General features: G+C 44.6%; 15 protein-coding genes across 15 annotated transcripts; 9 read left to right on the plus strand and 6 right to left on the minus strand.

Annotated features, from left to right (window-relative positions):
* Positions 1-15,418: 15,418 nt before the first annotated feature.
* On the plus strand, positions 15,419-17,012 carry K441DRAFT_25657 (uncharacterized protein). The gene is made up of 5 exons (XM_067640802.1): positions 15,419-15,814; positions 15,871-16,118; positions 16,171-16,362; positions 16,426-16,900; positions 16,996-17,012. The coding sequence occupies exons 1-4, from the start codon at positions 15,573-15,575 to the stop codon at positions 16,590-16,592; spliced, it is 849 nt and encodes a 282-aa protein (XP_067506427.1). The 5' UTR covers positions 15,419-15,572; the 3' UTR covers positions 16,593-16,900; positions 16,996-17,012.
* Positions 17,013-17,957: 945 nt separating this feature from the next.
* On the plus strand, positions 17,958-19,289 carry K441DRAFT_631663 (uncharacterized protein; the record flags this gene model as incomplete). The annotated part of the gene is made up of 1 exon (XM_067646323.1): positions 17,958-19,289. One exon carries the CDS (start codon positions 17,958-17,960, stop codon positions 18,825-18,827), a length of 870 nt encoding a protein of 289 aa, XP_067506428.1. The 3' UTR covers positions 18,828-19,289.
* Positions 19,290-22,789: 3,500 nt separating this feature from the next.
* K441DRAFT_694565 (uncharacterized protein) lies at positions 22,790-24,216 on the plus strand (the record flags this gene model as incomplete). Its single annotated transcript, XM_067652728.1, has 2 exons — positions 22,790-23,041; positions 23,103-24,216. The coding sequence occupies 2 exons, from the start codon at positions 22,790-22,792 to the stop codon at positions 23,790-23,792; spliced, it is 942 nt and encodes a 313-aa protein (XP_067506429.1). The 3' UTR covers positions 23,793-24,216.
* A 42-nt stretch (positions 24,217-24,258) lies between these two features.
* On the minus strand, positions 24,259-25,417 carry K441DRAFT_685633 (PEBP-like protein; the record flags this gene model as incomplete). Its single annotated transcript, XM_067651907.1, has 4 exons — positions 24,259-24,296; positions 24,429-24,602; positions 24,799-25,140; positions 25,303-25,417. The coding sequence occupies 4 exons, from the start codon at positions 25,415-25,417 to the stop codon at positions 24,259-24,261; spliced, it is 669 nt and encodes a 222-aa protein (XP_067506430.1).
* Positions 25,418-26,253: 836 nt separating this feature from the next.
* K441DRAFT_675439 (uncharacterized protein) lies at positions 26,254-27,919 on the minus strand (the record flags this gene model as incomplete). The annotated part of the gene is made up of 3 exons (XM_067650852.1): positions 26,254-26,286; positions 26,335-27,796; positions 27,864-27,919. The coding sequence occupies 3 exons, from the start codon at positions 27,917-27,919 to the stop codon at positions 26,254-26,256; spliced, it is 1,551 nt and encodes a 516-aa protein (XP_067506431.1).
* Positions 27,920-28,979: 1,060 nt separating this feature from the next.
* Positions 28,980-30,776, plus strand: K441DRAFT_675440 (kinase-like protein; the record flags this gene model as incomplete). Its single annotated transcript, XM_067650853.1, has 6 exons — positions 28,980-29,090; positions 29,157-29,291; positions 29,406-29,594; positions 29,669-30,141; positions 30,345-30,670; positions 30,766-30,776. The coding sequence occupies 6 exons, from the start codon at positions 28,980-28,982 to the stop codon at positions 30,774-30,776; spliced, it is 1,245 nt and encodes a 414-aa protein (XP_067506432.1).
* Positions 30,777-36,769: 5,993 nt separating this feature from the next.
* On the plus strand, positions 36,770-37,720 carry K441DRAFT_472249 (kinase-like protein; the record flags this gene model as incomplete). Its single annotated transcript, XM_067641865.1, has 2 exons — positions 36,770-37,432; positions 37,487-37,720. Coding segments are annotated over 2 exons (897 nt in total), but the record flags the coding sequence as incomplete, so codon positions are not given.
* A 1,020-nt stretch (positions 37,721-38,740) lies between these two features.
* Positions 38,741-39,598, minus strand: K441DRAFT_694569 (uncharacterized protein; the record flags this gene model as incomplete). Its single annotated transcript, XM_067652729.1, has 2 exons — positions 38,741-39,171; positions 39,225-39,598. 2 exons carry the CDS (start codon positions 39,596-39,598, stop codon positions 38,910-38,912), a joined length of 636 nt encoding a protein of 211 aa, XP_067506434.1. The 3' UTR covers positions 38,741-38,909.
* Positions 39,599-40,420: 822 nt separating this feature from the next.
* K441DRAFT_25822 (uncharacterized protein) lies at positions 40,421-43,537 on the minus strand. Its single transcript, XM_067640812.1, has 7 exons — positions 43,346-43,537; positions 42,610-43,295; positions 42,297-42,554; positions 42,003-42,242; positions 41,337-41,951; positions 40,594-41,285; positions 40,421-40,534 (listed from the first exon to the last, which is right to left on the minus strand). The coding sequence occupies exons 1-7, from the start codon at positions 43,385-43,387 to the stop codon at positions 40,503-40,505; spliced, it is 2,565 nt and encodes an 854-aa protein (XP_067506435.1). The 5' UTR covers positions 43,388-43,537; the 3' UTR covers positions 40,421-40,502.
* Positions 43,538-44,841: 1,304 nt separating this feature from the next.
* On the minus strand, positions 44,842-48,885 carry K441DRAFT_549350 (uncharacterized protein; the record flags this gene model as incomplete). The annotated part of the gene is made up of 1 exon (XM_067643001.1): positions 44,842-48,885. The coding sequence occupies one exon, from the start codon at positions 48,883-48,885 to the stop codon at positions 44,842-44,844; it is 4,044 nt and encodes a 1,347-aa protein (XP_067506436.1).
* A 3,356-nt stretch (positions 48,886-52,241) lies between these two features.
* K441DRAFT_549127 (uncharacterized protein) lies at positions 52,242-53,477 on the plus strand (the record flags this gene model as incomplete). Its single annotated transcript, XM_067642989.1, has 1 exon — positions 52,242-53,477. One exon carries the CDS (start codon positions 52,242-52,244, stop codon positions 53,475-53,477), a length of 1,236 nt encoding a protein of 411 aa, XP_067506437.1.
* A 335-nt stretch (positions 53,478-53,812) lies between these two features.
* K441DRAFT_549314 (uncharacterized protein) lies at positions 53,813-54,637 on the minus strand (the record flags this gene model as incomplete). Its single annotated transcript, XM_067642997.1, has 2 exons — positions 53,813-54,157; positions 54,260-54,637. 2 exons carry the CDS (start codon positions 54,635-54,637, stop codon positions 53,813-53,815), a joined length of 723 nt encoding a protein of 240 aa, XP_067506438.1.
* Positions 54,638-54,875: 238 nt separating this feature from the next.
* K441DRAFT_704135 (uncharacterized protein) lies at positions 54,876-56,352 on the plus strand. Its single transcript, XM_067653520.1, has 5 exons — positions 54,876-54,963; positions 55,017-55,050; positions 55,102-55,462; positions 55,588-55,749; positions 55,825-56,352. Exons 1-5 carry the CDS (start codon positions 54,917-54,919, stop codon positions 55,998-56,000), a joined length of 780 nt encoding a protein of 259 aa, XP_067506439.1. The 5' UTR covers positions 54,876-54,916; the 3' UTR covers positions 56,001-56,352.
* K441DRAFT_712292 (uncharacterized protein) lies at positions 56,122-56,574 on the plus strand (the record flags this gene model as incomplete). The annotated part of the gene is made up of 1 exon (XM_067653917.1): positions 56,122-56,574. A coding segment is annotated over exon 1 (446 nt), but the record flags the coding sequence as incomplete, so codon positions are not given.
* A 1,316-nt stretch (positions 56,575-57,890) lies between these two features.
* K441DRAFT_656264 (uncharacterized protein) lies at positions 57,891-60,034 on the plus strand. Its single transcript, XM_067647985.1, has one exon. The coding sequence runs from the start codon at positions 58,035-58,037 to the stop codon at positions 59,694-59,696; it is 1,662 nt and encodes a 553-aa protein (XP_067506441.1). The 5' UTR covers positions 57,891-58,034; the 3' UTR covers positions 59,697-60,034.
* Positions 60,035-63,265: the final 3,231 nt, after the last annotated feature.

Consider the following 63,265-nt stretch of genomic DNA (forward strand, 5'->3'; position numbering starts at 1 on the left):
GCTGCTTAAAGAGCTGCCTATAGGCCTAATAGAAGTACCGAACCTATTAGAAAGGTCTTTCCGCCGGCTGGTGGAAGGCGACTATATGATAAAGGAAGCCTGTAAAGTGCTTCCCCCCTATTTCTACGACTTCCTTAAGATAAATCTAAAAACTAAACCTGAGCTTTTACGTCGGAAGATAGTCGACACCGATATTAAAAAATTCCTAAAAGGTAAACTAGGATTGACCCGTAAAGATACTCTATAACGCCTACTAAAGGAGTTTAGTTAATATATTAAGCACTTCCTCCCTAAGAATATAGATAAGCTACCCCCTTACTAACTATAGGACTATAAAATCGAGATTACCCCTAGAAACTAGGCCCCGTACTATAAAAATAGACCACTCTTACCTGCTAAACTTAGGTATATAAAGAAGTGGATTAATAAGATGCTAGATAAGGGTTTTATCCGTAAATTGACCTTACTAGCTACTATATTACTCCTCCTCGCTGCTAAGCCTAGCGGTAGTGTATAAATCTGCTATAACTACCGAGGCCTAAATATAGTTATTATTAAGAATTAATACCCACTGCTACTAATCTGTAAGACACTTAACGCACTTTATAGTGCTAAGTACTTTACTAAACTTAATATAATTGCTGCGTTTAACCGGATCTGGATTGCGGAGGGCTATAAGTAGCTTATAGCATTTATTACCCGGTTCGGACTCTATAAGATACTAGTTACACTATTTAGCCTCTATAACGCACCCGCTATATTTTAAAACTATATTAACTATATTCTATACAACGCCCTTAATAACTACTATACTGCCTACCTTAATAACGTCTTTGTCTTCTTTAAAACATGCGCTAAGTATACTAAGTATATAAATAAAGTTATTTAAAGACTTAGTAATGCTAGACTTTAGATTAATATTAATAAGTCTGAGTTCTACTCTACTAAAACAAAATACCTTAGCTTAATTATCTTAACTAATAGCATAACTATGGACCCTAAGAAGGTATAGGCCTTATAGGAATAGAAGGACCCGACATTAATTAAAGAACTATAATAATTTCTCGGCTTCGCAAACTTCTACTAACAATTTATCTAAGGCTACTTTGCCATTGCTACACCTATGATAAAACTCCTAAAGAAGGATATTGGATGGCTATAGGGACTAGAACAAGCCAAATCGTTTAAGGCCCTTAAGGGAGCCTTTACTTTAGCACTAGTACTAGTATACTATAACTATATAAAGAAAATAGTGGTAGAGACGGACGTATTAAATTAGGCTTTTGGTGGAGTCCTTTCCTAGTATAATAATAACAGAAAATTAAGACTGGTTGTATTCTTCTTCGTAAAGCACTCTACGCCAGAGTATAACTACGAGATCTATGATAAAGAACTCTTAGCTATTGTTAAGGCTTTAGAGAAATGGCGTCCTAAACTATAAGGGACTAAAAAGCCGTTTAAAATTATTACTAACTATAAGAACCTATAGACGTTTATAACTACTAAGTAGCTAAACTAGTGCTAAGTCTAGTAGGTAGAGTTCCTTTTATAGTTTAACTTTATAATTATATATAGACCTAGTAGTAAAGCTACGCTCCCTAATACCCTAAGCTAGCTACTAGGAATAAGGCCTAAGGATACTAATAATAAACGCCTCTACTACTAAGCCTAAGTTATTATACCGCCCTAGAAAGTTAACCCTATAATCTTAAAAGAATTACTATATAAGTCCCGTAACTCTAATAACGCGGAGTTTATAGCCGCTCTAGACCCTAAAATAGCTAAAAAGTTACTAAATAAGTTAATCTGGCTAGGATACTAGGAGAACAAACTCGTAAGAGATATAGTGGCAGCCCTATATAATTAAAAAGCTTGCCATTAGCTAAAGAAGATTAGGAAATTACTCTATTGCGATAAGTTAGAATATAGTATTGTTAATAGACAGATCTACTTCTGCCAACGTCTTTTTATCCCTAACGCCCTAGACCTCCGCCTAGAAGTTACCTATCGCTCTTATAGCAGCGGCCCCGCTAATTACCCCGGCCGGGTTAAGACTCTTAACCTCTTAAACCGAATATACTAGTGGCTAGGAATCTCCTAGTTTACGGCTACCTTTATTAAAGACTGTGCCCTATACTTTCGCACTAAGACCCCCTATTCTACCCCACCTGGTTTCCTAAAGCTATTAAAATTACCCGCCCGCCTATAGACCGATATCTTAATTAACTATATTATAACGCTGCCGGTATGCTAATGCTACGGTAAGGCATATAAATATATCCTTGTTATTATAGACCGCCTAACTAAAATGTAATACCTTGTTTTAGTAATAGGACTCTTAATAGAGGAACTAGTTAATAGCTTTGTTAATAATGTATATAAGCTCTATGGTGCACTAAGCACAATTATCTCCGATCGTGGTATATAATTTATTAGCGACTTTTAGCGACAATTAAGTAAACGCCTTAAGACAACCTTATAACTAAGCTTAGCCTAGCACCTAGAAACGGACGGCTAAACTAAAATTATTAACGCTGCCGTAAATAAATACCTCTATGCTTTTGTTAGCTTTATATAGGACAACTAAGTTAACTACCTACCGCTTATTAAGTTTGCTATAAATAACCAAGTTAATAAGAGTATAGGTATCTCCCCGTTTTTTGCAAACTATAGCTTTAACCCTCACCTCGGAATTAAGCCTGCTAGCTCCCGCCTACTAACACTATTAGTATAAGTAAAGAAGGAGTTCTTCCGCGCAGACTCTGTAGCTAACCGCTTTAAGCGGATATTAATATAGCTTAAGGCCCTAGCCTGGATTTTATAGTAACGCTATAAAAATAATGCTAATACCTATAGGGACAAGAGCGCGTTATTCTACGAAGGCGATATAGTTATAGTTAGCTTAGAAAATATAAAGATAAATAGACTTAAGAAGAAATGGGATGACAAATAGGACGGCCCGTACCCCGTACTTACAGTATACTAAGGGGTAGTTATAGTAGACCTCCTGGACTATATCCGAGTAAATAAATCCTTTTATATATCTAAGGTCCGCCTCTAGGCTGCTAAAGAGATCCCTAGCTAAGCAAATATTAATACTATAGAGCGCCGTAATGTATAAGGACAAGTAGTAGAGAGAGACGATGATAGCAATATAGAAGATAAATGGGAGTTTAAGAAAATCCTTAATATATATAACGAAGACCCCTAAGGCCTAACTTATAAGATTAAATGGAAATATTACAAGGATATAACCTGGCAGCTAGAGGAAGACCTAAATGGTTGCAAATAAGCTATATAGCGCTTCTATAAGCAACACCCTAAGAAGCTAGGACCCCCAGACTGGGCATAAGATAAGGAAAAGTCACGCTAAGGTCGCGGCCGACCACCGCATTAAAATTTATGGTGGTTAAGATATTATGGAACTTTGACTAGCGGTTAAAGTTGTCTAATTAGCCAGATTCTCGCCAAGAAACGCCACACGGATTAATTCAGGTGGTGGTGTAGAGTTTTACTAACCTTACTTACTAAACTAACTAATTAGGATTTTCTATGCCCGGCATAGAAAATTACTATTAGCTTGGTTAAGGGCGGTAAGCAGAACTAATATCTTTGCGGTAAAAAATAGGTAACCCCGTACACTGCCTATTTTTAAGTTATCTATTTAGTTTAGGGACTAAACTATTTAGGGGAAAGGAGTACTGTTACAGCACTGACCTAACGCATACTGTTTTATACTATCTCGTACTATTTCCTATTATTGGCTGGCTCACCACTAGCGACTTGGCGGTTAGCCCTACTATTTATATACAATACCCCCTTTCTACCTTCTTCCCCTCTTCATACCACAACGTAGTTATTCAGTCTACTTCATTGCAGCACTGTGACAGCTACGCAGCTAGATAATAAACTGTTTATTACTCTAGCGGAACTTTATTATTCTTATAATGCTAAATAAGAGGCTGCCGATGCTTAGTAAAGGGCCCTTAAGTCTCGTCTTACGGCGTCCGCTTGGTTAATCTATCTTAAAAAGGTTTGTTTTAAGGAGTAGAAATTTATAAAATAAGGTTTATAGGAACTTAGTAATAAAAAAACGGATTCTCTTCTAACCGAGAAGGAAATAGATCTAAGTAGTTCAGCAACTGCTCTTCTTAAGTCCCCCTTAAGTAATTCGTTTTTTAGCGATCCTTTTTTATTAATACTACCTAACCTAATCTCTTTTAATACTCCTATACCTTTCCTATAGCGTTTTTTAAATTTTTTAGTAGTTCCTAGGTAGTCTTATTATAGCCTATCTACTTAACCTTATACTATATTTTATCGTTAATGTCCTTATAACTAACGATCTTTAAAACTTACTATTCGTCTTCTTCCTATCCTCTATATATGTCTGCTTTATAAACCGGTAGCTTAATATTCCTATATACTAGCTCTAGTATCGGGTAGATCTTTATTTTGGCTAGTAGGTTTAACTTAAATATAACTAGTAAAATCCTCTATGTAATTTTAAAAGGTCTTAGTCTAATATAGTCTAACTTCTTACTTAGTTATCAACTCTTAAAAGTTTTGTATAGTAGCTATACTTTATCTCCCTTCTTAAGATCTAGTCCCTTAGATCTCCTAGTATTATAATACTTTTTTATTTTTTTTTATACTTTCTTTACTAATTCTATAAGGTCTATATAAAGATTTATTAACGTCTTTATTCTTTCTTTAGCTGTGCTACTTATTTTCTTTACTTGTCGTAATAATAACGATATTCTTAGTTTATATCTATAATTTGCCTTAAATAGTAATATACCTATTTCTTCTTATAGTGTTGCATTATATATAAACTATATAACTAGTAATAGCGATACCTAATTATTCTGTGCGTAATTAATATAATATTTTAGATATTGTTCTAGTATCTAATTTAGTCTTTCCGTTTAGCCGTCTGTCTGCGGATAATATACAGTAGAAGTTACTACTCTAACTCCTTATTCCGCTAAGAATACCTCCTAGAATACTGCTATAAATCTTAAATCTCTATCTAATATAATCTTACTTAGTGCTCTATATCTTATAAATACTTCCTTAATATAGATCCTAGTAATATCTTCCACTAAGATTTCTTCTATACACGCTATAAAGTATCCCCACTTAGTAAGCTTGTCTACTATTACTAAGATTATATTATAATCTTGTCCGGTAATAGGGTCTTTTAACCCTAGTAACTTAATAATAAAGTCCTATAATATAACTTCCTATAGTCTCTTTAGTATTTTAATAGGTTATAGCCCTCCATATAGCTTATACCTCGTTAGTTTATTCCTTTAGTAATCTAAATATTCCTTTATAACTTTTCGTACTAAGCCCTAGATTCTATTAATAATATACTCCTTTTAGAGTCTTAATACTAAGCCCGTAGCTTTATTATGTCCTTAAGTTAATTCCTTATAGAAATCTTTTATAAATTATTCTGCTATGCTTCTTGGGATATACTTTACTTCTTAATTTTTATATATATCTATCTATAGATCTTCTAGCTATGCCTTTAGAATTCTTTATACCTAAAAGCTTTTTAGTAACTTATAAACTCTATCTAGTTCTTCTTAAATTACTATAATTTTTGGATAATTATACCTAATTAGTCCATCTATATCTTTTCGCAGTAAAGCTCTTAATGGCTTCTTATCGCTTTATAAATTAGCTTTTTAACTTAGAGCGTCTACTCGCGTATTGTCTATACCCTTAGTATACTAGATCTTAAAATGGTATTCTATAAGCATTTCCGCCCATCTAACCTATCTTTAGTTAAGTTCCTTTATTATTAGAAATCCTATTAGGTTTTTATAATCTGTCTTAACTATAAATAGTTTCTCTTATAAGAATGCTCTCTATTCCTTTAGTGCTGTAATTATACCTAATAACTCCTTATTATAAATGTTATAGTTTAACTCTAGTAGTGTTATCTTTTAACTATAGTATACCACTAGGTGCTATCTATTTTAATATTTCTATATAAAGTATACCCCTAGTATATAGTTTAATATATCCGTTTTTATAACTATCTTTAGTTCTAGTTAATAGATCTTAAGAACTAGCTCCTAGGTAAATAACTCTTTAACTTTTTTAAATAGCTCTTACTATTCCTTTCCCTATATCTATAGTTCTTCTTTCTTTATTAACCGCGTAAATAGTTTAATATCTTTTAACTACTGCGCTATAAACCTTCTATAGTAATTGCAAAACCCTAGAAATAACCTTAACTATATAACGTTCTCTAGTTCTTACTAATTTACTATAGCCTTAATCTTTTTTAAATCTATGTTAAGTTGGCCTAGTTTAATAATAAATCTAACAAAATCGGTCTTCCTAGTAAAGAATTTGCATTTCTTAATTGCTACTAGCATCTGTTCTTCTTATAGTCTCTTTAAAACCTATTTAACGTATTCCCCGTATTCTTCCTTAGTTATTAAGTAGATAATAATATTATTAAGGTATACTATAACAAATTTATCTAAGTATTTCCCTAGTATATTATTAATACGCTTCTAAAACGTTACTAGTGCGTTTATAAGCCTAAATTGCATAACTAATAGTTTATATAGTCCTTTCTTTAACCTAAAGGCTACCTTTTATTTGTCGCCTTTCTTAATTCTAATCTAATAATACGCTTATCTTAGATCTATCTTTATAAAGATTTATATATTACCTATCCTATCTTAGATTTCGCTAATTAAGGGTAAAGGATATCTATCCTTTCTAGTAATGCTATTTAACTATCTATAGTTAATACACAGCCTTAGTTTGCTATTCTTCTTTAGTACAAATAGTACTAAATAACCCGCTAATAACTACAATGGTCTAATATATCCCTTTTATAGATTTTCCTAGATAAACTCTTTTAATACTCTACCTTCTTCTTTAGTAAGCTTATAGATTAAAAAGAACCTTAGACTTATTCCTAGTTCTAATTCTATTTTATAGTCCTATACTATATACTCTAACAGCTTTTTACTCTCTAGTAACTATAGTTTCTTACTATACTTATAGTATCTTTTTGGTACATAACTTAATCCTTTTTCCGTTTCTTTATAGGTTACTCCTACTTAATACTATACTAACTTAGCTTATTATTACATCTTATGGCGTTAAGTATCCCTAATATTAACCTAACCTATAACCTAATTAATCTTTAGATTATATTCCTATAACTAAGGCATNCCTAGTACTGCCTTATTATTCCCTAATAGTAATATATTAAAAGATATCTCGATTTATCTCCCTTTAATAGTTAGCTAAATAGGTCCTATTTTAAGATTGATAATACCTCCTCTATAGGCTATCGGATCTCCTAAAATTGTTACTAATAGATAAAGATACTCCTTCTTCCTATGCGGTAATCCTATTCTTTTAACTGCTATTAGTAAGATATAGTTCCTTATTACTCTACTATCTATTAATGCTTTAAACTGTTAATCTTACTACTTAATTTATAAATTTAGGTGTTAACCTTAAATTCCTTTAAGGGTTTAAGGCTCTACTACTAGTTCCCTCTAGTTTTATAGGCCTCTACTTTTCCCAACTATTAGCTACTTAATTCTATTTATACTTAGTCTAACTTTAGCCAATACTTAGTTTACTTTTTGTCTTCTATATACTATAGACACGTATTCTCTAGGCAGTCCCACTACTATTATCTATCTAAGTATTCTTCCGTAAGGAATCTTCCTAGCTAAAGTATTAAGTCCCCTTAGGTTTATACTTCTACTAGGTGCCAACTATATATATATTTAGCGTTTTAATATTTCGCCTTATCTAATAATTAATATATCCTTACTAGGTACTTTCGGTTCTTGTCCTTTAGTACTCTATATATATTACACGTATTATCTACGTATATAATCTATACCAATATATAATATACTTAATGTCTTAGGTTAACTCTTAGTTCGTCTTTATCCTTAAGTTTAAACCTTTCTCGTGTTAATCTAAGCGTCGCAACTTTATTTACAGATACTGTAATTTACCTCTCACTTCTCTAGTCCTCTAATTGCTCCTCTAGGTCTTTAGACGTTATAATTAAGGCTCCTTTAATATAACTTATAGCCTTCTCTGTAATCGGGTAGTCTTAGACAACTTTTTCATCCAACTATATATAGAAAATTTCCCACTTATTATTATATCGCTGTCTATACCACTTTTAGTATAACCCTTTAAGTATATACGGCTTGTCCGTAAGGAAGTATCTTCTTATTACTATATCGTAACAGCCCTTAGTGTGTCGTTCTTTAAACCTAGTTAGAATCCCTAGATTCTCTTCTTATTCCAGTTTAGTAAGCCATTTAGCTCTTAGTGTATCTGCCCTAGGCCTATTAGTAATTCTTTATATAGGTGCCCTGTCCCTTATACGTCCTAATATACTAAATCTTTTATCTAGTTTCTATTCTTACTATAAGGTAATCCTTGCCCTAAATTCCTCTATGGTTTCTTTCTTTTTATGTCTTATAAATAGATCCTTAAAGTTCTCTTACTTCTTAATCTTGGTATTAACTTTTCGATCTTTAGATTAAACACTACGTTCTCCTAGTAAGTCCTCTAGGTCTATATATCTATCTCCCAGTCTAGCTACTATTTATGCCGTAGATTCTCTAATCTATAAAGAAGCCTCTTGCCTCTTATTTATGGGTGCCCTTATTTATACTCCAAATTCTTAGTCCTTTAAATTCTTTAATCCTAAACTTACTTCTAGCTTAAGCCTTGCTCCTATCTTAGTTTAACTAGGCTTAGGTATTCTTATCTCGTCTTAAGAGTTTTAAATCTCACTTATCTTATCCTAAGAATCTTATGCCTATAGGAAACTCTATCCTAAGCTTATTTGTATATCTTTAAACTAAGCTACTGCCCTACTCTATCGGTTTCTGTCTATTATAGGTCCTTAGGTATACCTTATCTTGTCTTAAGAATCTTAGTCGTCTCTTATCTCGTCCTAAGAATCTTAAGCCTTTAGCCTTTTACCTTTATTAAGTGCCGAAGTAGTTCGCTGCCCTACTTCTCTTATGTCTTACGGAGCGATAGATATTATATCTAGTGGGGTCTTAATCCCTACTAATATTCCCTATTCTATAGTGGAATTATCCTCTGCCTCTTATATAATATCTTTAAGGTTTATATACTTCTAGTAAGCTGCCCTTATTGCCTTATTATTATAAAATGTTTCGCCTATATTAAATTTATCGTCCTTAATGTCCGATCTGCGAACTAGTTCGTTAGTTCCCCTATATTTTAAGGATTCTAGCTCCTATAGCTAATAGCTTACGCTATACTTAGCGTCTTTATAAATTTGGTATACGTTGTTATAATAGAATGTAAAACTTCTGATTAAACATTCCTTTATTCCTTATAGTACACTATTATCCCTCTATACGTATATGTCTTCTACTATTAGTCTAGTTCCCTTCATTATATAGTAACTCTAACTATCTTTATAATCCCTCGCGAAGTAACCTTATTTTCTATAGTTTATATAAGCTCTATTTTTAAACTATTAACTTTACTATAGAGTCCGCCTAAACGTCTTCTGCTACTAAGATCCTTAGTCTGGCCTCTGCTCCTTAGTCCTATAATTACTTAATCTCTATTCTCTAGGTTTCTATAATTTCTTACTCCATCTTTTAGATTCTTTAGTACCACTTAGGTCCATTAGCTCTGCGCCATACTATAGTTTTTAACTTGGCTTTAGTTATTGCGTACTCTACGCCTTATATAACTATAGAACTCTATCTTAACCTCTCTTAGCCTGTTCCCTTTAATAGATTTAATTATTAATTTTAATCGCTTAATCTATTAGTTCCCTTAGGGTATCCACATCTTCTATTAAAATAATCGCGTCCTAGACTTTAGCCTTAAGTCCTTACTTATACTGTGCTATAAGCGCCCTATTATTCTACTCTACTTATATTGCTAATATTTAAAACTGTATTATATACTTAATTGCTAAGGTTCGCTACGTAATGTCTTAGAGTTTTCTTTTTACCGTAGTTACTACCTCCAGGTCTCTAAATATCTATATTAGTCGTTCCGTAAATCCTTCCTAGCTTAAGAATATAAACCATACGTCCTAATTAGTAGTCGTTATTCCATTTGCTTGTATTTCCGTAAGGTAAGACTTAAACTACTTAAGTACTCTTCCTAACAGGAATAGTCCCGCATACGCTATTCAATCTATAGGTGTTAGTAGCTTCGCCCCTTCTTATATAACCTTAAAGTGTATTTACGTAAGAAATCCTTTAAGTTTTAACCTTCCCCCTAAGTACCTTTCGATTAATAGTAGCTTAATCTTTACTATCCCTATCCTATTAATCTTATTTTCCAATATTATATTATTTTCTATTAACTAGTTAACTATCTCTTATAATTATCCGACTGTTATAGGTTGCTATAAGTTAGTGTCTGCTATACTAGTGTCGTTACCTAATCTCAAAGTAGTTGCCGCCGTCGATAGCGTCATAGCTAGTGCTTTTAGTGGCATATTATTTGACTTTGTTAATACTATAACCTTAGTAGTAAATGTATAACGAAGCCTTATAGTAGAAACTACGGTGGACTTATTAATAGGCTAGGTATATAGGTAAATAAGAAGTCAATAATATAATAATAACTAGTGGAGTGGTTGCCTAACAGATTAACTCCAATTATATTCTAAGATTTATTACAAAGGAGAGAACTATCTAGGTAGGGACTATAGTCCTTTAAATACACAACCGTACTCCTAAGAAATCCCCTTAGTACGTAAGGTACGTATACTCTGTTTACTCTATTATAGATCCTATGGATTATACAGATTATATAGATAACGTTATATAACCTTGGTTACCATTCCTCGTCATATAGCTCTATTGGCTCCATCCTAAACCGTGCCTAAATTAACTAACTAGCTTCTTCCAACTCCTTTCCAAGTAGTCGTAATATCGTACTTAAAGCGTCCGTAATATAAGGCTTAGGGGAACCACTAGGACTTTAACTAGGTAATCTTTATAAAGCACTTTTATACTAATATATTCTTCTAGCCTATTCCCTACCCTAATAGCTTATTCCTTTACCTATTAATCTCTTAAGGTAACTCTAATATCTCCGCTCCTAAGGTATTAGACTATAATAGCGTTATAAACCTCTTTATAAATCTTTGTAAGGACTTCTATTTCTAATTATCCCCTAAGCCCCTCTGCTTTTTCTATATTTAGTTATATTATAATTATATACCCAGATATTATCTTTAGGGGGGTAGGTTCCCTATACTGTAAATATATAGCTATAGTGGCCTAGGTGCAGTTTGCCGGTAAGGAAGGGTTTTATTTATTTTTAATTTTACTTAACCGTTAGAGGATTTAATTAAGGGTTTGCTAGAGGGGCGCCTAAGGTTCGCTAAACTGGCGGAGCCATTCTACTAGCTATATTAGTTTATTATAGCTAATAGTTACTTCCCTATAACTATGGATACTAAATACGTCTAATAGGCTTTATATTTTATTAGATGCCTTTTTAATAGAGGTCTTTCCGCTTTATAGTGTGGTATTTGCCCGTTCTTATTATGGAGGGCTATTACTAGGCGTAGTTCTGGTAGACGCGCGCGAGTATAAACCACCATTATTTAACGTGTGCCTCCCCTGCGATGTATATATCTTAGGGGGATTCTCTAGGTGTTTTCTAGGGTTCTTTTAGTTAGTTTTAGTCTTTTTAGGCCGGGTGCGGCAAGAGCTCCCTTTAAATAATTTATATATATTAAGCCTTCGTTATAATCACCTCCCTAAAATGTTTTATAGGACCGTTCTGCTCTAGTATACTTAGAGCTAAGTACTCTACCGTAATACCTTTTTCGGTAGTTTGGTTATTAAATTTACCTCTAAGCGATAACTTATTATTAATATAAATAATAATAACTTTAAAGCCGTAGCGTTGCTTAACTACATTATAATATTTAATAATTACTTAAGTGGTTAATAACTTCTATATAAATATCTTAACCTTATTTATTTAAACTAAATTGTTAAGGAAATAGATTGCGTACTTATGTCCGTTATAGGCTTTAATTCCCTAAATTAAATCTATATATATATAGAAGAAAGGCCTTATCGCCTTATTTATAGGTGTCCTTCTTAATATAATCTTATAAGCTTTGCTAGCTATATAAGTCTTATATTTAATTATTATAGGGCCTTATAGAATCGCCTCAGTTACTTCCTTAGGTAGTTACTTAATTATAGCACTTCTTATATATCCGAGTTAACTATACTAAAGCTATCCGTCTACCTTTTAATTTAGTAAAGGTTCTATTAATTTAACTATAAAGGACGCGTCCTCCGTCCTTAGCTTTAATTCGTTATATTTAAGGGTTATCTAACCGTAGTAATATCCGTAATATATAAACTTTTTACTACTATAACGGTAGAGGTAGTTCCCTTTATTATACTAAAAAATACTCTTATTATTAAGTCTGTAATTATAAACTAGATTTATATAAAATCCTAGTATATATACAGCCTTAATAAGATAGATCTTTTACTTTCCTAATAGGGTAATAAGTGTGACTTTAGCTATTCTAAAGCCTTTAATATTTTCTATACCCAATTCTATATATAACTGCTTACTAGCTAGTTAAATATTACCTATAAATCTCACTTTATTATTAATAATATATAAGGTTATTATAGGGTCTAAAATTACGCTATTATAGAAAGCGTAATTTAATGTAATATAAGCTCCTGCTTAATATACTATAAAGCTTCCGTATAGTTTACTAGGTAAGCTCTTTTACTTTATATTTTCTATATTCTCTAGCTTTTTATTAGATAAGGCTTAGCTCCTTAATTAGTTAATTAAGGCCTTAAATTTAGGTAAAGCCTTAGTAAGCTTCTGCTCTACTAACTATATTTTTAAATTATTTGGTTTTTAACCTAATGGTTAAATTAACTTAATAAGGTAGAAGCATTTTCTTTATAGGTATAGTAATCCGTATAGGCACGGCTTTATCTATTCCTTTTTATCTATCCTTTTTAAAGAATTAGCTTCCGGTTTAGTTTCTAATTTATTTTTTAATTTAGGCTTATTAATTGGCTTTCCTTTAAAGCTAGCTACGTAGGAGCTATACTAGCTCCTTGCCTTTTAAGCTAAGTCCAATTAACGATAATTTTAATAGACCTTAATAATAACTTAAAGGGTAGGTAGCTTTTCCTTCTTCCTCTTAAGGTTCTATAATTCGTTTTTTTAGTATTCTAACTATTCTAATAAGGTAGATTTAATGGTATACATAGAGTCCTTAACTAGTTAATCGCTATTTACCTTAAATAGTTTAACCTTCTTGCAATTATTATATACCTTCTCCTACTTGCGGAGCCACTTCTTAACATTTTAACTCTTTAGGGCTTTCTTTATTTTTAAATATTAGGTAGCTAGATTAACCTTCTAAGCGTTATTAGTTAGAGTAACTGCCTTCTTAAGTAATATAAGGATATTATAGACGGTATTTCCTTTAAAGGTGTAGTTAATATAGTTATAAGATATAGTGCTAATAATATAGGTGCGTAGAGACTTAAGGGCTGCTTCCTTTTTCTTATATCGCTTGTAAATATAATTATACTATTTTCACAAAGCTTAAAGCTCTTCCTTTTTACCTTTATTAAGGGCTAAGAATATAGTCTTCTAAGGATTAATAATTAATAGTAATAGCTCTAACGGTGCTCTATATCTAGGTAGATTATTTTTCTTAATATCCGGATCGATGTACTTCTATATATTTTTACCGTCGGCTTTATACTTAACGACACCAATCTATTGGTCCCAATTATTTAGGCCTGCTAGGATTATAGTGTGCGTTGTAATAAGGGTTTCGGATTATTGAGAGGACATTTTAAGGCCTCTACTGTTCAGTTGACGATAGGGTAATCAGGGTTTTAAATCAAAGATGATGCAGTAGATCCAAGCTCATAACTGTCGGACGAACAAGTCACTGAGAAGAACTCTGTCTATTGAATGTGGCTCTAGAGCCTCTATAAATACATAAGAAAAAGGGTAGTAGACTAATTTGGTTACCGTGTCAGAGACCGAGTCGTTGACCGAGTCGTTGACCGAGTCGTTGACCAAGTCGTTGACCGAGTCGCTGACCGAGACAGTAGTAAGACATACGAGAACAGGGTGGTGAGTCATAAAGTGGTACCTGAGAGTGACCTCAACGGTCGACAGAAGCGCTGTATTAGGGGTCGAAGTACGACGTCGAAGGCGATACAACTGTCGTCCACCGGTGAGGCTGTACAGTCCTTACAAAACGCGCCCATAATCTCTTAGGGCCTGTTTGGTTCGTCGGTTGGAGGCGAGATGGAGGCGTCATCTCAACGGGCTGATATCGAATTGACGCTCCCGTTTGGTTCCTCTAGCTTCATTTCTTGCTCTGATCGCTCCAGCTGAGCTTCATCTCGGCAGGCGCGCCTANNCCCCTGCNATTGCCTAAATAGGCTNTTNGTGCGGCTGAAAAACGTCAGTTTGAAAAATATAGGGGGAGACCACAATTTGAATGAACTGGAGCCTCCATTTCGTGACGCTAGTGAGCGCGCCCATCTAGAGCCTCTACTGCCACTTTCTGCCAAGACGTTGACGTGGTGGTTTTGAGGCCTTTGATCAATTAGACGCGGCAGAAGATTTTACACTAAAACGCGCCAAAAGCTACGACCACCTCAATTTAGAAACTGATACCTCCAGTGGAACCAAACAGGCCCTTAGACTCTCGGAGAGGAACCCACCTCGGCGCTCTGTACGGTGGTGCATGCCCAAAGTTATGTTACACCGCCCTCGCTCTTAGTGATTATTTTGTATGGGCAGAATGATTTGGTTGGTGGCAGAATAAAGGCGGTATAACATAACTTTGGGCATGCACCACCGTAATTGGCTGCTAAAGCTAGCGCAAGCACTAACGCCTGCGGCGTAGTTATATTAGCTGCGGCGCCAGTCGCTAATTGGCTTAGGTGTGGCGGTGCCAGCCGCTTATTGGCTCAGGAGTTTGCAGGAGGTAAGGTGGATTTTCTCTTCGAAGGTCTGAGTCAACTGAGATAAAGGATGTCGAGAGCAACAAGCGAGCTCCGTCGCGAGCAGTGTCGCGAACATGCCATGTGTGTCTTCAGTTGGAGGTGATGCGTAAATGCTCAGCCACAGTGTAAGTGTTCAACCGCTGACGTAGCTACGGTGTGGGGGGCGGTTGGCTGTGGCTGTCGTCAGTTGGCAACGGTTGTCGCGAAGCTCCCGCTCGTGAATTTGCACTTATATCCAGCGACGCGCCCAGGCATCTCTCACCTCTACCTCACACAAACTCTCCTCGATATCCACCAGTTCGCCAAAGGTTTCGCATTCACCGTGGCTGTTCTTGGACCTGTCGGTATGGGTGCGCTGTCGCTTGATCAAACGAGACGCGGTGGTCCGGAAGGCCAAGGCCAGGCCGTCTCCACAACGTCACCATCTTGTCAGCACTGTCTGGGGCACGGGCAACTCTCTTGGGAAGTTCATTAGGCAATACGGGTTACAAGAGGAGTCCACACGAACTCATGGAGGATTCCAAAGCGATGAAGCGGTTGGCCCGACGTCCTCGAGTCGGGAGAAGGAATCTTTCGTCCGTGGCGAAGGCAGCGGGCGTCCCCCTGACAAGGACTCTGACCTGCGTCCGGGTGGCAGAAGTGCAGAGGCCAAGAAGCGTGAAACAAGGGCATTTGCTTGTTGGTTTCCAAAGCGATTTTCTCACCGCGATTTCGTGTGCGAGAAGAGGCTGGAAAGACTTTGCGCGTCTGCGGTAAGTACATGCCTGCAATACGCGATTCGGAAGCCCACTGACTAATATCCTGACAGCAATCATCTAGCCCCAGTACATAAATCATACGCCTGTATAACGTGCGACGCCGTTCTCAGCTCCCGCTCCGAGATGGAGCTTCATTCTGATCAAGATGGGCACTGCACACACTGCCATAATTCACTCGATGCCATCGAGGACAGGAATACACATCAATGCAGTATGACACGCTCAACACGCACAGATGCCGAAAAGTGGAAATCAATCTACCAGATTCTGTTTCCTGGGGATCCTGTTCCAGAGCCTTGTATGATTCTGTCGTTTGTCGCTTTGCGTGCGTTTGCTAACAGCGCTTTTAGTCGTCGATGATGAAGCTTTTGACCCTGGAGGCTCAGACGATGCTGTTGCATTATGTGGCAGTAGCGATGATGCGGTCCTTGATGCTCAGGCATCTAGCGAACCACCCATCTTACAAATGAATTCTATTTGGTCAGGCGAGGAGGGTCCATCGCCATCTGAGATAGCCGGCCTGGAGATTGGTATGATTGAACGTATGAAGATAGACCATAATTGAATGAACGAACTAAGTCTTGACCAATCTGATGATGAGGAAGAAAACCACGTCCCTTTTTGGTGCCCGGCCATCTGTAACGGTAACCATTCCCATTATTTCGGCGTGAACCCTAACATGGCCGTGCTATGGGCAGCAGTTCAAACGGAATTGCTGACGTACAGAAAGTTAAAAGAGGGCGATCCGTGGATATCAGAGCACTCAACATGAAGGACTTGCTTGAGGGCTTATGTGCAGGTGAAGGAATAAGGGTCGGACTTGTGGAAAAAGAGTTTATGAACCATTTCTGCTACTGTGGTAGATTTGAAGGAAAGCATGACATTTGGAGTCATCCAGTAGTGGGTGATGCGTGCAAAGAGTACTTTGCGAACCTCGACTGCAACGTACCTTGCCGAGACTCTTACTGAAACATTGCCAAACTATTACTGAAACGTTGGCGGACTCTTAAATTCAGTTAGCTCTCATACGGATTTTGTTAAAAAGACGCACAGGTTCTTTTTACTGCAGTGCGCATTCAGGTATAGATTACTGTTTCAGCCTGTCTATATCTCTGCGTTGACCGTCCTTGACCTTTGTGTTGACCGAGCGCCGATCACTGATCGTCTTCTACTAGATTGAGACCAGATTAGGGGGGTGTCTTGGCCTTGTATATATATTCATTCTTCTTCGTAGATCAAGTGAGAAGCTATCTCGAACCGAGAACGCCTAAGTTCTGCTTCTCAGAGATGATACAATCAAGACGAGCAAGAACTTGAAGAGATCATTGTTTCAGTGTCATCTTCCTCACGCCCCCTTCGACGTCCTTTTGATGTCCTTTGACGTCCTCCAATCCCCGGACACTTCGTTTTCGCCTATTTTCTTCAGTTGTGCTCAAATTAGGGCTAGAGTCATCTATCCGATGCGCTTCCGCTATTGTTAGGTTTTGAGGCTTACTTACAAAGCGGCATCGCCGATAGATCAAGCCACCTAATCAAACATTGAAACACATTAGGGCTATTCCACAACAGCACTCCCGTCTGATTTCAACCTAGTTGATTCCCCTCATCCCACTATTATTTTCCCAATGTGGGATTTCCAAAAAGACTGAAACCAGAACACGAGAAATATTCCTGCAATTAAGGCATGNCGCGAGGGTCAACCCCAGCCCCCAGATCCATGGCATCGTATAATCACCACAATTTCTCAGCAAAAGCTCTGCAAACCACCACGGGCCTACTGACCGGATCAGCGGGAGATGCGCGCTAAGGATTCTATATCTTGAGCTTTAATTCTCTACATAACCTTTTCTCTCTATTTCGAGCTCTCTGCTTCACTCTTTTACTCGAGATTTCACATATATATTTTTTTCGCCTAGACGGCGTCCATTCATTCTCTTAGACATTCAATTCTAGATTTGTAGAAGTTATCCCTTTGTTCTGATTAGCAATGCTTCAACAAACCTTCCTCACTCTTGCTCTAGCAGCTCTCAGCAATGCCCACACCGTGGCATGCTGATTAGCAATGCTTCAACAAACCTTCCTCACTCTTGCTCTAGCAGCTCTCAGCAATGCCCACACCGTGGCATGCTGATTAGCAATGCTTCAACAAACCTTCCTCACTCTTGCTCTAGCAGCTCTCAGCAATGCCCACACCGTGGCATGGGTGAAGGGAATGTACTGCCTTGGCGGTAACAATACGGCAGTCGACGACAGCAACACCAACCTCGCCGTCAACCCGCTCTACAACCTCACGCAATCGGACTGGTGGTTCCAGCACGGCCGCGGCTGTGATGCCGCTCCCCCGGCTACAGGAGACATCCTGAACCTGCCAGCCGGCGGGACCTTCACCGTCGAGCTCGCACACAACCGTGCCCAAACCACCCTCTCCTACGGCGGTCAATATGCCTCAGAGTGGCCGGACGGCAATACGCACCCGGAAGACTGGTCCGGCCCCGGCAGCCCGCCCGACTGCATCCAAGACGACGGCGCCATGCACACGAACAACCAGAGCATGGCCGCCGGCACCGCGTTCGCCATTAGCTACACGCCGGACCTGAACTCGGTCACGATGGAGAATCTGGTCGTCTTTACCACGCTGTCGCACACGCCGTGGAAGCGCCTCGCTACCTACTCCGTCCCCGCCGCCCTGCCCGCCTGCCCGCCCGGCGGCTGCCACTGCGCCTGGCTATGGGTTCCCAACGGCTGCGGCCAGCCGAACATGTACATGGCGGGCTACCGCTGCAACGTCACGGGCGCGACGGGCACCGCCCCGCTCGCGAAGGCCCAGCCGCCCGTCTACTGCGGCGACGACAGCTCCAAGTGCGTCAAAGGCGCCAAGCAGATGATCGCGTGGAATCAGCTCACCGGCAACAATATCCAAACTGGGCCGGGCCAGAGCCCTGCATATGGTGCTAACTGTGGGTGGTCGGGTGGCGCGCAGAATGATATTTTCCAGAGCGTCAGCTAGTCGGTTGTACCTAGCTCGGAGACGTCGAGTGCTGGGGTGAGCTCGAGCAGCACGTCGGTGTCCAAGGTTGTGGTGGCGAACGTGTCTGCGTCGTCACCGTCATCGCCGTCGGTTGTTCATTCGTCTCAACGCCAGTGCCGTCGAAATCGTCTTCTGCTTCCACGCTTGCGGCTTCGCATTCGCCATCCTGCACGCCTGTTACACTGATGTCGACGGTCACGGAGACTAAGGTCGTGACGAGCGTTCAGTATGTTACTCTGAATAAGAGGCATGCACATGCCTAGTCGTTTTATTCTCAACATTTATCAAATCGGTATTGAGCACTTGCTGAAGGGGTTTTAGTTACGAGAAGAAAATCTTAGTTTATCAAAAGGGGTTTGGGTTTTGTGTAAGAAGTGTGTATATTAAAAGTGAAGATATATATTCAGTAAACATGTCTGAATCAAAAGAATTGATCCCGGCTACTTGGCTACATATCTAACCTAGCAGTAAACTCCATGATTGCAGTAACCAGTGATACCTTACTAGCAGCACAGGTTATCTACTCATAGATACTCATTAATATTTTTTGCATACCTTCCATTGACAACATCATCTTAAATTCGGATTAGAGATACACGCATGACACCAGCAGAGTTTCAATTCCTATCCAAGAATAAATCACCGGCTTGAGCCTCGAGGTTTCCTCTATCTGCCATCTGTCAGCCAGGCAGGTATCACGAATGACATATAGCTAGCTGATTGTATAGAGACACAGAATTGAAGGAGCGATCTGTTTTATTTAAGGTGGCTCTAAGAGCTCTAATATACATAAGAGAATTGACCCCTTATAGGGGTCCCTAGAGGGTGGTGTAATAAGACGAAACTAGGCTGATACTGATGTCTGACAGCCGTCGTCGCACCTCTGCAGTAAAGCTACCTCCGCGGCCAACACACCCCCTTAGGTCTGACGTAGAGCGTCAGAGCTGGATTACCAGATTAGGTAGTCGGGATAGACGAGCTGGTGGTGAGCTTTTGCTGTGGTTCGATTGTTAGGTCCTTAGCAGTACGATGTAAGCGTTCTGAGCAGTACGTTGTAAGCGTTCTGAGCAGTACGATGCAAGCGATCTGAGCAGTATGTTGTAAGCGTTCTGAGCAGTACGATGCAAGCGATCTAAATTGGTTACGCTATATAAGCGCGAGAGTGTTGTGGGGGTGCCTATTGTCGATAGGGCTTCCGTTGTGCCTACCGTTGTAGGGCTTCCGTTGTGCCTACTGTTGTAGGACCTACTGCTGCAGGCCTTGTGATGCCTACTGTTGTAGGAACTACTGTTGCAGACTCCGTGGTGCCTTCCGTTTGGTTAGACTGTAGGCATAGCGGCACAGTCGTTGTCTGGTTCGTGGTTTGTGGTTCGTGGTTCGTGGCAGTACGATGCCAGCGTCTGGTTCTTAGTAGTACGGTACCAGCGTCCTGAGTAGTACGATGTAAGCGTCTTGAGCAGTACGATGCAAGCGTCTTGAGTAGTACGATGTAAGCGTCTTGAGCAGTACGATGCAAGCGTCTTTTCTTAGCAGTACGGTGCTAGCGTTGGGTCCTTGGTAGCATGCGTTTCGGCGCTATCGTTGTCTGGTCCTGAATTTGGATGCTTATAGAGGAGGTTAAATTCCTTAATTATTGTCGCCATTTCGAGCTTCTCTGACCTCTTTGCTACCTTTTGAATGAAGGCATAATACAGAGCTGGACAGATCTCCTTACAGTCCTGGACAAAGGCTCGTACAACGCTGCTTTCCGTTGCCTCTATTAACCCTTCCTCTAGCTCTTCGCCGTTCTGTATGATGGTAATATGAAGCTGAAGCCAAGATTCTAGAGTCTGATGTTTAGGCCCTTGTTTCCATTTCTTGAGATCGTCCAATACCATTTGCTGTAGCGTAGCTTGAGATGGCTTTGCTACCTTCTTTAGCTGTCTTAGAACCGAATGTGGTGTAGTGAGGTTTTTGAGATACCTAGAGAAGTTGGTGCCTACGGTGGTATGTAAGAGTGCTGCAAACGTGTGGAGCTTCTCTTCCCGCTTTAGGTAGTCTTGTCGTTGAAGCTTGTAGAGCTCGAAAAGCATTCTCTGTGTCTCTATTGATTGTGGAGTTTGTTGGTTTTGCTGATTTGATGAAGCAGGTGTAGCGGTTCTAGTAGATGCTGGAGTTGCTGCTGGAGCTGTAGGAGCTGCTGCTGATGCTGCAGGAGCTGTTGCTGGTGTTGCAGGTGCTGCTGCTGGCGTTGCAGGAGCTGCTGCTGGTGCTGCAGGAGCTGCTGGTGCTGCGGCTATCGAAGGTATCTCTGGCTTAGTGTTTTCTTTGATTTCGTTCTCCGCTTTATCTGGGTCCATATAGTCCCAGATCTTCGCAAAACTTGCTTCTTGGTGGATAAATTGAAACCATATAGGCCAGTCTTTTTGGGTTAGCAATAGAGGGTTAGTCGACTCTGTTGTGGGTGCCATGGTGGCTTTTATTGAGGTTTAAGAGAGGTTGTGTAAAGAGACGCGCTTACGCGTAAAGCACGCGATATTTTGTGACGAACTATGCTTAAAGAGGCTTAGTGGTAGTTGTTTGGCCACTGAGATCTCCCTGGTGCTTAGAAGGTTACCGGGCTTATAACTGTCAGCTAGGTAGGTATCACGAATGATATATAGCTAGCTGATTGTATAGAGATACAGAATTGAAGGAGCGATCTGTTTTATTCAAGGTGGCTCTAAGAGCTCTAATATACATAAGAGAATTGACCCCTTACAGGGGTCCCTAGAGGGTGGTGTAACAAGACGAAACTAGGCTGATACTGATGTCTGACAGCCGTCGTCGCACCTCTGCAGTAAAGCTACCTCCGCGGCCAACACCATCCACCTCGTCCATCCGGCCTCCTATCCTCCGTCTTAGCAAGCTGATCATGCCGCGGATCGCCGCCTAGGATTTCACGGCCCGCTATCCTCCCACTCGCAGTACAAGATGAGACCATGGGAATGACCGGTATCGCGGAGGTCCGCTCGCAAATAGAAATGGTGCTGGGAGGGTAAAAAACGCCCCTCCCTCTCCGGCATTGCTGGCCTCTAACACAAATATATCGGATACCCTTAACCAACAACATATCTACAGAATGCCTCCCACGTGACTCAAAATACTCCTCAGAGGGCTCAGGAGCGCGTAATGAACCGTCCAGATCAGCCTTCACGGGTTATCATGGCGAGGGCGGTGCCTGTGCTATATAGTACGTCCGCGTGACCGCGCACATAGACTTGGTGATTGCGATGACGGGTGGACAAGAGGTTGCTAAGGAGAATATCAATCGCTGTTGGCTACGGTAATGCGATGATAACGTGAGAGGAAGGGTACGAGCACGTACTCAGTAGGCACAGGGGGTAGTGCAGCTGTGGGAGGGCTTCGGGGAGTGAGTCTGCTGCTGCTAGGCTGCGAGCAGGAGAACCGCGGTGGGAGTGAAGAGCTTCATAGTCGAGAGAGTGATAGGGGTGCTGAAGAGTGGCTTAGAATTTAAGTGGAGAGTCGAAGGGTTGAAGGTGGAAAAGAGGGTCACTGATACAAATGTGGGTTGTTGGATGCGTTGCTGGTAGAAGAGGGTTGGCATATCAATAGATTCGGCAGGGCAACGAGAAACAGGCTTGCAAATCAATCAACGAGACTTCAATATTGAATTGAACTGAATGCCAAGGCTCAATCAATTCAACCAACTGAGAGCTCGCGGACTTGGCAACGCATCCAATCTGGAGGTCTCGATTGAATTAAATTCATTAAAAATATTAAAGCTTTTAATATTATATAGAAATATACCAAAGTTCATATACAGTAATGCCCTGAACCTTATTTTTTTTTCTTAGTGTTTCTTACTGGAAAACCCACCCACACTATTATATTACTACTAAAGTCTTAGTAGGTAAGTAGGGGTACCTGGGACGTCGTCCGCGGCTTCTGAAGGGATCGGCATGATAACAGGCAGCCTCAAGAAGACCCAAAGTCTACCAGAGAAAGCTAATCAGAAGAAAGAGGCGATTCAAGAAAAGATTCAACCTCAAAAAGATTCACAGGCGTCTCAGCAGTCCATTACTCAAAATCAACAGCAGTTTGCAATATCACAAAGCTTGATAAACCAACAACTAGCGGCCCAACAGCAGTTCATTCTTGCGTCATCTGCTACCGGGTCTCAGCAGCAAATTGCTCTAACACGACCACTGATGGTAATGCCGCAGTTCGGTCCTCAAGGTGCTATGGAGAGTGGTATTGTATTGCCAAGTGCAGGGACATCCCTACGCCCACAGATGCCACGACAATATTATTCCGGCCCTGCGACACTACATGCAAGCCCCACAAAGGATGCCAACCAGTGTCGGATATTTGCCAATTCAACAGACACCACAGTTGCCCCAACAGCAAGCAGTCTATCCACAACTTTGGCCTATGCAAGGCACTACTTTTCCCGCCTATGGGAACTACTCGGCAGTTCCCAACGCCGTAGGAATCATTCCACCAAATAACTATCCTACGCCTCCTGCCTCTCCTCCGACGGCTGCCGTCAATGTTGTTCCAGATTCTGCCGCGGAAGATTCACACGGCGAGCCCTCCCAGAAATCGTTTGCCGCGTCAGTTACTGCTTCCGCCATCACCGAGGCTGTTAGTAATTTAGAAAGTGGCAACACGTCACTTGTGAACCAACTAAAAAACAGGGTTCCGACTGCAACCCTGCAAGGTTTAAATAGTGAGCCCTCCACCTTGAAGTCGTGGGCCACATCAGTTGCTGCTTCCACCGTCACCGAAGCCGTCAGCAATTTAGAAAGTGGCAATACACCATCTCCGGACCAACCGGAGAAAAACGCGCCAGCAGTAGCCCCGCAAGGGCCTTCTACCATAAAATCGTTAGCCTCGTCGTTTTCTACTTCTTTCATCACGAATGCTATCACAGATTTCGGTGGCGGCAACCCATTAAGCTAATATTGATGTGAGCATGACTCATTGGTGCTTCATACCATCTACGGCACAGAGAATTTAGCGGAAGCTACACGGGCAACAATATTAGCGTATTTACCGGCACTCTAGTTCAGTGATATTATTGGACTAGACTCCTTCGGATTGGACCTGGATTGAGGCTTACATTGGACTAGGTCTATCATAATTAGAGCTCTAGAAATTCCGGTAGTGACAGCAATCTGGAGAGCTTGACCGTCTTTACCTGCTAAATCATCAGTTCCCACCTCGTCGCTACCATTCCGTGTCTCGCCGCCAACGTACTATACAAGTGATGTCGGAGAAACCCGGCACCACGCTAAACCCAAATGGGGGCGTACCAAAACGGAGTTTACCCATCCCTTGAGCCCTAGTACACAGTTTAGCTTTCAACGATATATGCCCTCTCCGTACCCCCACGGTAACTAGTGATTGAATGAAGTGTCACCTATGTCTATTGCTTCTTGTTTTGCGAGTAAATGAAGTTGCCAGCTTTTAGATTGTTAGCATTAGTTTCCGTTGCCAGTCTCTATAACAGTAATGGTGTACAAAAGCTATATGCAGTGTCATATATGCAATCAAAGAATATTGATTCAATCCCTAAAGAATGAATTGCGCACTTACCTACTGGAACCAATCCATTCTCTTTCGCCCAGTGCCTGACGCCCTCCCTCTCCTTCCCAGTGCCCCAATGCTGCCTACCACTCAGCTTGGTCAAGTTCAGTGGCTGGCTTGTCCCATTCGCAGGCGCAAAGGCTAAGAACACGTATCTATGCTTCCCAGTCTTTGGTGGAGGGCCTGGAGGCTTATCCCTTAACCCGTCAGCGTCCCAAGAGCATGTGGTCCGTGCGCGAGCTTCAAGAATACCGTTTTTAAAAGTGCGCAAGCCAATATTATTTGCTTCGAATATCTAAGCGCTAACAAGAAATCCAGCCACTCTGATTGGCTAATCCTTATCGATAGCTACAGGACGCGAATTGACGGGTTAAGGGACGCTCCATGATCTCCTCATAGCTTTTCATCGCTTTCGGTCGGGAAACCTCGAAAATGGGCAATATAGAGACGCTGTCGCTAGATAATGGTACTCCGGCTGCAATCCAATGGCAGATCTCAGACCATTCGGGGTTGTCGCGTGAAGGCGCGTCCGGATCGGTAAGGGTTACGACGTATGTCATATTCGATTTGCAGCAGTCACTATGCAAGCTGGAAGTGGTTTCGTCATAGAGCTCTATTGTGGGAGTATCTTGGACATGTTTCGACTTGGTGGTGTTGCCCAGATCGGCGTTCTCCGACCATAAAACCGAGAGTGTGAGCGAAGGGAGGAAGTCGTCGATCACTATGCCGTATAAGCCTGGTTTAGAAGCCTGCAATAAACAGGACAAGGGCCAGCTACCTGTAGGAGTGATCTCTGCTTTTTTTCAGCCTGCTTCGTTGTTAATAATCACATCGGGTCAATGAGAGCTGTAGGTGGCGCACTCCGCTCGCATAGTCAAGATACTACTCAACACCGGATGAATGAATATTTCCCGCTTTGTAGGCAGAGCATATGACGAGGGATATAGCTGAAGCGACTGAATGAGCAAGAACGAAAGAGGGAAAGAGCAATGAAACATGGTGGGAGAACTTCAAGTTGTAGCTAACAAATGTACCCCAATTACAGCAATTTTCAGATAAATACAAGTGTATTAATCCAGAGGGGGTTGTCAAGATGCTGATGAAGTGTTGCGAGAGGTGTTGCCATGGGATTCTGAGGTTTCGCAGGGTCGCGTGCTGCTTTTCCACATTTCCTGAAGCTCTCCCCACAATATCGTCATTCGTCTGCCACCATGTAGATCTTATATCAAGGGTCGTAGCACTAGAGATACACGAATTATTCTAACTATGTGTCTAATATCTAATGCTTGGGGTGCAAATATCCCTTAACCCGTTGAAATTCGTCCAATGATTATCAGCCAATTAAAGTATCTGGATTAGCGAAAGACACCCAATGAAATCTAGTCGTGAACTTAAGCGACCTTAGCGTGGGACTCCAACGGGTTAAGGGATAACGATATTGTTAAAGCCCGAATTTTGTTCAAAATTGCGACTATATTACGAGGATGGAAAGAAAGGAGCGAGAATCGCCATTCACGCGACTCACGCCCCGCCCTATGAATTGAATAGGATAAAGAACTTAAGGTTCTCAGAGACAGCCCCTCCAACCCATAGGCAGAAATGTTCCATCCCATGAACACGGCGTCCAATCTGGCTACCATGATGAGTCCGATCCGGTTTCCAATTCTTGCATTTGTCACACCAAATTGGGTTGCCACACCAGTTAAATGCCATTAAATATCACAGCGATACAGTCTATCGCCCATCCACCTTTTGCCGATCATATTGGATACCATGCTCTTGAATTCTAGGCATTGAAGGCTTTATAATGGCGACTCTGAAAGCGCGGTTGGACTTAGATTGATATCCCATTTAGTTGAAGCAAGACCTAGCATCGTTAGATACCCAACAGGACAGACGGGGTTGAATAACTCACCTTCTCAATATATCTAACCCCTATCAAAACACCGTCCGCATCTTGGAATTCACTATCATCGCCGAAATCAGCATTACCGTCGTCAAGACAAGTTAGGCATGTGACAACTATCTCCGTATATATATCACCCATGCGGCTAGGTAGTCGCTCTTTCGCAAGGTCAACAAGAACATCCTTGACGAGAGAAGCCTTTTTGACCTCGTCTTTCTCTGGATCGCTTAAGATAGCAAGGACCGGAGACGGTGACGGATTACTGCCCTCGCAGTATTTAACGAAGGACTCCCACAACCCAATTTCTAGAAGACAAACTCCGAGGCTATAGATATCATGTTGCATAGTGTAATCCTCTTCGGGTTTCAGCCCCTGTCGGCGGGGGTGCCGGTAGAGATCTCGTTCCCAGACACAGTCTCCAAACCGCATGGTCTTACCATCTGCCAAACGAAACTTCTCGAAACCTAAGAGGAATGAGGCTCCCAGAACCGACCTCTGGTTTTGGAATATTAAGATCGTCTCGGGCCGTATGTTCTTGTGAACGAATCCATATGTGTGAATGTAACTCACAGAAGTAGCTAGCTGTTGTGCGACCTTGAAGCGGTCGCTGAGAGAGAGAGTGATATCTGCAAAAACAAGGATACTTCGAAGACTCTTGGGGTTTTCTAAGCTCTCGGGGATTCTAAAGACGAAGGTGAATGAGGTTACTTTTTTCTTTGCCGAGTCAGCGACCTTTACGACTCCGCGACAGTTGAGAAGGCCAAAAGTGAGGGGCTCGGCGCGAGAAAGTTTTGTTGCCAGTTCACGAACGTCCTTTGTTAAAATGGAGACGTTAGCCTCTGGATCGCACGCAACCGAGTCTAGTATAAACCGCTTGGTAGATGATCTCTGCATCATCTGTGCTGTAGAGAAAGGTATGTTGTGACGGATCGCAGAGGCAAGACCGTCCTCCGGAAGGAATACGGAGGTTTTAATCTGGGGTTCCTGCTTCAAGGAATCCCTTAGCCCTTTGGCTGTGGACACGGACCCGACCTCAGTCTTATCATCCTTATCCAATTCCTGGTCGATTCGAGAACTTCCAACTCTCATAATAAGAAACCAGGAGGGATCAAATAGCTTCTGCCACGCTTCAAAATCTTGTATTGCTTTGTCCAAGCAATCTTTAACCAAAACATATTTCCATCTTTTCATGCCGGACCCTCCATCGCTGTTGCCAGTATCTTTGTCCTTTTTCTTCTTTTGAACTCTTTCAATCTGGGCGATCGCCGCTTCCAATTTGCTCACTAGCACTCGGAGAATCCGATTCTGTATGTTCTGGTGCTCCTCATCCAGAGTATCCCAGACTTGGACAAGGAAGCCTAACTGGATTTCCGTTTTTTTCCAATTACTCTCAACGCGGAGGATTTGTTCGTCTATTTCAGCTCCTGCGGCTTTGAAGGTAGCATATTGGTCAACCAAGAATTTGCCATATCTGAATTCGTGATATCATGTGTCAGTATGTGGTTTTCCTTAGAAAGGCAGAAGACTATGTGGCTTACTTGAAGCACAGGTCGGCCGTTGCGACTACCGCAAGGGCTAGTTCCACGCCAGGCATTGTAAGCAATCAGCTAGTGCTGAGAGGGAAACAGCCGAAAGGACATACAAGAAGCTTAACGATTGCGTCCTCCTCCAAGAGAAGGGCTAGATTGCCCATCATTAAATATGGTACAGTTTCAGCTCGTTAGCCTTGCCAGCGTGCCGAGCCATTGTGGCTTGCTCCATAGTTAATTTTGGTAAAGCCCTACTATCACGTGCCAACTTTCACACGGGCATACTGCTCCTTATCCAAACGAATCTTCCACCAATGTATTAAATCACTACCAAACCTTACTATATCTTCCATAACTAATTAATCTAAAAATACTACGAGGCGAAAGCTCTTTTATTTCTCTATCTATTCCACGTTGTAGCTTTATTATATAAAAAGTTTGATATAGGCAGTTGGTCGGTTTTAGACCAAGATGCGTTTTAAAATCTAACTCGTTTTCTACGATGATGTATCTTATGCCTTAATATGATAGATATAGGGCTCTAATATATACATAGAGAGAGGTAATTACTTAAAGAATCTATTGTAATAAGAATATATAGTATAACTATTGTGGTTAAGCTATAGTTTATAAAAATCGATTTTTAAACCATTTAGTTTCCACTAAAACGACGCCCATAAGCTCTTAGAAGGCTTTATTCTAGAATTTGGGGGGTATACGGAGCAGAATGCACGTGTTCCCGCCCCGTAACTAAATTCTACTACGGAGCCTCTGATTTATGAAATAACCGCAGCCGGGCTCAGCTCACACTGATTCCTAAAGTTCAGTCTCTCGAAACCTCACTCATTTACTCTACAGCTAGCTTTACTGGTCTTGATACGTAGACCTGGCAAGCATTAACCCATAGGATCTCCTTTTTTTAAATGTGATACCTAGTCTATGCATGCTTCAGCCCCTCCACTTTAGAAGAGCCTGGTGTTACTAGGACCTCACCAAAAACAATACTACATCCTAGTACAAAATGCTGATATAATTTTCAGCAGCTCGACTTAATCTTAATGTCAAGTAGTCTAAGTGTAATGCATCCATTATTCTTCTAGGCTAGGCTAATTTCATACAGGTACAATGCCTCCTATATCAGATCTCATGAGGGACTCGAAATTGGAGACAAAGTTCTATCCAGGGTACACACAGCATGTCTATTATGTCTCCGGAGCCACACCTCGCCAACGCAAGGTGAGAAAAGAAGAGCGCTGGGAAAGAGGGAGGAACCTTGGCGCTGGCGCGTTCGGGATTGTATAGTTGGAGAAGTTTGTGACCGAAAATGCCGAGGTCAAACATCGAGCAGTCAAAGAGATAAGGAAGACTGTGCAAAGGCCTAAAGCTGCCGATTATAGCCGCGAATTGGAGGCCATAGCAAAGTTTTCACATTCAAAGGTAGAATACACCATTCATTTCCATATTTTACTATCATATTTATTCTTTTTCTCACTTTCTTGACACCACGTATCAAATGCTTACGATGAACAGTACGAGCTATGCTTTGTAAAGTCGTTCGGGTGGTATGAAAATAACGAGAGCGTGTTTATCGCTATGGAATATTTCCCCCTTGGTGATCTTCAAAATTATCTCTCATCACCGTTGCCAGAGGAAGAGGCACAGCAAATTACCTCCCAGATTCTAGAAGGTTTGGCATTCATGCATGAAAATGGGTTTGCACATCGAGACTTAAAACCGAACGTCAGTTCACACTCTTAGCTATACTGCTATAACTTTCTTATCTTGACGATTGCCTGACAATCCGTAAAATATAGAATATTCTCGTAAAATCCAAAGGCCCGGATTGGTGGATAAAGATTGGTGATTTTGGTATCAGTAAGCGAGCAGAGGAGGGCCTTACAGCCCTGCGGACTTTAAATGGTACTCCTGGCTTCCTTGCCCCGGAGATGCTTATGCAGCTTGGCCTCCTCGATGACGACGACTTCGAAGTTAGCGACGAATACACCGTAGCCGTCGATATCTGGTCATTGGGCGAGATTGCTTTTCGTGCTTTAACTGGAGTATCCCCTTTTCCCACTAAATCCTTGAGGACGTACGTCAAAGGGGCTTCGGATTTCCCCGTACAGTTATTGCAGGCGCATGGCATAAGCAGTGAAGGATGCGACTTCCTGAAGAAACTGATGGCTCCGATCCCCCAGATACGTCTATCAGCCAAGGATGCTTTAACTCACGTATGGATCGAGCCGCAAAAGCCCTCGTCGGCAAGGGCATCTGCTGAAATGCAAAGGTAATACCCGCATTATTATTGCTGAAGGGAATCCTTGGTACATTCAGTGGTGCCCCTAAAAGCCCCTAAAAGCCTCTATATACACCTAATGTCAGGGACTTCTTCGGGCGACCGTGCATACCCTTACGGAAGGCCCTTTTTCGTTCCGCTTGCCACACTTGTTATCTCTGAGTTTACGTAACGATACTTACTTGTGATCTTAGATCCAATTCCACAAGGCAGGAAGAAATAACCCCGGATCAACTCATAATAGAGGCGTCAGCATGCTGGAGCACTGCGGATGTTCCTGCGCTTGAAGCGGATATATTTATGAGTCCAGCGTCAAAAAAACACATAGCCGCGAATCCACAAGCCATGCAACATACTGCTAGTAACTTCTCGGATACTAAACATGATCGAGAGAATCCAAAACCTGGAGAAGAGACGTCACAGAACGGCAGTGCCTCTACGCATACCAGCGGCCAAGCACAGGCGAAAAATAACAACCAGGGAGAATTCTACACCATCGCCGAAGCCCTTGCAAGACCTAGTACCAGTGGAAGATTCGTTTCTCCCATTTCTTCAAGCCATGACTATGGCTCAGCCACGACGACAACACTCGGAGCACCTAAAAACTATGCCAAGCCAGTCGATAGCCTTCCTGCAACGCGAGCCGGAGAATCATCCACATCAGAATCCACCAGTAGCAGTAATGAAAAATACACGGCCAAACACCTGCCGCCAAGCCAAATACCTAGAGCTTCCAGTCGCACATTCGTCTCGAGTAGAGCGGGCAGCAAACCATCACCTATTTCCAAAAGAATTCAATCAACGGCTATCCATACCGATAACTTATCACGCAGTGATAGGGATGAAGAGCATGAAACATGCCGCACAAAAGAGCGCAAAATCGACCAGTACGAATCCCTCTGCAAAGCAGACGAGGATGAAGAGAGACGAAGGCGTCCAGGTTGGACACCAGCAGGGACGCCCATTACTACCGTAACCAGTGAGAAATCTTTCAAATCTGTTTCATCTATTGGTGCGCTGGATGGTGGACATGTTTTCGAAGCCAAAAAGGGGCCTACCAACCTTCCCACCCTTAGCCGCCAACGCAACCCTCATAGAGAGATGTTGAACGGACGATCAGGAATAAGAACTCTGTTTTATTAAAGAGGGCTCTAGAAGCTCTCTTATATACATCAGGTAGGTCCCAAATACAATGACGACGACGTCGTCATGTAGTAGGTCATAGTTAAGAGAAACAGGTAATGAGACGTTCGATGAGACATACGAGCTCAAGATATGAGACAACTGAGACATAGTTCGTATAGACGATCTAGGTCGTCAGACAGTATTACGATGGTAGTAAGGAACTTCGATTTAGGTTGACACACCCCCCCAGCTGCATAGAGCCTTCTGGGCTGCTGTAGAAATACTAAAAAGTTATAATAGCAATTTGGTGTTAAGTCAAAGGAAATCCTCTATATATTTACCTTGCCTAAATATTATTTAAATTAAATTAAATTAGATCCTTAATATTAATAAGGTTTAATTACTAAATAAACGTCTTATGCTTTTAATAAGGCAGAGCCTTCGTTAGGCCGTCTGCTGTTATATCCGCAGTAGGCACCCGTTTAGTGTTAATACTTCCTGTATAAACTTCCTGGCGGAGCTAGTGGTAATAAATATTAACGTATTAAAGCTTGGTATTAAGCTCCGCGTCGCTTTTAGTAAGTAGTTAAATTATCTATAGGTTATTATAATATATCGTTTGCTTCTTATTAGGGTTAAATCTAATTTCTTTAAAGAATTGCTGCCACTAAATTAACTCGGTAGCTGCATGTAATAGGGCTAGAAGCTCTGCTTCCGTGCTTAATTTTATTACTAACTTCTACTTTATAAATCGCCAGTTAATTAGCCCTCTAAATAAGGTAAATAGATAACCTTCTATGCTCTTTTTGCTTACTAGGTTGTTGCTAAATAATGTGTTACTAGCCTTTACGAAGATCTAGTTTATTATATTCTCCTTTAAGTACTTAATTATAAAAGTCTTAGTTTAATTAAGGTAGGTAATTGCCCTCGTAGTAGCTGCGTTATAAATTAGTAATAGATTTTATAAGAATTCTAACAGCTTGCTTATTGTTCTTACTATATCTAAATAAGTAATATTAGCTATATAGAGTATAGATCCGACTTTCCTCTAATAGGCGTAGGTATCCTGCTTAGAGGCTTACTCTAGATTAAGCTTAAGTTCCTTAATACCCATTAGTATATATATCTTGCGATAATCTTTAACTTTAAAGCTTATCGCAATTTTATTAATATAAAAATCCTAGCTAAGCCAGAGCTTCCTATTCTTTCTATTACGGATAATTTAAATTCCTAAGAACTAGGTAAGGTCACCTAGGTCCTTTATCTCGTACTTTCTTATAAGGTGCTCCTTAAAGGTTTAGAGCTTAAGTAGATCTTTCTTCCTAAATATAGCTGTGATATTATCGATGTAGAAGAAGACTATTAGCTAATCATTATAATATAGGTAAGGCTCCTCCACTACTGGCTTTAAGCCTTCCTTTTTTAGCGTTGTTATTAAGTTACCGTGCTATAGTAAAGGTAATCGCCTTAATCCATAGAGGGCTCTTTAGAGAAGTAAGCACTTGCCCTTAATTAAAAATCTATCTAAATACTTAATATATACAACCTTATTAATTACGCTATTTGCGAATATATTAACAGCGTCGCCTTACTAGCAGTCCAGGTTAAATATTATAATAATAGCCATTAAGGCTCTAAACGATCTTGCTGCTAAAGTTACGGTATAGGTGTCCTTATAAACTAACTTTTATAAATTACCTTATGCGTAAAAACGAGCTTTAAATCTCGTTAGATATCCGTTAATATTAGTCTTATATATAAATACCTAGATAATAGGTATAGTTTTAATATAGATTATTTTATCAACGACTTAAAACGTTTCTTAATTTTAAAGGTCTGTATACTCCTTCTAAGTAGCAGCTACAAACTCTTCCTTATATTAATGTCTTTAAAGCTCCTTCTAATTCCTAGGCAGCGGTAGGAGCTAATTATAGTGTAGCTTTTTATGAAATATAAGCCCTACATTAAAGGCTGATCTTTAAGCTAGAAGGCTTTAGTCGGTAACGTTAGCAAAAAAGCCTATATAGATCTTTAATCGTCCTTTAAGTCTCTTTCCTTTAACCACGTTTTACTCTCCTATATTACTATTAATCTTCTTCTTTAACTTAGCTTTATTAGTTAGAACTATAATATAGTATAGCTTCTTTACCGAGGTATTTAAGGACAGTAGTAGAGGCTCCAGTAAGTTAGGTTCTAATATCTTATCTAGGGTAAGAAGCCCTAGAGCTAAGTCGTCTTTAGAGCTTAAATCTTATTACTTACTACTCTTAATATTAGGCTCTTCCTTATTTCCACCAGATTCTACTAGTTATCTCCCTTTAGTATTAACTTAAATCTCGTCTTAAGTCTTATTACTTTTATTAGATAACAATTCTAATTTATCTTAAAGATCCTATATTTAATAGACATTAATAATTTCTAATATTTAGTTAGTTCTAACTTAGAGTATATTTACTAAATCTGGCTATAAGTTATTATAGAGTAACCGCTTATTAAACTTTACGTCTCTAGTTCTTATAACCTTCTTTTGACTAGGAATATAGATTTGGAATATATTCATTAAATTATATCCTACTAGATATCCTATATAGGCCCTTAGCGCGAGCTTATTTAGGCATAGAATATTATACTTAAGAGGGTAGGCCCTATAGCCGTAGACTTATAGGTGGCCTATATTTAGTTTTAGTAGTAATATACCTATAGCTAACTAGATTCTTTTAAAAGGCGTTTACTATCTAAGTCTTCTACTAGGCGTTTAATTAAGTAGATAGGCAGCTACTTTATAAACTTTAGAATATAGCTCCTTTAGTAAATAAGCCTTAATTCTTATATACCAAGCCTTCTATATAATTACCCCCCCAGATTATTCCGCTGGACCATTCTATAATTAAGTATTAGGTGCTAATCTTTTAATACTAATTCCTTATTTAGCTACCTATTCCTTAAATTTGCCTATAAGAGACGTCTCTCTATCTATATAGATAATAGCTACCTTAAAGCTATATCGTTGTTCGATAACATTGCAATATTTAATAACAATTTGGGTAAGGGACGACTTCTTAGCCATCGTCTCTACCTTATTCATTCGCGTCGCGTTATTAAGAAAGTGTACCACGTACTTATTGCCATTAAATGCGACTATTCTAGGTATCAAATTAAGGTAGATTCTATAGAAAGGAACCAGTAATCAAGTTAGTGGTCTTCTTAATATTACCTTATAAGCTTTACTTACTCTATATAATTTGTATTTTACTATTATCGGGCCTTTTATAATCGCGCCCATTACTAACTAAAGTAGTTACTTAATTGCGTCTTTTTCTATATAGCCTAATCGCTAGTACTATATATGGCCTTCTGCCTAATTTAGTAGAGGCTTTAATAAATGCTTTACTAGCTTTAATTAAGTCACAAATAAAGCCTCTTATAAGTCCTTTAGCTTATTATATTTAACCGTTTTTTAACTATAGTGGTAGCTACAGCGGAAGTACGTCTTATTGTCACCAGAGAAGACAGTGTTCTCTTTATTATTTTAATAAACTCCCTTATTATTAAGCTTTTAGAGGTATACTAGGTTAGTATAAAAGCTTAGTATATAGGCTACTTATAAGAGCTGCATCTATATCTTGCCTATTAGTTAGTTAATTATAACTATAGCTATACCATAGCCCACAATCTCTTCTATATTCGATTTTACGTAGAGCCAATCTAATATAGGCTCAATATCGCTAATAAATCTAGCTTAATCGTTAATAACGTATATAGTAGTTTCTAAGTTAAGGATAAAGCTATTATAAAGCTTATAATTAGAGGTTATATTATAGGCTCCTGCTTAATTAATAGTAAAGGCTCCTTTACTAGGCTCTTAAGAGCTCTACTTATTGCTATCCTTTAGCTTCTTATTGGCTTAATTGTCCTTTTTAATTTGCTTAATATAAGCCTTAATTTCGGGTATTATATTAGCAATCTTCTTATCCACCTTCTTCTAAATTTTGTTACTTAGTTTAAACCATAATAGGTAAGAAATTAACTCTATGATATACCAGCATTTATTAAAGTAGTAACGTTTTCCGCATAGGCACTCTAGTAATAGTTACCTTTTCTTCTTCTGCTTATCTGCTAACAATTAAGGCTTTAATTTAGGCTTTGAATTCGGTGACTTATCTTTAAAGGTAACTCCAAAGGATCCTTTTTATGGGGTTTTACCCTTCTAGGTAAGGTCCGTACGACGGTAGTTTTAGTATATTTTAACTAGTTTAAAGAAGGTAGGAAGCATCTTCTTCTCCTACTTACGCTTATTAAGCTTATTCTTCCAATATTCTAACTAGCTTAGTATAATTAATTTAACTATATATACGAAGTCTTTTACTAAATAATTACTATCTACCTTAGGTAGAGCTTGCTCCTTATACTTAGTATATACCTTCTCCCACTCTTATAACTAGACCTTAAAGTTCTGGTTTTAAGGCGCCTTCTTAAGCTTTGTATATTAAGTGGCTATTTAAAGCTTTTAGGCGTGGTTAGTTGGAGTAATTCTCTTCTTAAGAGATACTAAGACGTTATAGGTAGTAGTACATTTAAACGTATAGATAAGGTAGGTACGTAAAATAGAGCTTAGGATATAGCTGCGCAACGTATTAAGAGCTAACAGCTGTTTTCTATATAGCTTTATATTATCCCTATGGTCGGCTTTAAGCGTACGGAGCTCCTCCTTTTCCTCCTTATCTAGGTCCGCGAGCTTTGTCTTCCCCTAGCTATTAGCATCCTTAGGTAAGGCACAAATAGGTTCTTTAAGCTATAGCAGATTGGTCTTAGGTGTTAATGGGTCAACATACTTCCAGAGACGATTATTATTCGCTTTTAACTTAATAACCTCAATCCATTCGTCCTAATTATTTAGGCTTATAAGGATAACGGATAATATAATAACGGGAGGGGTTTCTTGTTAAGAAGTTATTATGGGTAGTTATCTATAATTAAGATAATAATTAAAATTAATGGGAATAAAGGCTTTGGAATTAAAGATGATGTAGTAGACGGCCTAGGCTTATAACTGTTAAACGGACGATCAGGAATGAGAACTCTGTTTTATTAAAGAGGGCTCTAGAAGCTCTCTTATATACATTAGGTAGGTCCAAATACAATAACGACGACGTCGTCATGTAGTAGGTCATAGTTAAGAGAAACAGGTAATGAGACGTTCGATGAGACATACGAGCTCAAGATACGAGACAACTAACAACTGAGACATAGTTCGTATAGACGATCTAGGTCGTCAGACAGTATTACGATGGTAGTAAGGAACTTCGATTCAGGTCGACAAGAGAAGCTAAGCCAGATGACTTCCCAGGGTCGCGCTGCTGAAGTTTCATCCCCATGTCGCTCCGTAACTCAGGAATCATCTTTTCAAGAAGCTTCACATCAAGCTGAAAAGAATAGCTCTGAACACGATAGTTCGCGGTATATTGAAGAGGAACTACTTGGTCCAGTCGAGAGTGATTATATTCTTGGTCAGACCATACGAGTACATGACCTCAGAAAGGATGTGTGGGCCAAAAAGAAAAACGGGGGCGAGAGAGTGACGATCACACTTAGAACCAAGTTAACTCAGGGCAGCTATTCGGATTTATTGTATGAAATAAACCGGGAGGTAGAAATTTTATGCAAGCTACACCATCCTAATCTAGCGCATTTCTATAAGATGGAGGAATCAGGTATAAACTTCGGCATCATCTTCAAAAACCTACCGGGAGGTAGCCTCTGGGATTACATTCAGGAACGAAAGAGTTTGCAGGAACATGAGGCTCGCGAGCTTTTTGCTCATTTGATCTCTGGTGTTGGGTATTTGCAAAAAGTTGGCGTCATCCATTATCTCATCAGGCCTAAGAATCTGCTTCTGGACGAGCATTGCAGACTGGTTATCCACAACTTTATTTTGGCCCGCACTTTCTATCCTAACAATCTACTGCCGAAAAAGGGCAATGACAATCCGATCAATGGGACGATGCCAGAGGCTCTCGTTCAGGAAAGCGGGTACCAATTTCTACAAGAGCTAATGTTGGAGAGAAATGGGGATTCAACATACATCGCGCCCGAAATCCTCGGAGATTCGCCGTATCCAGCAGCTAATGTTGATATTTGGAGCTGCGGGTTGGTCTTGGTTAGGTTTATCCAATAACATTTGTAACGGTACTGAAGCTAATTCTTTGTGTAGTATGAAATGCTCACTGGGTTTATATTTCGAACTGGTCCTACTGAGATTCAATCTGCAGAAAGCTTAACCTACAACAATATCAAGAGCGATGCAAGACCCCTATTTGAACGACTTTTAGTACGTGACCCTAAAAAACGAGCAGATGTCAGGGAAATCGCGGGACACGCCTGGTTGAGTCAGTATGTCAGTGTGCTTGATTTTGTTACGAGTAGATCCACCACTGCTCGCGATATCGAGCAATTTTTCATTAACTATGGCAACAACCCTATACCCTCTGGTATGGTTCTGTGCATTCCCAATAGAACGAATAGTGTTTCCTGATATTTGAGAAACAGTGATCGCGTCCGAGACGCTAAGAGTCAAAGAATTCCGACCCTCGTTACAACGACCGACTGTACAGAAAAGTGCATTGCGCCGAAGTTTCCCTATGCCAATTCTAAACCCCAAATTTTTTTAGAATCCTCCAAATCCAAAGTACCGTTAGCAGACTATACGGCAAGCGATAAGGTCGATCCGTCGTACCATTCCGACACCGATGACGAACCACAACAGCTAACTCATCACGGTAGGGGTGTCATCCAGAAACTCTCGAATGCGGGGAGAAGAGTCACAGATTATTTCCATAGCAGAGAAAAGCGAAGGGCAGAATATGAGTCAATATAACTATTTCCGTGCAAGATAAAGCGAAGGATAGACGAGGATTTGTTGCACTTTGTCAGACGAAAATATATGATATCTCATGCGCCATTAAGGCGTCCGCTCATATTTTTGGTGTCCCAACTGTGGCACTCACCAATAACCTAGAGGTCTCGAGAGGGTGCGAAATCAATCCGCAACTTCAGCTTTAAAGTACTTCGGGCTCTTGTTCGAAATCCGTATCATATCTCAAGGACTACGCAAACAATCCTTGGTGTAGATGTTTATATTAGCGGCTCATGAGAGATTTTCAAGCTATTTTATACATTCAGGACCGAAGTAACTGCAAGTGCACAGCGTGACTCTTAGCCTTCTCTCGGACTCACCTCCCTAATCCATCTTCGGATATCTTTACACAGTCCGACTGAAGGTTTTATCTCGTTCAATTTGCATGACTAGCAAGTATAGTGACATGCTGGGCGTGAGAATGACTCTGCGCACCGCTTAGGTGCGAAGAGGGTTTCGACGATAGAATAAAAGTATAACATAGCTGTCTCCAAGAGGAGAAAAGAGGGTTAAAGACTTATCGTCAAAGACGAAACATCAAAGTAAATGTCAGACAAATAATTCAAACTAAATATCATCAAATTCATAACCGCCGCAACTCGTCTCTCCACATTCGCAACCCTTTCCTTGTCCCCAAAACAACTACCACCGCTCACCTCTCCCTGCTACCCTCACCTTCCTTCAGGCCTGACTTACCATCCCACAGGCCTCAACTGCCCACTTACACTCTGCGCTCATGAATCCTCCTCACATGCTCATTTCGCTTGTCCTCGCGCGGAAACGGCTTCCCCATTACTCCTCCCACGGCCTCCTTGCTGCGCGGACAGCCGGCGAAGGGGCACCAATGGGCCTCAATCTTCAAGTGCACCGTCTTGTAGTGGCGCTCGAGATCCGAGCGCCGGGTGAAGACCTTTGTGCAGCCTTCGGGCCAGACGCAAATCCACTTGCGTGGTTGGGTTGAATGATCGGTAGCGGATCCCGATCTTTGAATACCAATGATTGGGCCGTGTCAGTAAAAAAAAAAAAAAAAACTCACCCGGCCTCAGCAGAGCCGCAAGGACCCATATTGAGTCCTTGCGATTCGCTGGAAGCAGGGATAGAATGACCCTTTTGCATGCTGGATACGTTGCTGGAGTCCCCATTCGGCATAGTGGAGGGCGTAGCCTGGGGCGAAGCGGAGTATCCCATATTCAAATCTCCAAACGGCATAGCGAGGGGCGTAGCGTTGTTCGAGTTGTCGGTATGCGTGTCAGGAACGCTAAGGAAGGGCGACGAATAAGCGTTGAAATCGAAGAAGTGATCCATGTCGGAATCTGCACGCTTGAAACTAGCTGGCTGCGAGGAGGAGGAGGCTGAAGCAGTAAAGCTGTAAGATTCGAATGGAGCGGTGTAATTTTGCTGAGGATCCATGGCGGCGGGTAGCAATTTTGGTGGAAGGTTGCTTCGGGGGCATAGGGTAGACTTATGCTCTGAGAAGGCAGAATTCAAAACAAGGTGTATTGATAAAAGAACCCTTCAGGCCAGCCTTGCTCCCTCACTCTTTCCCTATTTTGGAAAAAGTGGGCTAGTCAATCATATATCCCATGTACACGTGAAGAGCCATTTTTAGTTCACAACACATTATGAGGTTTGGACCAGTACTTTTATCAATATTCAATACTTATCGATAAAAGTACTGGTTTGGACGTGTGAAAACTTTCAGAACTGAACATACTTTAGAACTTTCACAAGTTTTGTAAGAATCTGAAACCGTCCACAGACGGCCCAACTAGAAGATAAGAGATTGAGTTAAACCCCAACGATGCGTGGGATAGTGTTGATTTTTGCAGACACAGAGAGTCGATCGTAAAGCATTTCTCATTGATGGGTATACGTGCTCTATATGGTAGATACATTGCTTCTCTTCAAGAGAACTCTGGGGTCATTCAGTCGTTAAAACTATCCAAAGATTCGCCGGGAATCTTTGTACTCCCAGAAAGCGAATTTTACTTAGAGGATAAGAGTGATAAGTCCTCGTGTTCTTCCATGAACAATTTGTCCATCCCTGTCTTTCGTCCGGCAGCATTAGGGCGAGTCTTTGTGGAGGCAGTGATTGTACCCTTTGCACCACATGTGGCATCGACCTGTGTACAAATAGAAAGCCCTCAATAGCAACAAGCCGGTTAAATCGTCGTACTGATGTGCCTTCTAGCCAAGACTTTAAGTGCTATAGGAAAATACATCTAGATCAAGACCGCTCTCGTCATTGATGAACAATTTGCGAGGACACGAAACACAGAACTCATGTTCGCATCCCATACAAGCTGCATAGAGTTTATTCGCAAATGGGCCAATACCGCATCGGCACTATTATAATTAGCGAGGCGTTTATGGATGCATGGAGTCCGGTGCTAAAACGCTTACACAGTAGCTCACTATGTCCCTTCCCCCCCGCCTTGATGCACGGGGTTCGGCACTGCGGTGCCGCTTCCTTGGATTGGATGAACTCGAAACTTGTTCTTCTGAAGTCGCTAAAGGCGAGATCGCCTCGTCGGATGGAGAAGATTGTTGGGTCGACGAGGCTTGGCTGTCTGGCGGACTAGTGTCATCGTTGCCGTCTTCGATGCCAACCTCGTCGTCTTCATCGAAGTTATTCTTATCCATCTCTCTGAGAACCTCACCTTTAGTCTTCTTGGCCTCAAGGCACAGCCATTCTTCAATTTTCTTCGACTCTTTGCTGAAGTGCATGTCGATATGATTGAAGCGCTCATCCCAAGCGGCATTTCGTTTGCTCTCCAGGGGAACAATGTCTTTGCAGAAACCGCACCAGAACTGGCCTTGGCCATTGCGCCCGATTCTTCGCTTTTTGATCTCCTGCGTCACTTGGTCGTTATCAATCATCCCATGCTTATCTTTGAGATGCTCCTCAAACATCTCCTTTCTGTAGAAGAGCTCAGCACAGCAGGCTTGATCTGGCCCGAGCAATTGGCAACGCCAAGTTTCTAGTTGAAAATGCTGAGAATTCTCGTGCCGTTTCCAATCGTTTTTGGAGCCAAAATTCTTCTTGCACTTTGGAAAGGTGCATCCGTATGGTCGAGTGTGTCGTTTCATGTGTTTTCTGCGAGAAAAATCAGACAATCTTGCCTTTTGCACCAACCGTCTCACTTACTTCAAATCACATCTGCGAGGCACGGCTTTTTTGCATATTTTGCACATCTCCTGATTCGTCAGACGATTGCCAACAGCGGAATGTTTCTTTCCCTTTTGCTTGATTAGTTTTGCTAATTCTGCGAGTCCCCGCAGTACCTCATTTCGGGTAATAGTGTCTTGAATACCCTCCGTGTCATTGGATGCATCTCTCATTATATTAGATGCTGGAGCGGACCGTTGGCTGGATGATATGCTGTTGGCTTCGCCAGGTGGTCCGGCAGAGCCGCTATCATTACCTTCCCAGCCAGTGGCACGGCTGAGCAGTCGCCAAACTGCTTTGTCAAGCTCTTCGCCTTTTGGATTGCCGGGTATATTGGCTGCTAAAAAGCTAGTAAGATGGCCAAATGCTCTTTTCTGCTGCTCGGCTTTGGTTTGGGGCTCTCCGGATAGAGCAGGCAGTCGCCGGAACGGTTTATTGCTCGTTGCGCTCTCAGGGGAGGATTGAGGAGGGGCACTGCAGGCGACAGCAGCCAAAGCGTTCAATCCAAGAGACACGTTTGGGCTGGTTGCGTCGCTCCTCCATGACGATGGAGTGCTTGAACCTAAGCCAGTAGATTGACCTTGATCAGTCGGCCTGTAACCAGTGTTCATTCCCAGGTCAGCTTGCTGAGAGCCAGGGGCATACATTTCATGACTCGTCTCTGGGTGACTGCCGTCCATATCAAACTCATGTGGGCTAATCTCGAGGTTCTCCCAGGGACGGGAGATATTTTCGGGTGTAAGACATAAATTACCAGAATTACTGAACGAAGGGATCGATAGATTCGGATGCTTTTCCATACCGGCGAGGGTGGTGTCCATTGGTGCGACAGACATGGGTTGAGGTGTAGGTGACGATGATGGCTGTCTGCCGTGGTATTCTGAGCTACAATACTTAGCGATATATCTAAATAGGGACTTTCCCTCCAAGATTACATACCACTTGATTAATTCATTCGCATTCTCATCACCGTGCATCCTATTCACGTGCTGCTTGAAGTTATCGAGGCGTGGCCAGATCTTCTCTTTGTTCCTACAATGTTCTGATGCACATTGGTATGATTTTGTCGTCGAGCCGATTCTATGAACGCTTTTTTTGTGCCTGTTTAGATCATTCACTGTTGTGAAACCCTTCGGCCCTCGTCGACATCCGCGTATCTCGCATCTGTATGGTTTCTCGTGCTTGAGGATGTGTTTCCTAGGTTGATAGACCGTTAGTATCCGACGGAATAAGAGGCGGCGATAAGACGAACTTAAAATCAGAAGGACACTTCGGGACCTCATCACAATGAGGGCACTTCTGGGCCTTCCGGTGTGGAGGGCGGATCTTCAGCTGGTCTGACCGGCTCAAATCCACTGGATCGGTCGTTCTGAAGCCGATATTTTCTAATTGCATGGATACATCTGGAACTTCTTGGCTATAGTCTGCAGGCTCTATGCTACTAATAGAGCGCGTTGCTGGCGCTGTACCATAGCCGGAGTCCGAGTTAAAAGGGGCAGTGCCATTGCTTTCTATCTCGGAGCCTGGAGGGTTACGGTAACGCACATAATCCAGGTTGGGTCCCGGCTGGGAGGGGAAATTGGGGTCTCTAGGCGGTGCAGTGGAATTATTGAACGACCCAAGACTGCGTTCCGGAGTCCAAGCATCATCAGTAGTGCTGTAGAAACGTTGTATGGGAATTTGGTGAATAATATCTACACGATTGCGGTTGGATGACGGATGTGGAACTTTAAGCAGATGCAGGCTGGGGTCAATTTGACCAGTTCTTTGGGGAGGATTAGATTGAGGATAGTTGAAGGAATTTGCAGATCTGGAAGTTGAAGGGGCTCTTCTTAAGAAAGTATCCGCGTTTGAACGAACTCTAGCACTAGGGTGTTCAGGCCCAACGGATCTCTGCTGTCCCCATTGATGTAGGGAAGAGTTAGAAGGGATAAGATACTGTTGAGGTTATTAGATGGACTACGAAAACAAGATTTATTGGCTCCTACAGGATCGGCGTAATTATACTGTGGGTGATTTTCTTGCGACATGTCCGATGCTATCTAAGAGACATTAGCGACTGACGCCTCAGGCACCCGCGTTCCGAGAATGCTTGTATCTTCTCGCACCCCTGGCGAAGTGATAGAAAAGCGGTGGGGAGGAACGATAACTAGGAAGACGAGACGAAACGGACGACGAGAACCTACCAAACTGAAAGCTTGCAGCCTTGTGCCTGATAGTTCGCCTGGGAGAGGCACTGGGAGCTCAGAAGGTTCGAGGTAATCGCGGTGCGTCAAGTGGTTGCATTAGTACTTCGCGGCCTTCACCGCTTCGCGGCTGACACGAGCAAGATGATTGATGTCGATGCGAGTAGCGTGAGCACCGGGCTCAGTTCCTGGGGAGGGTTATTGGTCCTGCTCAAAGCGCCGGTGTGGGAAAATGGAAGTTGGATGAGCGGCCGCCAGCGGTCAAGAGCCGGGCTGTTGTCTGCAAAATGGTGGGCGGCAAGGGTTAGTGCAGTCTCATGTTAAGTGAGGCTCCCTAGCTCATTTTACTTTGAGAGAGGGAGCATTGATAAAGGGCGGCGCCTCGCTGTCGAGGGATGACAGAAGGCAACGGATTTTTCGGGTTGCCTTGTTGCTGCCTGCTCAGTTCCAGCTAGGGCCCTAGGGGTCACCGGCACCATCGCCCTTCGGCAAGCGTCCTTAGCGACAGCACTCGTCTCTCATCGTGGCTGTGCCTGCGCCCTCTCCTCCACTCTTGTCGAGAAAAGTCACTTACTCGTGCAACGTCACCCCGATCTCCATACGAATATTGGATCAGCAGACACTTGTTCATTTAGCTTGCTGTAAATGATACGCTTATTCTCTCCCGTCCGATAGTACCTTTTTGGCTCCTGCAAGGACTATCGCATTCGCCAAGCGAAGGACAACGTTATTGCAGCGTCCGGCGAATGCTGCAGCCCTCGACGCTTGTAATTATGTAAAGGTAAAAGGCACTCGCCAAACTGTTTTCAGTAGGGATTGAAATATCTCAACCCTAGCATCAAAAAGGCTTTGTATGGTTTGGTAAACGCGCCAATCAGTATTTGGGAATACCCTCCTCGTAGGGCTTGCATCATTGCTATGCTCCAAAGCCTACCATCCCGAAGAAACCATAACATCGCTGGAAATCCCTGCCCCACAAAAGCCTAGATCCGGCCATACACATCCACAAAGATAATTCCTAGGAGCCCTAAAACACCCTCCAAGGACTCGACAAACTGGAGATCAAAAAGTAAAAATGTCTCAAATGCGAAAAAGGAAAAACGCGTCCGAAGCGAGAGAAGCTGTGATCCAGTACCTGGTATACACCGCATAACGCTATGATAAGAAAACTGACGATGACTTTCTAAGTGAGACTCATGGCGTTAGGGATATCAAACAAAGAAATCGGGAAATCGTGGCTGTCATCAAGAAATCCATAGGCCGATTATCTCTAAATTCATTTAAATTCTTTGGAAACGTTATTGACCTCGATATGGATAACTTTGCTGCTGTTGTTGCTGCTGCATGTATGGAGGCATTTGCTGATAGCTGGACTGCTGGTATTGCACTCCAGTACCTTGGTCGTATGCCATTTGAGAAGGCCCACTCATTCCTGCCTGTGTAGTAGAAGATGACTGGGGATCTTGAGGGAAGTACGTGGACGGTAAACCATCAGTTAAAAATGGTGTGGTGTCAACCGGAGAGGAGAAGACCGGCTGCTGCCCATATGTCGAGACCGGAGTGATGGGAGGAGCGTAACGACTAGATCTATTTTGAACGTTGCTGTTTCGGTACGACTGGCTTGGTGTCTGCACTCCATTGACGTATGGGGAGCGCTGCTTTGTATCTAAAAAGCCTGGATAGGAACGATTTGCATAAGTTGGCGTAGTGTCGACAGGGAAAGTGAATGGAGAAGTCTGCACTGGCTGCTGGGGCCTGTAGATCGGGAACTGAGGTGGGGGATATGTATGCATGGCTGGAGCCGTAAGACCTGACGGGGAGATATCTGATGAATATTGAGAATACGTTTGGTCAAACGGAGATGCAAGCGATGACACAGCCGGGCTAGGATTATATCGCGATGGATTATCGTTGGGGGACTTTGACAGTGCATTGATCTGGTTTCGGGCCTGTTCTGGCATCTCAACCACCGGACTAATAATCGTGTCGGTATTAATTTGCTTCTGCTCCACTAAAGGTAAGATGGGCATGCTGATCTGCTCCATATGCTTCGCTAAATGGACCGTCAATTTCTTCCAGCTAGTTAAAATGTTACCGCAGAATCTGCAAGGCTCGTCCTTTGGTTGCTTCGTGGTATCCTGACGACACTTCTCTACCAAGGCCCACACGTCGTCAGAAGTATCCTTTGAAGTCTGGTTGACACCTGGGAATCCGCCTTGCCATCCTTGAGCATTGTCAGGATGGGCAGAAGAGTCCTTCGTGCCGCCATTCCCTGACCGACCAGCACGAGCTCTTGGCTCAGCGATCTTGTGCTCTCGGACAAGATGCTGAACAAAATTGTCTTTGCGATAGCATGTATGATTGCAGTCCGCCATGCTGCAAGTCCAATTTTCAAGCTGTCGGTGTCGTTCATTCTCGTGTCTAACCCAATCGGCTTTTCGTTTGAATGACTTAGGCTCTCCACAATTAGGGAATGTACAGGTGAACGGCTGAACATCTTCATGTACATGCTTTGTCCAATCAGAAGGCTTGTAGAATTTTTTGACTTTAAAGCAGAGAGGGCATTCGAATTCTGCTGGTAGACGTTTGACAGGCGGTAGAGGAACCCCTGCAGGAAATTGAGCAGATACAACAGTGCCCTCGGTAGCAGCTTCGGCATCGTCATCGGAGGAACCAGGGGCAGTGATTTGGAATCCAATGAAAGGCGCATCAGAGTCCTTATTACCAGCTCGAGGCGGCAGCTGTTTGGACCCACCACCAAGAGCAGTACAGAATTCCATGGACGCACAGCTCCGATTCGTAACAGCATTCAGATGCTTAACTTTAAATTCAAGCAACCTCTTGTAACGTCTCATCTGCTCTTGTGTGATTCGCTCAACCATGTAGTCCACAAGTCGGGGATTCAGTTGCCTTGCATGAGTCTTGAAACCCTCGTAGGTCGGAATGATAGGATCGGAACGGACTTTGAGGTCCATAATGACTGGCTCTTGGGACATGTCTTCGTCGTTATCATCGTCGTTGCCAGGACTAGGAAGAGGCGAGCTGGGTCTGGTCGCCCCGGTATCTGCCAGTGGCGATGCGAGCGTTAGCATTGGTGGACCCCCATGTTGGGTCATTAGCTCAGCAAGGCCCGGAGATTTGCCTAAATCGCTTCTACTCCTGCTCCTTCGTATAGCATTCTTTGCGTGGGCCCATGGCCCAGAAGATGCAGAGAGGTTGGCAGCGCTTCCCGGCCCTACATCTTTCGAATGATTGGAGACATTAGTATCAAGCCTGGGAGACTTCGGTCGACCCCAGCTACCTATTCGCTTGGGCTTCTCAAGTGGTAAGGGAGGTTCCTTCTGTTGTGTTTGCCCAGCATCAGGAATTTGTTGCTGAGGCGTTGGATGGCTTCCTTTTCGCTTCAAGAGATTACTATTCGTCCGTTTGGGAAGAATGCTGTCGAAGAAACTCGGACGCCTCTCTCTTTTCTCTTTACTCTTTCCTTTGTTTGCATCATTATCGACAAGCTTCGAAATGCCGGCAGCGGCATGGAGGCTGCCCAAATCGGATTCACTCATGCGACGAGATCCTATAGTAGCTGCCAGAGAGGCCGCCTCAATGTCCTTAGCCCGTTGACGGAAGCGCATCATTGCAGCATTGGAGGTAGCAGGTTGGTATCTGTTACTTGAGGCTTCAGGTTCAAATGGTATATCATTCCAGGGTCGCGTAACGACAGAAGACTGGGGCTGTACATCGCTCTCTGGGAGGCGTGGAAAGTACGACATGTCTTTGTCATTCGTGCTGATTTGAACGTTTGCGGGTGGGGATTCGGGTTTTTGATCTTCGACCTCTTCGACCTCTTCGACCTCTTCGACCTCTTCGTCGTCCCCTTCATCTAGTTCACTTCGCTCGTCAATGTACACCCCGGGTCCTGGAATACCTGAATCATCGAATACAGTTTGAACGCCGAGGCCCAGAGAAGACCCAAGCGTTTGTCGAACGCTAGCATCATTTTGACTCTTAGCTCTCTGTCGGTTAGCTGAGCGCTTCTTGCGGACTGCTGGTGCAGGCGAAGCTCCATCTCCGGCCTCACTACCCACTTCGCTACGGGTAAGCCAGTCCTCAACCTCAGCATTCTTCTCAGCAACAAGACGTTGCTCTGTCTGTTCTTCGAGAGTTGGAACATAGGTTTCCTTCATTGCTTCCCGAGCGTCAGGACTGATTCCAGCTTGACCAGAGATGTTGTCGGCGAGCCACGACCCATCTTCATTTCGCTCCGTTGGCGGACATACTGGCTTAGCATTTGGTGGTGGCTCTTGCTCAATCTCATCCTCCGACGAGTCATCCACAGGGAATGGAGATAAGTGCGTTCCAGATCTTCGACTGCCGTGGCTTCGTTTGCTTAGAGTTCCGCTCAAATCAGATCTTGCTGGTGACTCGCCCCTGCTGCAGTTCTCCACCATAACAATAGGACTGGTGAAATGAGACATTCGGGGTTGTTTATTAGCAAGAGACTCTCCACCAGGGCTGTTGGTGAGCGCGGGGCTATGCTGCTGCTTGCTGGGGGTTGAGCGTGCTCCACCCGATGATCCCGTGGGTGAGGGAGAAGATGGTGGAGGAAAGTCGCTAGCAGCAAATCGGATTCCAGTCATGTTTAGATTCTGCGAATTGTCAACTCCCATAACAGGACTCGACTGATTGGTCAAGCTCGGGGACAAAAGTTGAGAATCTGAGCGGTTGGTTGAAGAGATTGAGGCCTGAGTGTGGGTAAAAGCCGGAATAGAGCCGGTGTTGGCTCCGAGAGATATGGATGAACCATTGTTATAGGGTTGGTGGAAAGGACTAGCCATGCCGTTCCCGTCTATATTGAGGAGTGTTTCTAACTGATCTTCCAAAAGATGCTCTCCGAAGCTTGGCGTGGTGTACTGACTGAGGTCGTGGTACATGGAATCGCTTAGGTATCCCTCAGGACTCATATAGTCCTTCATGGAGTGGGCGGGTGGCGACAAACTCTGGCCCACAGAAGTTCCAGTTGATAGGGTGCCGGATGATTGGGGGAAGACATTTGGTTGTTGAGAATAGGTTTGATTGAGGATGTCTGGATGTAGGGAATCATACGACGACCCTTGTGGGGTGAAAGCGGCCTCCCTCGTGGGGTCGTTTGAAGGAGCGAGACTTGACATGCCAATGTAATCCATCGGCTCCGCAGAGAAGGAGAATCCAGACTGATCGCTTGACAAGAAATCGTTCCCGGATGGCGACGAAGACAGGTAATCAGTCACGGATTCGTTCTGACCGCGAGAATGATTGGCATGGTTGTCGCTGTAGACAGGCGACGGCGACTCGATGACAGGCATCATTGGTTAAGCCCAGCCTGGGGAACAAGCAGACTTTAGCTCACGCGTGCGTATACTATTACCCTATACACTGGGTGCAAAGTCGTGTTGGTCTCGATATGTCGAAACGCAAGGCAGCGGCAGCAACGTGACCTGAAGTGGCTACTTATCGGGCCATAAAAGCGCTGCCTAGCCGCCTGAGGAGACAACGCGAGAATTGAGTTGGCAAAGCTGAGAGACAGACAACGTCGACAGAAGGAAAAGCGCGAAGAAGTGCACAAAGATGGAGAGTATGGAGAGTTCAGAGGTGACGGCAACAATAGGAGGGACCCTCGTTCGCTATGAACGAAGGTCGGCAGATTCGCCTTGCAAGGGATAGGCTAAGCCGCAGTATGAAGCTAATGATCCAGGAACGAACTGGCTAAGGAGGCCAGTAACGCGATTCTAGAAAAGGCGCTTCGAAATTCTGCTGCGCAAGTCTCGGACTTTGAAGAGAGGAGTGGACGGGAAAGCAGAGAGACGATTTGCTGTGGACGACTACTAAGGCATGGCCGCAGCAGCAGAGGCTCTCAAGGCACCGGTGAAGGCTGACTCAAGGCGCGCATGCGGAGTGATGCGCGCCAAGCCAGCCAGGAAATGCAGACGACTTTGGCGCGAGCTTCTCGATTCTTAACCGCAGGAGAAGCAGAGCAGCAGAAACAACGAGCGACCTTAGTGCCCACTCGAGGCAGATTTGCTATTCGTGACAGACCAACGCCGTCCGGCATTTTACTCAGCCTCGCTCCAACCGACTGAGAACGCGAGGTCAAGGAGCCGACAACGGGACTTGCGGTGGCTGTGTCGACATCATCGCGACTCTTGATAGGCACACACATTAAATCTTTAATTCTCAACTCAATCGCATTACGCTAGAATTTTCAGGCACCGCATGCTTGCCTATGGTAGCGCAGGAAGAGAAGCGACCACTTTACGAGCAAATCCGTCTGTTAGCCCGCGCTCCATCCACACTGTATTACTATTCTGCTTCCATAAAAGGGCCAGCTCCACCAGAGCATTGTATGCAGAGTGCCCAGGATTGATCCTTAAATGGAATTTCCCGCTCAGTACTCTTGCAAAGCCCCTCTCCATAAGCTAATGCCAGCGCCAGTCCTGCGTTCCCCGTATCCATGGTCGTGGCAATATTCTCACAGGTTAAGTTTTTTTCCCGCGGTTACCAAGCCTTAATCAAGTTATAGCGCCAAAGCTGGAGAGGGCTGGGTTAATGCGCAGCGCTGGAGAGAGAAGTTTGTTCGTTGAAATGGTAGTGTTCGCCTTGGTGGCATTCCCATGATCTGCCTTGAAGCGAGGCGCGGATCAGCGTTAGGTCGTTAACCTGGTTCCAGCCTTATGGTGTCTCGACCTATCTAGGAATTTGGGAAGTCACTGCAATATTAGGAAGTTACTACAGTACCCACGCCAATTGGATGGCAATAATCGCTTGGCGCAAGTTTTTGCAGGTGGTTTTCATATTAAACAGCTCTTGATCTCACTCACAAAGGATCCCTGGCTGGATGCAAGGGATACAGCATGCATGTCATTTGATGCTGACTGTGCTATGCTGTGGCTTACCGTCGAGGCAGTGCGGCGGCCCGCTGATCGGGATGGCGTTTGGTGACAGCCTTAATTCCGCCCGAGGGATTTATTTAGTGTTTATGGAGATGCATATTAGCCCTGAAAAAAGTGCGGGTTAATTAAGGTTCGCCCCCTGACGAGCAAACCAAGGATCCTATGCTCGATCAATCTTCCTATGGCCCCTTTCCCGATAGAATTGCTTACTTCAGTAGTAAGAACGTCTTAAAAGGTTCCTTAGACGTGAGACGATGCTAATATGCTCGTCGGCGTAGATGAACTCTTGACCATTTAGTTACGTGGAGTGGTGGTAGGATATGCCTTTGCTAGGGATGCCTTACTTTTCCTTTCCTTCTAGGTGCGGCTCAATCAGCGCTTCTACCTAACATGGTCATGCCCCTTATGAAAGGCTGTATGCCATTCGGCAGAGCTCATAATGGATTGCAATCGTCTTAAGAGATTCAATTTACTTAACAAAGATATAAGAGCTCCTTTTCATGTTCTATTCTGAAATCCTCCACGGGCTTGGCTAAAACGTGTATGTTGTCCCTTCCGCTGGTGTTATCGACAAGAGCTGGAATAGAATCAATAGATCAAGCCGCCGTGGTAAAAAATACGCGTATTTTTGGTTCTGGTGTTTTGGTGTTCTACGCACGGTCCACCTATCGTAGGGGATATGAATTGCGCTCCATGACGAAACTCAAGAGCTCGATTTATCAAGCGGAATATCATGAACCAAGCTAAAACCCACCCGAATTTGCATAAATACTCGCGCAAAGAGCTCCCATAGAACCGACCATTTAGTGTGTAGATTTGAGCTATACGAAACATGCTGCCATTTTTAGAGCTTCTATCATTTTCCCACACCAGCATCCGCAATATCCCATTGCAGAGCTGTAAAGTCTCCTCTCCTCTACTTTGCGCACTTTTTCTGTTGCTTCTGGATTTCCACCATTTTCTCCCCAATACGGTGAAATTGTGCTTCGATTAAGTGATCGCATCGTAATGCGCAGAATTGGTTATGTGATATGTTTGGGGAGTGACCCTTCCTCAGCGAAATTTAGTGTATTGGAGAAAGTACCCTGTGACTTCCTTGCAAGTTTAGTGGCCTTTCATCGACAGGGATAGTGATAGAGGCATTGCACTATTGAGGAATTCAGATTGAGGAATTCAAGAAGAGAACTGTTTTCCTTTAATTCAGCTCTGCTCTTCATGAAACCATAATTATCTTGGCTTGATGGATTGGATACCAAGACGCATGATCGAATTGGACGGGGTGGATACAAAGACAGACTGGGACCAAAATAATACCGTGTAATCACTAGGGTAGAACCGGGTCGAAGCGCAGGCTCCTCTCCCGCTTCTACCCTGCTCCAGATCGGCCCAAAGGAAACTAAAAAGGAAACCCGCAAACTGCACCACAATAAATTGCTGGACTGCTCCACAATGTCTACTTGTTCCCCTCTTATCGACCGCCCCTCTCCCAACAGCCAAGCGTCATTATTGCTGAAGCAGAGCTCGTTGTCGCGACAACTTCAGCTTCGCGCGTCAGCTGCACTTGCATGTGACAACGCTCACCGTGCTCAAAGACCTCTACCACTGACGCAGTGTTCCACCAATCGATCAGCGGCGGGTCCAACGGCAATCGCGAATACACTCCCCTGACGGGAGCCGAGTTTGAGTCTGACAGCTGCTGCCACACATAGCTTAAAAAACTACCTCCTATCTCTCCTCCACCTTCTCTCATCCACACAAGCACTTCCGCGATAGTCATGTACATACCGCCGCCCGCCCCAAGGGACCTCCTCCCACCTCTTCTCGCCTGCCTACCGACCGCCTTCGCCTCCAGCCGACCTCCACCAGCTCTCCTACCTCTACTTTCCCCAATCCTTCGCCAGCGGGTCCAGCTCCTTTCCTCCGAATCCTGGCTACCTCTCCTCTGCTGGGACGCCCACGCCGCCTCAAAACTCCCCGGGATAATTGAAAACATACAGCTAGAACCGCACCCCGTATCCGGGGAGGTCGAGCTCCGGGATGTAGAGACGATACAATACCGCCGGTTAGATCCCGAGACGCTGCACGCGCGGCTGGTGCTGGACGAGTTCAACCTGCTCGCCATCTACCTCTGGTGTACGGGCGAGGAAGGGAACGCATGGCGGCTCGCCGAGCTGCGGGGCATCGACGACGGCAAGGACGGCACGCAGTGGTTCGACAGTATGAGCGAGGCGAGCGACGACACCCGCCCGGGATTCAACCGGGAAACCCTCAGCCAGACCAACGGCGCTGCAACCGGAGCCAACCACGCCGCAGCACCACCGACGCAGGCGAAAGGGGAAGAGGATGACGACGATGCGTACTGGGCCTCCTACGACCGTACCCCCAGCCGCACGCCGCACAAGCGCTCCCCGGCCCCTATCACGAACTCCTCCGTCCAGCTCCCCACGCAGTCCGAGCTCGAGTACTTCGCCCGCTACGCTGCAGAGGTGCAGCCGGCGCTCGACGCGCACGATCCTGAGGAAGAAGGGCCGCCGCCCGGCGAGTCGACTTTGAATGGGGACGAGCTGGAACGCGGGTTCCAGCAGCGCCATCGAGAGCCGGAGATGGAGCCTCTGGAGACCTCGAATCTGGGGCCCCACGGCTACGATTCCTCCCTCCCGCCTCCAGCCGCCGCGTTCGCGAACGGGTTGAATGGGTTGAACGGGCTCCGGATGGACTCTGCTAGCGACGAGAAGGCGCGAGAGGCGGAGCTGGAGCAGCTGGAGCGGGAAACATACGGCGCGCTCAGCCACCCGCGCCCGTCATCTTCTGCGTCGTCGAACTCGGTCGAGAGGTTGGAGCGGGAGGCGGAGAGTCATTCGCAGGCTGAGATGGCTATTAAGCAGCACATCAGCACGGATATCAAGAGCTTGTTCCGGCTGGCACGCTCTGCTGGTATTGCACGCGAGGAGTTCGAGAGGATTATCCAGCGGGAGCTAGAAGTTCTACCGATGTTGGAATTGGATCAGTGAAGTGTTCGAGGTAATGGATAGGGGAAAACTGTGTTTTGAAGATATATGCGTGCGAGCTGACATTCGAAGCATTTAAGCGGCGCTTGGGAACCATGTGGCTGGCATAGCATGGAGCAGATTGCGACTTTGGTCTAAAGATAACGTTCTGGGACTCGTTACGTTATGACTCTGTTGTAATTGAGCGTTTATAGACTTCCCAACCACTTTTCCCAATTTAAGCGCCCTTCCGCATTGGAAGGCTGACTTATGCGCCGTGATAATCGCATCTGCAAAACCGCTGGAAACTACCTCAGCCTTCAGCTCCGAACCCTCACTCCGCACACTCCGCAATCTATCTACCCCTTCCTCCGCCTCCCTGAATCCCCTGCCTTCCCTCCGGCCTTCTTAAGTTGCCCTAGCACATCCGCCACGTTCGTCCCCGTGGCGTTCAGGACCTTCTCGGCCTCGCTGCCCCGCCCAATCTCCTCGACTACATTCCCCGGGTCCGCGGCACCAACAATCGGGACCTCGGATGCCAACCACTGTTGGAAGGGTTTGGCAACAAAGTAGCCGTCCGAGGTGAACCAGCGTGTGAAGGGCGTGCGGATATGCAGCGTCTGCTCGACGGAGGAAGGCGGAGTAAAGGTCACAGTGAGTTCGTAAATCGGGATGTGTTTTTTCGAGCTTGAGCATATACGGATCTACGCCAGTAGTTCTTCAGCATACAGCACAGTCTCTATTTCGCGGCACACAAAGCGCGGCGTGTTGCCAGAGTTGCAGGGACGGAGTGTTTGAAAGCTTACCTTCCCTGTCTTCCCCTCCCCCGCGAACACAACGCCCTTCTCAACCGCCCATATCCAGTACGAGAATATCCCGTTTATGATGAAGTATGCGATGACTGCGGGTGCTGTGTAAGCTTTCGTGGCGTCCCAGCCCTGCTTCCAATCGAAGTAGAAGAGAGTGCCTGCGATGGCGACCGCGCTATAGCCGAGGAAGAGCCGAATATCGGTTTGCGTGTGCGATTGCCTGAATTTGAGGGAGGTGAGGTAGTTGGGGAGAGCGTCATCGGTAGTGTTTTTGAGGTCTGGGATAGGATTAGCACAGAGGTTGGATATGGGTAGGTAGAGGCGTATATGATTACCGGAGAGGGAGTGGACAGCAATTTTTGTTGTTGCCGACATGATGAATTAGAGCTGCAAAAGATATAATTAAGGCCAGAAGCGGATTAAATGAATGGCAGATTGGGTTGTTGTGGAGCTACAAAGCTCCAAGCGTTGGTGATGAAGCTTTTGGTGGTGGATTGAAAGGTGTTCTCAAATCGCCAGTGCCGCACCCCTGTCATCTGAATTCGTCGGCGGTGGATGCGGCTCCGTTAAGAATCGTCGCAACTTCATCAACCTCACAGCCCACCATAATTTTGTGTCGAGGAAGGGCAAATCGCACTTTCTGCTTTGATCAAGATGGCACAACCAGTGGTGCAGACGATCCATCGGGATCCGGCGTTGTTGTGAGTTTCGGTAGCCCTTCAAAATGTCGAAAATAGACTAATTGACGTGACAGCTATTGGATCCTTTTGCCCATCACGGTGGTTATGGTAAATCTGTCTAGCATGCTGCAGAAGGTACCGTACTGATTGTGCGTCAAGATCCTCACTGGAATCCTTCGCCACTATGCCATGATCCTTCTCCAATCCGCACCGAAGAAGCAGACTCTTCCTCAAATCCGACAGCAGCGCTCTCTAATGCGCGGAATCAATCTCCGTACAAACGCCAACGTGCTCTCGCCCTCATCCTTTCAGACCCGGAAAGCATATATGGTGTCGGCGTACCAGGAGGGGAAATTTTTAGCGGATCCAGAGGCGAGAGGCAAACCCAGACCGAACCCGATGTCAGATCCAGCCATGATGGAGGGCATGATGGGTATGATGAAGGGAAATGTGGCCATGATGGTCCCGCAAACATTGATTATGGGATGGATAAACGCCTTCTTCTCAGGATTCGTCATCAGTAGGTCTCTCTTTTAATTTCACATTTCGATTAATTCATCTGGAGCTGTCCAAATGGCTGGCTGAAGATCTCCTGATCTCTCATGATCCGTACACAGCATCCGCTAATGCCACGATGATCGCCAGTGAAACTTCCCTTCCCGCTGACGCCACAGTTTAAATCCATGCTTCAATCTGGGGTCGGGACTCGCGACCTGGACGTCAGATGGGTGTCGAGTTTGTCTTGGTATTTCCTAACTCTGTTCGGGCTTCAACCCGTCTATAACTTTATCCTTGGCAGCAACAATTGTAAGTCAAGCCCAGCTCAGTTTCCGGGTCAGCCAAACTGCCTGTTGCGGCAGCGCTGACGACGTCGCGATGCAGCTGCAAGCCAAGTCACGCAACAGATGGCGCAAATGAACCCGGGTGCAGGTATGATGGGTCCAGAGCAGGACCCTGATAAGTTGTTCCTGAATGAGGCAGAGAACCTGGAAGTGATAGAGCACCAGTGGATACTGGAGGGGGTCGAGGACCGGTTACTGGCCAAGTTGAGCGTGTAGACGACAAGGGTAGGGATCATGGATAACTCCGGCGAGGGTGCGAATGGTGGAGTGTCACTATTAAAGTGGACCCTTAAGTCCTCCAAAGTGCAAAGCGACATGCTACAAGCATGGTGGGCATGGTGGGCATGGTGGGCATGGTGGGCATGGTGGGCATGGTGGGCGTGGTGGGCATTGCTCAATCTCTTTCATCCCGCGCTGTGGAATTGCAGCCACAGAGGTGCGGGCCGAAAATCAATTCTTATGACAGATCTTTGACAGCCCAGCGGCCCAGCGCTGTGGTTCTTCTCTTGTTCCAGCATGCCGGCGAGATCCATGGATGGATGCAAGGCAGACCGGGCGAGCGTGCCGCTGAGACAGGGCGAGTCGAGTCCTCCTCGACCAGCAGAGCCTCCGGGTACACACCACAGACCATGGCCCCCTTTACCGAGTCCCCCCGAGAGAGGTTCACTGCAGGGGCTTCTTGGGCGTCGGTGCCATGTGATGTGACCCCGGTTTGGTTTTCCCTGGCCCATCGCCCAGCGGCTGTCCCCGTCGCAGCGGCTGTCATGGTCCCCAAACCAAACCCAAACATCTCGATTCAATACAAGAATGGGCATTGCGGCACAGCATCGCCCCCGGTATTGAACGCCAGAACGCCAGAACGCCAGGACGTCAGGACCCCCCCGGGAATCACGCAAACTGTGGCTCTCTAACAAGGGGCTGGCGACAACTCCGGGGAAGATGGCGAGCAGACAAGCGCTGGACGGGGGTTCTCGACCGTGTCACAGCACTACTGGCTCCTAAATCATTCCACTCCTTGCTTTCTTTCTCTTCTTTATCGGCGAGTGGCACGCCCTTTTGGTGTTGTGGTTGTGGTGCTGTCCATTCCTGCTCACCGATCAGGTGCTCTGCCCTGAATTGCTGCCTGAATCGAGTGATTTCAGTCGCCTTCTTTTGGACGACGACTCTTCCCATCCTCCAATCAATTGTCTACACGGCCCTCCTTACCATCTATCTCTGCCATCCCTCCTGATTATTCATCGCTTCAGGATCAAACAGGGCTGCTAGGCTTACCTTTTCGAACCGTTGTTTTTTCGGCCGCTGTCGCCTTTTTATGCCCCGATGCACTCCGGAGCAATAATAGATTCCTTCCATGCGTTGCCGCTCATGGGGTCCTTCTGGCAAGTAGGTATTCGCTTCCCCATGATCGTCAATTCAGCCCCCACCGTTTCCATCACTTGGTGACGCTAAGGAGGAAGCCAGAACCATATCAGCCGCGCTTTAACAACCATGGTCGAATGCGAACCGCCCTCGGGGTCATAGCCCCCGGGGTCGGGGCAAGCCCTGAGGGCTTAGTCTGCAGATATTGGTAAAGATCTACTAGAACAGCTTGGCCTACATTTTCCTTTTCCCGCCCTCCTTTTTGCTACTTTTCCCCATACGATCACGCATTCGAAATGCCCAGCCCACATATTGCTCAAGCGTGGCTTGCCAGCTGGCTTAGACCCCTAGCACTCCACCGGTGAGTCGATGCAGGGGCCGCGACTGGTCTCCCCTTGGCGAGATACTTGCGGCTCTTCTGAGTGAAGCATCATAAATGCTCTTTGAGCTAGATGTCTGCAATGCAGGACTGTCAGCTCAACGGGCGGTGCAATTTTGCAATCCCAGTTTCACCTTGTGTTTGCCCTTCGAGGAGCCTACCGACCAACAGTATCAGTGCTTCGCCTCCTTGTTTCAAGCCCTCTTCCATATCATCGTTATTTTACACCCATAGGTGCATACTCACCCTTTGTCTTAATTCTTAAGCCGCCGTTGCTGCCTGTGTTGGGCCTAAATCAATCCAGCAGCGGATGTATGTTATATTCAGTAATTCATATGTTCTACTCTTTGCTCATGCTCCGGAAAGATACCTACTCCTAGACCTCTTGTTTCGCGTGCCGGTTCAATTCGACCGATCTTACGTTTCACAGCCACACAGTTTCGGGCGCATCTCTCGCCGCTGCAGCACCAGCTTCTTGCTAGAGCATTTCCCCTTTAGTACAATTATTTAAAATGGAGAGCTTCCAAGTATTCACCGACATCCCACACATTCCCATTGCTCACGATGGGCCTTTGAACTCTGGCTTCGGCTGGCCCGCATTCGGAGGAGACCTCAATCAGATGAACTACTCTCGCCAGCCTACGACCAAGCTAGTTACTGTTTTTGGGCAAGAAATTCCCATTGACAATAGCAACACTCAAGACATGTCGAGCATGCAGCGTTTCCTTCATGGGCCCGAACGACCACCGTTCGCATACCTCCCTACCGACCGTGGCAGATCTTGTGGAAACCCACTCCAGAATCGACACCTGGACTACAACCAGTCGTACGAGGCACAATCACCTTGGCCTGTCCTTAATGAATACCCACGGCAGTGCTCGCCAGATGAGACTATACTGTCGGCTTCAACCACCAGCTGGAGTGCGAGTCCGCGCGACGAGCTGCGTTCCTCGAGCATGTATGCACCATACTCGGCGAGAAGTCCCTCGGAGTTCGACCAGCATAGACTGTCTTATCCTGAGCAATCCAATATTACTTCATTCCCAGGTGAATTGCCTTCTGGAGGCGGTTCTTGCGCACTTCGAGAGATTCAGTTTTCTCCTGACGAGGAGCCCGAGCAGTCCGTTGAAGAATACGAACGGCCCGACATGAAGACTGAATACGGCTACGAGCAAGAAGGCGACTGCAAGATGGAAGTAGACAGTGACAACTACCCTGACCACGACGATACAGGACTGGACAATTCTCTCAGAGAAGCTGAGTCCGTCCACCCAGTTTCCTGCGACGATGATGCATCCGACCCCGAATACCAGCCAGTATCAACATCATCCCAAACGACGAGAAGAAGCAGGCGCCGTACATCGAATTCTAGCAACAGTTCAGGCAACAGGAACACACATAAACGCGGTCTCCATGGACGCAAAACCTCCAGTGCTTCCAGTGCTTCCAACTCTCATAAAGTCAACAAGAAGACTCGTTCCAGCGCCAGTGCGTCCTCAGGCAACGGGAACAACTCCAACGCAGCACGCCCCTTCCCTTGCCCTCTAGCTCGCTACTCATGCCCATCAACCTTTGCCTCTAAGAATGAATGGAAACGACATGTCAGCACTCAGCATATCCGACTGGGATTCTGGCGCTGTGACTTGTGCCCAACTACGGTCGATAGCAACAATGCCACAACAGTATATTTCAACGATTTCAACCGCAAGGATCTGTTCACCCAACATCTGCGCCGCATGCACGCTGCTCCAGCTCATCAAGCAGCTGGACGGTCCAGCCGCGAATACCCGGTGACGGAAGAGAGCCTCTCCGAGCACCAAGCACGCTGCTACAAGCAAGTTCGCTCAGCCCCGCCTCAATCCACTTGCTTGTTCTGCAACCGCACGTTCAGCGGACCCGGCAGCTGGGACGAGCGCATGGAGCACGTGGGCCGTCACTTGGAGAAGGAGCGGAAGGCAGGCGGTGCGCCGGTTGACATCAATGATTGGCAAGAGGATGAGGTGCTTAAGGACTGGCTTATCTCTGAAGGCCTGGTTGAGGCGGACAGGAGTGGCAGCTGGAGACTGGGAGATGGAAGGCTTCGACGAGAGGCTGACGATGACGACGATGATGAAGATGCAGAAGATGAGGATGATGAAAAAATAAACCTTCGACGCATCAAGCTCGAAGCTTAAAAGAGTAATTTATAGTGGAACCTCCTCTACGTTGGATATATTTTGGGTTGGGAAAGGGGCATGAAAGGCACAGTGGGTTCACGAATGTCCAGGCAACGGCTATGAGTTTGTGCTATAATCATATTCAGAGCTATATTTTCTTCGTCTTTCTTTTGTTGGAGAACGCACAAAATTCAAAATACAAAAAGACGCCTCTTGTAGTGGGGTTCCTGGTTCCTGTTTTTTGCGTCAGACAATCTTACGGACTGAAGTTTAGCTGGACTCTATAGACTTGTGTGAATCATTCATGACCTGCTGGAATAGTGTTACTCGTTGCAGCGAACATGAATATCTGCGAACCTGTCAAGCCAGATCAAGTGAAGTGCATGTCCAAAGAGCAACACAGCCCTCAGCATCAGCCCCCACCGAATGTCCCTTGCCAACTGCGCCCCAGCCAAGGCCAGCCACGGCACACTCAACCACACCCTCACCACAGACTCACGCACAGTCTGCACCTGACTCTTTCAATGAAAGGAGCCATACATAAACGACTAGCCAAGCACCGGGACTCCTCCCCCACCCGTTTCGGGCCGGGATAGCACATGTACGCCTTGACGTGAAGGTCGGGCTAGAAGTTCAAGTTCAAATTCAAATTGATGTCGAGGTTGGCCTTGATCGTGGCTTGGCTTGGGCTTGATCTTGAAGCTTGTAGGGGTGCAGGACCAAAACCCCCGTCGAAGGCCAGCACGCACGCATCACGACGCACGTACGCAGCATGGGTGCTTCGGCCGGCTTCTCAAAAGCTTCTGTGCAGTAGCTTCGTTCACAGCGCCGATACCTTTTGCCTTTTCTTCTTCGCCGCTAGACCTAAGAATCTGAGGGCATCTGCAAGCCCCTAAGTTAAATTTACGCCCGGCGCAACCGCCAGCCGGCTCGCAGCCAGATGCCTCAAGAAGCCCCAAAACAGCCCCAACCTCATTCGTTAGCCGTTCACGTTCTGTACCTGTGCATTGCATTACGCGCTCCGGGCTTTTAAGAGTGAAAAGCGCCCCATTCTCCCACGCCAAAAACAAATCAAAAAGGGACCCCAGGACTTGAATGGCCATCCAAACACCACCCTTGGGCGAGGAGCGTCATTCAGCGAGCCACGTAACCGCGCGTTATCATTTTCTGTGCCTGAGGCTGCCTTTCTACGTCTGCTAGGCATCAATGCGGCTGAGACACGCCTCATCTCCGCACCACGGCGCGTCCAATAACGCGTCGATCATGGACACCGTCAGTCGAGGCATGCATCTGCTGCCATATGATTCGCAGGACAACGGGGCGCACGGATGAGGGAATTTCATTATAAAGATTATCAGCATTAATCGCAGCAGCAGACCGGGGTTTTTGGTTGTGCTGATAGTGGTGGTGGTGGGAGTGGTAGTAGCGGGAGAGCCTCCGGGATGACAGGATGACAGGCAGTTCGGCGCGTGCACGGGCGACTGAGCACTACCTGGGGTATTCCGTCGCACTACCCGCGCCGCTTGCACGTCTTGCGCAGCGAACATGCCGGTAGGTTTTGGGCCTTTCTTGCTTCCTTCCTATCCTTACGCTTGTCTCTTCTGCTCTCTTGCTCCTCGGTTAATGCACCTGCATCCACTGCTTCCACCGCATCCACTTACATCTACCTTATCCATCACACATATCTTTATTAACTTTACATCCCACCCGCGCAGATATCACGGAGCACGGAGCGCCAACAAGGCAACTGCTCATCCCTACCGAAAAAATAAAACGAGATAAATTCTCCTTCCTATCCTCAGACAGACTAGTTTCCGTTTCGCCTTGAGTAATTCCCACCAACGCTCGCACCCAAAGCGATCCTTCCTAATCCACTCCTCCCGCCTCCCGTCTCCCCGTCCCCGCCATCCCGACACCTGGGGCGCTCGTCGCCAGCGCCCACCTGCTCAATTGGCCTCCAAGTGCAGCGGTCTCGCTTAAGCTTGCAAGGCGGGATCGTCGGCCGTCTCGGCTCCCTCAAGGCGGAAACCTTATCTCAATGGCCTTGTTTCATTTCACCACCTCGTCGCCCAATCCCCTCTCTCTTGCCTCTTTTGCCTTGAGGCTGAACGTCGCCATTCGTCGCGCTACCCACCAGAAACCACCACGACGCAACGCCAGCCAGCAGAGAGTCACGATCCCAGATTCCCGCCTCCCTACCAATCTGCGCCGGCGCTACCCCACTTCCCGACCGATCAGCCCGCCGTCGCCCTATCGCGTGCCCAACGGTCGACGGCCGGTACGCCCGCGGTAGCCGCATCGGACGCCTTGCAGCAACGGCGGCTTGCGTGCGCTGGTTTCCAGTCGTTTTGGAGAAATGAGGCTTTGACCGGTTTTGCTGCTGAATTGCTCTCCACGCCTAGCTGCTTGTACTTCGCCGACCACTGCTGCTGCTGCTGCTGCTGCTGCTGCTGCTGCTGCTATGACCCTGACAGGTTTGATCCCGCTTGGGCGAGGCCGAAAGGCTTCCCAGGATCGATTGCCCTCCCCCACCCGCGGGGTGCCTAATCGCTTGGGGTGTCTAAAAGAGCAGTCGAGTCCCGATGCAGTGACCGCGCGCATGCTTGTGCTTGAGTGAGGAGATTGTGCAACGGGGCGTGGTGAGAGGTAAGGAGAGGTGGTGGATAGGGGTCGTGGGTCGTGGAGTCGCAGGTGTCGGTGATGGGATAGGTGAGTGTCCCCCGTTTTTTAGTGAGATTGGTGAAGGTCAGTTCGTTTCTACTCAGTCTTTCAGTCTCTCGAGTGCCCCTTTTCTCTCCAGCAGAATTCTCACTCCCCTGTCCAAGCATGTCTTTCCAAGCTCGGGATGCAGGATTCATCTCATGGACCAACATATCGTTCAAACACCAAATGCCTTCAAAAGCCCCTAACCGCAGTTTTAAACATGTACCTCCATTCTTGCCTATTATAACGCCAGCATTCATGAGCTGTGCTGGTCACCAGAGTATTATAATTCCTCACACGCACCATCAAAGGGTGTGGTTGCTTTACCCATTAACCTCAAGCTTCACCTACGCAGCTATGTTTCTCTTCTCTGCAACGCTCTTCTCCCTCCCAACGCCGCCATCATGAAAAAGTCCCATCTCCCGCTATCCCATCCAACCTCCCCGCTAGACCACCGCATAGCAACCAGCTCATACTCGTATTCTAGCCATCAAACTGGTCTCACAGCCCCATTTTTCCACCTTGTAATTACAAGCAATAAGCAGAAGTCCCACCGCACCCGTACCATCGTGCATACCGTAAGTCCATTTAGCTAACCCCATCTCAGCTTCTGCCGGATGCGGGATTGCGAAAGGCACCCTTTACTCTATCGCCCGTTTCTAGTTTTTTCGAAGAACCGACATCCAGGGTTATAGAGGAAAAAAAGGAACATACGGCTCCAGGGCTCAGAAGCAGCTTTATACCAAGGAATGCCTTCCCGTGCGATCTCCCCAAGGAAAAATCATTTCGGTGCGAAACGAATGCAACAACTAGAAAAACTAGACCGAACCTATCATCGCAGCCAGGAGAGCAGCGGCGGTGGAAGCGCGAGAGTCCCCCTTCCT

The sequence above is a fragment of the Cenococcum geophilum genome (assembly GCF_001692895.1).
Source record: "Cenococcum geophilum 1.58 unplaced genomic scaffold K441scaffold_11, whole genome shotgun sequence".
In the NCBI taxonomy this organism is placed as follows: domain Eukaryota; kingdom Fungi; phylum Ascomycota; class Dothideomycetes; order Gloniales; family Gloniaceae; genus Cenococcum; species Cenococcum geophilum.

Coding starts and splice junctions, on each gene's coding strand:
- K441DRAFT_25657 (XM_067640802.1), top strand. CDS start 15,573: ATGGAGGATTCCAAAGCGATGAAGCGGTTGGCCCGACGTCCTCGAGTC. Junction 15,815..15,870: donor AAAGACTTTGCGCGTCTGCG/GTAAGTACATGC, acceptor ATATCCTGACAG/CAATCATCTAGCCCCAGTAC. Junction 16,119..16,170: donor GGATCCTGTTCCAGAGCCTT/GTATGATTCTGT, acceptor CAGCGCTTTTAG/TCGTCGATGATGAAGCTTTT.
- K441DRAFT_25822 (XM_067640812.1), bottom strand. CDS start 43,387: ATGTCGCAAGAAAATCACCCACAGTATAATTACGCCGATCCT. Junction 42,555..42,609: donor AAGTGTCCTTCTGATTTTAA/GTTCGTCTTATC, acceptor CTATCAACCTAG/GAAACACATCCTCAAGCACG. Junction 41,286..41,336: donor CCTCGCAGATGTGATTTGAA/GTAAGTGAGACG, acceptor TTTTTCTCGCAG/AAAACACATGAAACGACACA.
- K441DRAFT_656264 (XM_067647985.1), top strand. CDS start 58,035: ATGGAGAGCTTCCAAGTATTCACCGACATCCCACACATTCCCATTGCT.
- K441DRAFT_704135 (XM_067653520.1), top strand. CDS start 54,917: ATGGCACAACCAGTGGTGCAGACGATCCATCGGGATCCGGCGTTGTT. Junction 55,051..55,101: donor TGCCCATCACGGTGGTTATG/GTAAATCTGTCT, acceptor TTGTGCGTCAAG/ATCCTCACTGGAATCCTTCG. Junction 55,463..55,587: donor CTTCTCAGGATTCGTCATCA/GTAGGTCTCTCT, acceptor GATGATCGCCAG/TGAAACTTCCCTTCCCGCTG.